The sequence below is a fragment of the Chlorocebus sabaeus genome, chromosome 22 (assembly GCF_047675955.1).
Source record: "Chlorocebus sabaeus isolate Y175 chromosome 22, mChlSab1.0.hap1, whole genome shotgun sequence".
In the NCBI taxonomy this organism is placed as follows: Eukaryota; Metazoa; Chordata; class Mammalia; order Primates; family Cercopithecidae; genus Chlorocebus; species Chlorocebus sabaeus.
Window position 1 is genome coordinate 26,517,916 of NC_132925.1, and position 72,089 is coordinate 26,590,004.

The window sequence follows — 72,089 nt, forward strand, 5'->3', positions numbered from 1 at the left end:
CATTGATGAACTTTGTACGGCTCTTTGTCAGAGGGGTGATGGAAGACAGATTCAGAATCTATACATGAAACAAGGTGCTGGGGGAAACAGGCTTCTAATGGTTTTCTGCCACCCCTTTTGTAAAGAAAAATACCTTCGAAGGGGAATAATTTCTCAACAATAGTATTATTGCCATCTAAGGAATTACAGCAGATACAAGAGGACAAGTATGAAATATGACTGACCGGTCAATTGAAATAAACTGAAATTCTAGAATAGGTACACTGGGCAGCATTGTGTTTCAATTTAGTTTACTATGCTTTTAATAAAATAGAACATTCGAAATGTGCTGTTCTCTAATTTTTCCTCAGGTGGGTTAGCCTTGCCTGTCCATATGCACCTTGAAGTCAGGAGTTTATTTTCTCTTGGATCCATCTGAAATCTATCATGCTGGGCAGGAGAGAGAGGGCCAGTGGAAAGAGGCCAATTATTTAACCATAAACACTGATATCAAGGGTCAAGACCAATAACTATTTAGGTGCATATGACACAACATCATCTTTATACTTACATACCCACCATGACATCCATATACCTCTCAAATATGGAAGTAGGCTATGGTGGAATGTGACAAACGTCTTGTGGTCCTCCCTATTCCTGGAGGGAAAAAAGACACCCAACAGACAAAAAGCAGCATTTCTTCTCCTCAAGTCTCACCTTGACTCTACCTTGAAACAATGCGACGTTCAATTATGCTATTCGAAGAAGCGCATTTCCCCAAGAGTGAAAATGCAAGACTGGCAGAATATTTGCTTTGTAAATTGGGGGCTACTTGTTCAACCTTGGATACCCATAGCTTCTTGGTGACTATGTCACATGCTTCAGTCAAAAGTAGTTCCAGCATACACTCTAAAGGACATACATCATCATACTTCAGCCAAACAGCTTCTATATGACAACTTATAATTTTCAGACTAAATATGAGATTACTAGGAACATGCAGATAAAAATAAAGAAGTAGAAAAAAAGGTAGGTTGACAAGACTAAGGCAGATGAAGGAATTCTTGGCTGCAATATCATTTATAAATCATAAGAATGTCTATAGAATGCCATTTCAAGGGGAGTATTCTTCCTTCCCCAGAATACACTTTCCTGGGTGTATTTACATGAGGTAGGATTACATTTTCCCTGCACAGCTGAACCCATCCTGGAGATTAGACAAACAAAACTATTTTGATGATTAAACATAAGTTAAATATGTTTTTTCTTCCAAATACCTATAAATATATAATTATAGATGGTAGCATTTTAATATACTTCCAGAAGACATTTAGTATTTTCTGAAACTATCAATACAGAAAGAACTAAAGCCTGAAATTTTGGAGTACTAGTCCTCATTGCCTTCAACATAGAGCCTAAAAGACATAGCATAATCTTTTTCCTGCTCTTCCATTCAACATTATATTTTACTGTATCAGTTTGTTTTGCTGCGTAACATATAAACCCAAGCTTTGTGACTTAATGCAACAATCATTTATATAGGTCAGTTTGGTGATTTGGACTGGGTTCAGCTGGGTAATTTTTCTGGTCTCCATTGGGTTCACTTATACATCTAGGACCAGGTGCCAGATTGGCTTGTAGCAGATTGTTTGGGGATGGCCTCAGCTGGAATGGCCTTTGCTCCACATGTTTTTTTATTCTCTGGTAGCTCAACTCATGCTTGTTCACACAGTGGCTGGGCAGGTTTCCAGGCAAGTGAAGAGAAGCATCGAGATCCTTTATGTCTATGCTCAGAACCAGCACATTTCTTCTGCCACATTCTGTTGGCCAAGTAAGTTAAAAAATTACTCTTGATTCAAGGGGTGAATAAATAGACTCAATCTCTTGATGGGAACATCTAAAAAGTAATATTGTTAATTTCATGGATCTAAGGTGGGGAATACATTCTTGTTGGCAGTTTTGCTTTCTGTGGTTTCAGCTACCTCACAGTCAACCTCAGTCTGAAAATATTAAATGCAAAATTCCAGAAGTAAAGATTCATAAGTTTTAAAGTGTGTGCCGTTTTTGAGTAGCACGATGAAATCTCTGGCCATCCCATTCTGCTCCCTTGGGGCATTTTTGCCAATAATTTACTACACACCCTAGATTCTGGATCATATACTTTTAATACTCTGAGTGAGTGATATTCTCCCTTACCTTCATGCCTTTACATATATGGTGACCTCATCTGCATTTTTCACTGCTTCTATTCTCTAATGCCTTTCACATTTACATCAAGATTAGGCCAATATTACTTCCATTAGGAAGACTCCTCTGAATCTGGACTAGATAGGTTCCCCTCATCTGAGGGCTTGTAATCCTTAGTCTGTGCATCCTTACAAATAGGTATTAAAATTTTTATATCATTAAAATGCCTCTCATACTTGAGAGAATAATTAAGATATTTTTAAAATTGATTTTCATAACACAGGGAAGGTCTCATATATAGTATTCAATACATGTTTATTAACCAATCAGAATGTATTAGATATTCATACAAAATTGCAAGCAGTAGTGAGTCAGTATATATTTTGTAGGTATGAACTTTAAAGTCTCTCTCTCTCAGCCAAGTCTAAAAGATGTGAAATTTCATAAAATCAGTCCATATAGTCACTATTTAAAAAAACAATCAAAGCAACTGAACTGTTTTATCCAATAATTTCTTCTCCAAAAAATAAAATTGGATCCTTAATGTTATCAACTAATTCAGACACCGTAAGTAATACAGTGTGTTAAAAAAGTAACGGACCTGGCAATCAGTCCTGAAGGACTCCATTTGTTACCTCTCCATGAGGATTTCCTACAATGTACTGCTATCCTACATATTTGAGGCTACAGTCAGTTTTGTAGCTAGGTTGGCACTTAGACCGAAGTCTAGCATTTTATTCATTAACTTTTTCTATGGTAAACTGTCAAAAGTCCCATCTGAACTCTTGTTCAATTACATCTACTTCTGTACCCTAATATAATTGCTTGGTCACTGCCATGGCAAACTATAAATTGTCTGATAAAACCTATTTTTCCTTTTGGTGACCTAAAAGACAAGTTTCTATTTTTTGACTTCAGTGGGCCAAATAGTTTGTTCCTTATAAAGGATTTCAAAATTTCGGTTGTTTTAATTCAGATACTTACCCTCTTAACTTTTATATATAATACAGCTGCATAATATACATGATTACACTATCTCCCTCCCCAAATTGCCTGACACTCATTTATTAGTGGTTTAATAGCTTTAATTAGATACAAAAAAGTTTAATAAAATCATACTTCCTCTAAGTCTCAAAACAAGGAAATACATTACATCATCACATCTGATGTGTGGGATAAAAAATCAGTTTTTACTGTGACTTCATAAACTTTCTCACTGTAATTTTTTCCAAAAAGTACAATTTCAATGAGCAATGGAAGATTTGACATCCCACAAAAATATTTTTATAACTTCTCTTTTTGTTTATTTTTAGCCAATTTTTGTACTGTTAAAAATGTTTTAATTCTTATACATGTAGAACTTAAAAGAACAGATTTCTTACATGCATATATTACATAGTCATGAAGTCTGGGCGTTAGTGTTACTTGAACCTATTACTCGAACAGTGAACATTGTACCCAGTAGGTAATTCCTCAAGCCTCATTTTCCTCTCACCATCCCACCTTTTGGAGTCTCCAATGTCTATTATTCCACTCTGTATGATCCCGTGTACCTATCATTTAGCATCCACTTATACGTGAGAACGTGGTATTTTACCTTCTGGTTTTGAGTTATTTTACTTAGGATAACAGTCTCCAGTTCCATCTATGTTGTGGCAAAATATATAATTTCATTCTTTTTCATGGCTGAGTAGAATTCATATATATAGATATGTGCGCGTGTGTGTGTGTATTTGTATATGTGTGTGTGTGTATATATATATACACACATATATCATATTTTCTTTATCTGATCCTGTTGATGAACACTTGGTTTGATGCCCTATTTTTGCTATTGTGAATAGTTATGCTTGACTAATTTTAGTATTTACTAATGACTTTGTAAATGTACTGTCATATTGTCCCTTGATTTATTTATTGTTAAAATAGAACTTATGGATAAAAATCACCTGGACATGTTATCTATTTCATAGGTTTGCTGTAAGGGCTAAACACAACATAGGTAATGCACAAGCACATAACCTGATGTATCATGAGCATTCAATTAATGTTATCTATTGTTTTTAAAATTAGTTCCTACTTTATACAATAATTTCTCACAATAACTTTACAGAATTTTCCCTCGCATTTAATTTGAAATGACAGGATTACCTTCATGGAAGCCTTGTAAGACACTATTTATTTTACAATTCTTCATGACCTTAAAGTCCAGACATTTTTTTTTCCTTTGGATAAAATATTTCTTATTCTTAAATCTTTCCAGCTTTATATTCTAATGCCCCAGCATTTTTCTAATCTCAATGCTAATGTGAGAGGCAAGTTAGCCAAGTGGTACATTATAAAGATGGCATCAAATACTCCTATATTCACAGAATTGGACTTTCCCATATTCACGAGGAATACAGGCCAGAGTTCAAGCTGGCTCCTGTTTCTCAGTCCTGAATAAGAACCACCTTGTACCATGATGACTGCTATTGCTTCCTGAGGACGGCTTTGAGCTGAAGGTTTTTTGAAGCATAAGAATTATCATGCTTTGAAACTATGTTTTAAGAGGAAAATCTTTGGAATTTTATTAGTTTTAAAACTTGACATGGTTATTTATAGCTATGTGACTCTGGGCCAGTAACACAACCTCTCAGAGTTCCTTTCCTCATTGGTAAAATGGATGGCTAATCATTTTGGAGAGGGCAAAGACAATGTTGTAGTGAGGAAGACATAATCCAGACTGAGTTAGATTGAAAAGCAAATGAAATATTAGGAAGTAGATGGAGGAAGTACAGGTCACTATTTTAATCAATTAATTGAAGAAAAGTATCAAAATGGAAAAAATAGAAGAAAGCATGAAACTGAATATGTTGGGAGTATTTTGCATGTGTAGTAGTGGTTTTCTTTCTCTCGCATGGCCAAGACTCTGAGTATATGTATAATTTGCACACACGTAGCATTGTCCCCACTTTTTGGCAGTTTTGCTTTCCATGGTTTCAGTTACCTCACAGTCAACCTCAGTCTGAAAATATTAAATGCAAAATTCCAGAAGTAAAGATTTGTAAGTTTTAAAGTATGTGTGGTTTTTGAGTAGCATGATGAAATCCCTTGCCATCCCGTTCTGCTCCCTTGGGGCATGAATACTTCCTTTGCCAGTGTACTCATGCTGTACACACTCCTGTCCATTAGTCACTTAAGAGTTGTCTAGGGAATCAGATCAACTGTCAGACTATTGCAGTGCTTGTGTTCCAGAAACCCTTATTTTATTTAATAATGGCCCAAAGTACAATAGTATTCATGCTGATTATTTGGATATGCTCAAATGTAGCCATAAAGTGATTCCTTTAAGTGAAAAGGTAAAAGTTCTTGACTAAATAACGAAAGGAAAAAAAGTTTGCTGAACTTGCTAAGATCTATGGTAAGAACAAATCTCATATTCTTGAAATTGTCAAGAATGAAAAAGAAATTCATTTGAACTGTAAAAGTTACAGGCACAGTGAGTGATAAGTGCTTAGTTAAGATGGAAAAGGCCTTGAATTTGGGGATAGAATGCGTGAACAGAAACTTGTTGTAATTTATGCAATCTGGCTCAGTACTATCTGATATTTCAGGCATCCATTGGGGGCCTTGCCGAACATATCCCGTGGATAAGGAGGGAGTACTGCATGCATGAATGTATATATAGTTAGAAGAGAGAAAATAAATAGAAAAGAGAAAGCAGGAAATACAAAAGAGAAAGATTATACCTAGAGGGAAGAACAAATGGAATCAAGATCAATAGTGCACGAATTAGTTCAGGGAAAAGAAATTCCTCTAGTGTAAGTGTAGATAGACAGTCCTGAACTTTGAATGGTTCAATTTATAACTTTTCAATTTTACAATGCTGCAAAAACAGTATGCATTCAGTAAAAGCCATACTTCAAGTATCCATACAACCATTCTGTTTTTCACTTCCAGTACAATATGTAGTAATTTACATGAGGTATTCAACACTTTATTATAAAATAAGCTTTGTGTTATATGGTTTTGCCAAATTGTAGGCTAATATAAGTGTTCTGAGAATGTTTAAGGTAAGCTAGGCAAAACTATGATGTTCAGTAGATTAGGTGTATTAAATGCGTTTTTGACTTACTATGTTTTTAATTTAAAATGGGTTCATTGGAATATAACCTTATCATCAGTTGAGAAACATCTGTATTAGTTTGCAAGGACTACCGTAACAAATACCACAGACTGGGTGGTTTAAACAACAGAAATTTATTCTCTCTCAATTCTGGAAGCTAGGAGTCTGATATCAAGGTGTTGGAAGTGTTGGTTTCTTATGAGATCTCTATCTTTGGCTTGTTGGTGGCTATCTTCTCCTTCTGTCTTCATGTGGTCTTCCCTCTGTGCATGTCTGTGTCCTAATCTCGCTTATGAAGACACTAGTCATATTGAAAGGGGACCCAACCATATGACTTCATATTACTTAATCCTCTTTTGAAAGACCTTATCTCCAAACGAGGTCATATTCAAATGAGGTCATACTGTGGGTTGTGACTTCAACATATGAATTTTGTAGGGACACAATTCAGTCCGTAAAAAAGTGTAAAGGCTGAAAGGATAGTGGGGATGCAGAAAAGTTTATAGTGGAGAAGTAGAAAGGTGAGAAGTTTCTGCTTACTAATCTCCACCTTCTTTGTATTAAGAGCAGCTGTTGTCTGTGGAAGATGAGGTGAATCTGCAGACTGAGGAAACTATAGGAGATTTTGAATTGCCCAGGCCTTTATACCTGCAATCCCTTCTTTCTAGAATGTTCACTCCCAGATGTACAATGGCTTGTTACATCAAATAATTTAAGTTTTTACTTAAATGTTACCTCTTCAGGGAGGCCTTACTATTTTATCTAAAATTATCCCCTCACTCCTCCAAACCTTTAACCTGGAGCAGTTTTAATTTGGCATAGCAATGAATTCCAGAAATGATACAATCTGTTTACTTGGTTAAAAAATACAATATATTGGTATATATTATATTTGGCCTTAATGTTTCTCTTAATGCAAGTTTCATGATGGGAGATCTATGTCTTATTTATTTCTGTATCAAATGGTACCTAGGCTATTTTAGGAATGCAATAATTATTATTATAAGATAATCAACAAATCCATTGAGCTAAAAGATACTGAAGCTCACAATATTATCAAATTGTATGATTGATCGACATCTTTTACCTACATAAGTTTAATTAGAAAAAATCTATAACTTCATCCTAATGAAGTATATTCTTCATGTTTTTCTGTCAATGCTTAGAAACAGCTACAATAATTTTATTGTTTTATTAAGATTCTGACTACATGTGGGAGATTAGATAATTTCGGTATTTTTCATGCCTATTTATTAGCAAAAATAGACATTTATATGTATATAAAAGAAAATTTAAAGGGTGGGGCTTAGCTCTAAAGGAGTATATCTGCAAAGCAAACCATTCTTCCTATATAAACACCCACACACATTCACACACATACACACAATGAAACATTACAAAGAACACAGAAGACAAGCTTTCTTTGTATTGAAATCAAAGTTAACTCTTAATCCAGACCTGTGCATGAACTATAACTTTTCTGAGATAAAAGTTTAAAGTAAATATTTTTAACATTGTAATAAATAGCAGAGCTTGGTGTTGGTTTCTTGAAAATGTAATATTACCTGTACACTTTCCTATATGTTTAAAAAAATTTTTTGAGACAGAGTTTTGCTCTGTTGCCCAGGCCAAAGTGCAATGGCACGATCTCAGCTTACTGCAACCTCCGCCTCCCAGGTTCAAGCGATTCTCCTGCCCCAGCCTCCTGAGTAGCTGGTATTACAGGCGCCCGCCATCACACCCAGCTAATTGTGTGTTTTTTAGTAGAGACGAGGTTTCACCATGCTGGCCAGGCTGGTCTCGAACTCCTGACCTCAGGTAATCTGCCCACCTCAGCCTCCCAAAGTGCTGGGATTACAGGCATGTGCCACCGCGCCCAGGCTAAAATATCTTTTAGGACAAACAATTAAAGTATATGATACTTTTAAGTTCTAGCTTTATGGGATAAAAGAATTGGATTATATGTTAGAGATATGTTAATTTCTCAAGACCAATACTTGAAAAATTCAAAATATCCAGCCCAGATTTGCTTCATTTAACTATAGTTGTGATATCCCAAAGAAAAAAAGAAAGCTCTTAAGAAATATTAAGAACAAGAATGATGACAACTCTGCCCATTGTTTAACATGACAGCCAACTCCTCTCATCCGTTCCAAACACATCTTCCCACACACATGGAGTCTAGTTTCCCCTATAGAGAACCACGTTGCATGGCTAAACCAGTAGCAGGTCAGCTCTGGTAGCATCCAATTCTAGTAAAGAACATGCAATTTTTGAGTCAAGAAATTCAGCTTCCCCTGGCTAGCTATGTGACCTTAGTGACTTTATTTAGTCTCTCTGTGTTTCAATTCTCTCATTAAAAAATGGAAATTATTTAGACAAATATGTTTTTTGCAACCCAGTGAAATGTTTCCATGAGTCAGTATGGATTGAGGCTCAAAGTTTGTAAAGGGCTATTCTATTCTTATGTTTGAACATTTAGTATTTTTACCTTTTTTTGCTATAAAAACATTTGATAAACATGACTATTCATAATGAAACATGTACAATTATAAAGAGTTATGATTACACATAAGTATGGTCTTGGGTTTCCTTATGTATATAAGGATCTTATAACACAGTGGATACCAACAGGGTTAAGTTTCTTGATAAATATTGCCATAATTCTTATAAAAGCATATGTCACATTTTCTAAATAAATTAATCTTTTTTACAATTGCACATATTTATGGGATACAGAGTGATATTTCAATACAAATATAATATGTAATAATCAAATCAGGGTAATTAACATATTTATCTACCCCTCAGACATTTTTTATTTATTTAATGGGAACATTCCAAATTCCTCTCTTTTAGCTATTTGAAATTATACAGTGAATTATTGGTGACTATAGGCATCATACAGAGCTACAGAATTCTAGACTGTAACACTCTGGTCTAGCTATAACTTGTATCTGTTAGTCAACTATCCCTAGTCTCTCTCTGCTCTATCCTTCTTAGCCTCTACAAACCACCATTCTACTCTCCACTTCTATGAGCTCAATTATTTTAGCCCCCACATAGAGTGAGCACATGAAGTAAGAGTCTTTTTGTTCTTGTATTTCCATGTCTCTTGAGTTAAAACATGTAAGTCTTCATCCCTGAGTTTGATGTCTGGATCACCAATAAAATCAATATTTTGTACCTAAAAGATTACAGACCACACATGGGTTTCTGCAAATTACCAAAATAAAAGCCTTCTTGTCGTTCTTCTCTGACAACTAGTCAGTCTCCGCACATCTCTGGGAACTTGGGTTATCACCAGGCACCATCAGTACAGATAGAAAAGTAGCATATATAAATGTTTTACCAACTTGATAATAGAGTTGTTGTCAGGACTTAAGACTGTCACTTAATATGATTACTCCAATCATTTTTCAGTTTTCCATGTATAAAAAATGCCAAAAAAATTCAGAAGTGGATTGCCATAAGCATAGCGTCTTTGTTGAACTTTACTTTTTACAGTAAGAAAGATCACCATAAGTGAAACCCTGTCTGTACTAAAAATACAAAAATTAGCCAGGCACAGTGGCAGGTGCCTGTAATCCCAGCTACTTGGGAGGCTGAAGCAGGAGAATTGTTTGAACCCGGGCAGCGGAGGTTGCCATGAGCCGAGATTGCGTCACTGCACTCCAGCCTGGGCGATAGACTGAGACCTCGCCTGGGAAAAAAAAAAAAAAAGACAGATCACCTTAAGTATCTAGTATGTGATTTGATCTTTGCTAGGACTAAACTTGTGAAAAATTAAGACAATTTTTGCCTGTGTGTTGCTGTATCCCTTAGGTAACACAACAAGAATTCGAAAATTAATGAGAAGTCATCCAGAAACTATTATTCCAAGTTGCATGGGTAGAGAGAATAGGAAAAATGGAAAGAAAAAATGCCTTTTTTTGGTTAGTTGCTTTTGTTTTGTTTTATGCCTGTTAAGATTGGGCATCATTTGAAAAACCAAGTTCAAAAAGGAGAACAATGCATTATGCACCACTTCTCTGAGTCCGGCCCCTTTTTACACAATTCCTCATTTTATTCTAGTAGCAATTCCAGGAAGTTGGTATTATCATGCCTTCCTTATAGATAAGAAAAACTGAGACATAAACATATTAATTTACTTTCCTGTGACCATACAGCTAACCAATGGTTATATAACATTCAAATCCTGTTGTGCTGAACTGCAAAATCCACATTCTGTTCATTAAATAAGTGAGCAAACTGATTTAAGATAATCCAAAATGCAGTACATACTATTGTTTCTCTTACACAAGTTTCAGTGATATGACCAAGAATGAGGCTGAAATAAATGTTATCTCCAAATTCCATTTGAATGTTTCCATTTTGACTCCTGAGTGGAAAACACTACTCATCCTATTGTATAATTCCACAGTCTAGATAATTCAGGGTTCTATTAAATGCTCTATTAAATAGCAAATCTTTTCTTACATAAAGTTTACTTTCTCTTTCACTCAATGGTACTTGGTGATAAAATTTATATTCAATTCATGTATCTTCAGTGCCTAGTCAATTATGATGGTGCTGTCCGAGCATCTCTATTTTTATAATAATTTCCCAAATGCAGCATTTAGCAGTATAGTGGGTTAAATAGTGATTCCAATAGTATATGTTGAGGTTCTAATCCTGGTAACTACAAATATGACTTTATTTAGAAATAGCATCTTTGCAGATATAATTAAGTTTAGGATATCACAGTAAGATCATATTCAATTTGGAGTGAGCCCTAAATCCAATGACTCGTCCTTATGAAAGAAAGAAGAGGGAGACTGGTCACAGAGAAAGGATGATGTGAATGAAGATGGAGACAAATATTAGAGGGATGCATCTGCATGCAAAGGAATGTCAAGGATTTTCAGCAACCACAGAAGCTAGGAGATAGGCATGAAATGGACTTTCTTGGGGCCTCCAGAAAAATATCAACATTGGTGACAACTTGCTTTTAGACTTCTGGCCTCCTGGACTATGAGAAAATAAAATTCTGTTGTTTTAAACTACCAACTTTGTGGTAATTTGTTGTGGCTTCTGCAGGAAACAAACACAGGCAGATTTAAATTACTTTTTAAGGCAGAAAAATATATTTATCTTAGTTACCTGCCTCAATTCATTCAAGAATGCATCTGAAATGATTTCTTTATATGAATTGGGAGTTTAAATTAGTAAAAGTTTCACAAGTGACTTTCTTGTTGAGAAAAGTAAATCTCAGACAAACAGAACAAATCTTATGATGTAATTACAGGATCTTATGGACCTGCAACTACGATTTTCAATAACAAAATCAGGGCAAATGCAGGCCTCAGTGATAAATTCATAATAAACCTAGTATCTCTTCATAAATTTTAAAGAAAATTACAAACATTAGAAACAATAATATTAGGACATTTATTATGTTCGTAGTTCTTTGCATTTATTATCTAATTAATCCTTGCAAAAACCTTGTAAGACCGCGCTCTTATTTTCCCTGATGTTTCCATGAAGACACTAAAGTGAGGTTAAGAAATTCAAGCTATACAGCTAAAAAGTAATGAATCTCAAGTGCAAACCTAGGTATTTTTTTCTTAACCTCAATTATTTTATCCACTTTATGTCATCTGAGCCACCTCATTTCTAAGAATGTGGAAAGTGCAAACACCAATTACCCAAGAAAATATTCTAAAAACAACGATTCAAAGATGGAACTGAATAAATAAAAGAATGCCAAAGACATAAAATGCCGTATGCATTTACGCTTATATGAACTGAAACAGGGACCCAATGCATCTGGCTAGCAGACTGAAACTAAATGTATGACTTAAAACATTTCATAAATGTTTCATGTGGCTTTTTGATGCCATGTAAAATTTTCTTCCTACTGTGTAAAATGCTGGGAGTCTATGCCAACACAGTCTGAAAATAGAGTCATTGGAGGCTTTACAGCAAACCCCTCCAGTGGTGGTGACTAGCACTTAGCCTGCCTCTAAATGCATCCTTTATGTGTGATCACTAAAGATGAGAAAGATAATGGAAGAAGCAGTTATCAGACCAAATGCTAATCTGAAACTAGTTAAGAATAAAGAAGTTATCTTTAGTTATCTACGTTAACCAGTGTTCCCTAATTTAGCTTAGGTAGTGTTTTACAAAATGCTCTGGGAGAAAGGGAGAGATAATGGCAAAGTTATAAAACTCTAAATTGTTGTAAGATTGTTTTAAATTGAAAAACATATGAATTTTGTGGCCCAATCTTCCACCTTGTTGACTCCTTCATTTATCTCTTAACCATTAAGCACGGAAACTTGAACCCATGGAACAGCTGTGAATGGCTAAGTAATTTGAATGTGTTATGTGTAGAATTTAGTAACTTTTTTCTATTATCTTTTTTTTCTATAATCTCCCATACTTTTTTCTTTTTTTTTTTTTTTTTTTTTTGAGACGGAGTCTCGCTCTGTCTCCCAGGCTGGAGTGCAGCTGCGCGATCTGGGCTCACTGCAAGCTCCGCCTCCCGGGTTCACACCATTCTCCTGCCTCAGCCTCCCTCAAGTAGCTGGGACTACAGGCACCCACCACCATGCCCAGCTAATTTTTTCTATTTTTAGTAGAGACGGGGTTTCACCGTGTTAGCCAGGATGGTCTCGATCTCCTGACCTCGTGATCCACGCACCTCAGCCTCCCAAAGTGCTGGGATTACAGTCATGAGCCACCACACCCAGCCAATCTTCCATACTTTCATAAAGCTAAATTTTCTAGAATTCAGATCTGAAGACACCACTTCTTTTAAATCATTCTTTTTTTTTGTATTTATACATGAGATCATGTTCAGTCTCTTTAGAGGAATGGTAAATCATGTAAGATCTGAAATTAGAGACAGTATGTTTGAATCACAACTCCACACTTACCAATTGGCTTTGTGCAAATCAACCTGTTTAAGCCTCAGTACCTATATCTGAAAAATGGGGTCCTAATACTACCTACTGCATATGGTTGTGTTTATAGTCAATAGAGTAATAACACGCTCACTTCTTAGTCTAAGTACTTGTGTAGTCAGTACTCAAGTTAGTGGTAGCAGTTTTTCATTATTTGTATTAATATTACACATTATTCACCATCTGACCTCATCACATCTTTACAACTAAACTTTTTTATTATTCATCTTTATCTGCAATTTCAAGACAAGCCATCCAGTTTCACTGTTTTTGGTTTTGTATGCTACCTTCACCTAAAACTCTCTTCCTCACACCTTTCATACCATCACATATGTTTACGCAGTGAACTCCTGACACATCTTTCAAGATCCAATTCAATTATTACCTCCTCTGGGAAAACTTGAGGAAGTAGAGTTCCTGGCTCCTTGAGTTGTGCTAGCACAGCACTTGGAAGTATTTCTCTCCCAGCACGTCTCTTGCAGAATCATAGACATTTTGTGGGAGTCTATCCCTTCCGGTACTGAAGAATCTGTCCCTCTTGCTAAACTAAAGCAAGTAATTAGTCATATTTATCTTTTCCAATACCTGGAACATTTCCTAGAACATTGGATCATAAGTGAACATCCAGTAAATGAAAATACATTCACTAATTTGTGCTATGTCAAAGTCCATTTTGGTACTAGATTTGACTCCAATAACAGTAGAGTAGTTTTTATCAGACTAATTCTCCCAGTAAGAACAACTATAAACATTGAACCAAACATTTTTTTAAAAAATCAACCAAGTGAAGGCACTAGCAAATGCCCAAAGGCAGGCTAGAATCGGAGGCAATTTAATCTAGAAAGAAATTACACTGGGAGAAGATATATGTTTATATGACTTTTTCCCTGGGGCATGTCCGTCTGTGTGGTATGGGGCAATTTAAATGCGAGCAGAAAGCCAAGTCTTACTGACTTGAAATCTTAGAGGACAGCTTTAAGGGCTACTAGTGCAGCTGGAAATTGATGGCAAAAATGCCATACAGGAGGTAAGAACAAAAGGGCAAGCCCTGAAATCTCAAACTTTGGCTAACTTCTAAATTGTATAAGCATAGGATAGACTATTACAACCTAGCAAAAAAGAACATCTGTAATCTGAAAAAGAGGAGCAGATATTTCAGCTGACTTACACAACAAGAGAAAAAGAGCTTGAAATTTGAATACTTTTATGTGTGAGGGGGCTGGTAAGCAGCTTGGGAATTCTTTTAAAGTCCCAGGATAACTTTAAGATGACATCTTTAAGAGAAAAAATGAAGTACAGGAATAAGGATATCCTTAAGGCTAATAGCAAATCCAAAACAGAACATGGTAATAAAACATAAAATCAATCTTCCACATGTTCAGCATGATCTATCTTTAATTTAACTGCCAACCAGAGGAAAATTAACATTCTTTGGAGGAAGATAGTAGAATACACACTGTCTATAAAACATATAATCCGGGGCGGGTGCGGTGGCTCATGCCTGTAATCCCAGCACTTTGGGAGGCCTAGGTGGGCAGATCACAAGGTCAGGAGATCGAGACCATCCTGGCTAACACGGTGAAACCCCGTCTGTACTAAAAATACAAAAAATTAGCCGGGTGTGGTAGCAGGCGCCTGTAGTCCCAGCTACTCAGGAGGCTGAGGCAGGAGAATGGCTAGAACCCGGGAGGCAGAGCTTGCAGTGAGCCGAGATGGCGCCACTGCACACCAGCCTGGGCAACAGAGTGAGACTCTGTCTCGGGAAAAAAAAAAAAAAAAGAATAATAATCAAAACAGACCCCAAAATGAAAGCAAGCTGTAATATATCTATAATATATTTTATTTGTAGGTAAATTTCTATTTTAAGCCAGGGAATAAATATTACCAGAGGTACAAAGAGATACTATAATAATAAAAGGTCAACCTCATCGAGAAGACATAACAATCCTAAACGAACATGCACCTAGTCACAGAGCTTTCAGATACCTATAACAAAAACTGACAGATCTACAGGGAGAAATAAACATACCTATACTAAAAATGAGGTATTTTAACATTCCAAGTAATTGATAAAATAGTATACAAAACTATCAGTAGGAATAAAGAAGATTTGATTAACACTACTGTCTTCATCTGATTGACATTTAGAGACTATTACACCCAACAACACACATTCTTTCCATATGTTGATGGCACATTTGTCAAGATAGTTCATGTGCAGAACTATATGTCTTAATATATTTCAAAATAATAAGCCTTATAGAATATGTTATGTGATGTCAAGAGAATTAACTCGGAAGTCAAGAACTATAAGTTACCTGGGAAACTTCTAAATATTTGCAAATTAATCCACGTACTTTTAAATAGCCAAAAATCAAAGAATAACTCACAACATAAATTAGAAAGTATTTTGAATGAAATGCAATTAAAATGAAACATATTGAACCACATAGAGTGTACCTAAAGCAGTAAAGAGATAGAAAATTATAGTTTTAAGGGTGAAGATTAGAAAAGAGGAAGGTTTAGACCAAAGTACAATATTATAACCAAATTATAAATACCTTATAACAGCTCCTGAAAGAAGCACTAAATATGAAAAGGAAAGACTGTTACCAGGCACTACAAAACCACACTTAAGTACACAGACTAGTGACACTATAAAGCGATAAAAAATCCAGCTGGGCGCGGTGACTCACGCCTTTTAATCCCAGCACTTTGGGAGGCCGAGGGGGGCGGATCATGAGGTCAGGAGATCAAGACCATCCCAGCTAACATGGTGAAACCCTGTCTCTACTAAAAATACAAAAAAAAATAGCTGGGTGTGGTGGCAGGTACCTGTAGTCCCAGCTACTCAGGAGGCTGAGGCAGGAGAATTGCTTGAACCTGGGAGGCAGAGGTTGCAGTGAGCGGAGATCATGCCACTGTGCTCCAGCCTAGGTGACAGAGCGAGACACAGTCTCAAAAACAAAACAAAACAAACAAACAAAAAAATCCCAAGTCAGCTAATAACCAGCCAATGATATGATGACTGGATCAAATCCATACATATGAATACTAACCCCGAATGTAAATGGGCTAAATGCCTCAACTAAAAGGCACAAAGTGGCAAGCTGAATAAAGAAGCAGGACCCAATAGTATGTTGGGTTTGAGCGACCCATCTCATCACATGAAATGATACCCAGGGACTCAAAATGAAGAGATGAAAAAAACTCTACCAAGCAAATGGAAAACAGAAAAAAGCAGGATTGAAATCTTAATTTCAGACAAAACAGACTTTAAATCAACAAAGATCAGAAAAGACAAAGAAGGGTATTATAGAATAGTAATGAGTTCAGTTCAACCAGAAGACCTAACTACGCTAAATATACATGTGCCCAACACAGGAGCACCCCGATTCATAAAGCAAGTTCTTAGTGACTTTCAAAGAGACTTAGACTCCCACAAAATAATCGTGGAAGACTTCAACACCACACTGATAATATTAGACACATCATCGAGGCAGAAAATTAACAAAGATATTCAGAATCAGAACTCAACATTGGATCAAATGTACCTGATAGACATCTACAGAACTCTTTATCCCAATACAAAACAATATACATTCTTCTCAGCACCACATGACATGTACTTTAAAATCAATCATCCAATCGAACAATCCTTAGCAAATGCAAAAGAACCAAAATCGTATGAACCACTCTCTCAAATCATGGCACAATAAAAATAGAATTCAAGACGAAGAAAAACATTCAAAATCATACGATCACATGGAAAGTAAACAACCTGCTCCTGAATGACTTTTGAGTATATAACGAAATTAAGGCAGAAATCAAGGAGTTACTTGAAACTAATGAGAATAAATTATAACATACTAGAATCTCTGGGACACAGCTAAGACAGTTGTATTAGGGTTCTATAAAGGGAACCCTAATAGGATGTGTGTATATATGAAAGGGAGTTTGTTAAGAATTAACTCACACGATCACAAGGTAAATCTCACAATAGGCCATCTGCAAGCTGAGGAGCAAGGAACCCAGTAATGGTTTGGTCCAAGTCCCAAAGCCTCAAAAGTAGGGAAGCCAACAGCGCAGCCTTCAGTCTGTGGCCAAAGGCCCAAGGTCCCCTGGTAAACAACTGGTATAAGTCCAAATGTCCCAAAGCCGAAGAAACTGGAGTCTGATATTCAAGGGCAGGAAATATTCAGCACAGGAGAAAGATGGAAACCAAAAGACTCAGCATGACAGCTTATTCCACCTTCATCCATCTGCTTTTTTAAAGCTACACTGGCAGCAGATTAGATAGTGCACACCCACATTGAGGTTGAGTCTTCTTCTCTCAGTCTACTGAATCATTTTTTTTTTTTTTTTTTTTTTTTGAGTTGGAGTCTCGCTCTGTCGCCCAGGCTGGAGTGCAGTGGCGCCATCTCGGCTCACTGCAAGCTCCACCTCCCGTGTTCCCGTCATTCTCTTGCCTCAGCCTCCAGAGTAGCTGGGACTACAGGTGCAGGCAGTCATGCCCAGGTAATTTTTTGTATTTTCAGTAGAGACAGGGTTTCATCGTGTTAACCAGGATGGTATCAATCTCTCCTCATGATCTGCCAGCCTTGGCCTCCCAAAGTACTGGGATTACAGGCGTGAGCCACCGCGCCCAACCCTTTTTTTTTTTTTTTTTTTTCTCAGATGGAGTCTCCCTCTGTCGCCCAGGCTGGAGTGCTGTGGCACAATCTCAGCTCACTGCAACCTCCGCCTCCCGGGTTCAAGCGATTCTCCTGCCTCAGCCTCCTCAGTAGCTGAGACTACAGGCAAGTGCCACCACGCCCGGCTAATTTTTTGTATTTTTAGTACAGATGGAGTTTTACCTTAGTACAGATGATCTCGATCTCCTGACCTCATGATCCACCCACCATGGCCTCCCAAAGTGCTGGGATTATAGGCATGAGCCACTGTGCCCAGTCTGAATCAAATGTTAATCTCCTCTGGCAACAGCCAACAGCCTCACAGATACACCCAAAAACAATACTTTGTGTCCTTCAATCCAGTCAAGTTGACATTTAACATTAACCATCACAGGAGTATTAAAGCAGAAATGTATATAACTAAACACCCGTATCAAAAAGTTAGAAAGATCTCAAATTAACAATCTAAATTCACAACTAAAAGAACTAGAGAAGCGAAAGCAAACCAAACCCAAAGTTAGTAGAAGACAAGAAATAACCAAAATCAGAGCTGAACTGAAGAAAATTGAGACATGAGAAACCACTCAAAAGATCAACAAAGCCAGGAGCTTGTTTTTTGAAAAAAATTAATAAGATAGACCACTAGCTGTACTAATAAATAAGAAAAAAGATCCAAATAAACACAATTAGAAGTGACAAAGGGGATACTACCGCTGATCCCACAAAAATACAAATAACCATCACAGACTATGAACACCTCTATGCACAGAAACTAGAAATTCTAGAAGAAATGGATAAATTCCTGTACAAATACATCCTCCCAATACTGAACCAGGAGGAAACTGGATCCCTGAACAGACAGTAATGAACTCTAAAATGGAATCAGTAATAAAGAGCCTACTACCAACCAAAAAAAGCCCAGGACCAGACTGATTCACAGCTGAATTCTACCAGGTGTACAAAGAATAACTGGTACCATTTATACTGAAACTACTCAAAAAACCTGAGGAGGAGAGACTCCTCCCCAACTCATTCTATGAGGCCAGCATCATACTAATACTGAAACATGGCAGAGACAAAACAGCAGAAAACTTCAGGCCAATATCTTTGATGAACATTGATGCAAAAATCCTCAACAAAATACTAGCAAACTGAATCCAGCAGCACATCAAAAAGTTAATTAACTATGATCAAGTAGGTTTTATTCCTGGGATGTAAGGTTGGTTCAGCATATGCAAATCAATAAACGTGATTCATCACATAAACAGAACTAAAGACAAAAAACACATAATTATCTCCATAGATACAGAACAGGCTTTTGATAAAATTCAACATCCCTTCATGTTCAAAACTCTAAAAAAAGAAAAACAAAACAAAAAATACCTCGGTATTGTGGGAACATACCTCAAAATAATAAGAGCTGCCTATGACAAACCCACAGCCAACATCATACTGCTAGAGCATTCCCCTTGAAAACTGGAACAAGACAAGGGTGACTTCTCTCACCACTCCTATTCAACATAGTATTAGAAATCCTGGCCAGGGCAATCAGGCAAGAGAAAAATCAAAGGGCATCCAAGTAAGAAGAGAGGAATCAAATTATCCCTGTTTGCAGATAACATAATTCTTCATGTAGAAAACCCTATAGTTTCAGCACAAAAGCTTCTTAAGCTGATAAACAACTTCAGCAAAGTTTCAGAATACAAAATCAATGTACAAAAATCACTATCATACCTATAAACCAACATCAACCAAGTTGAGAGCCAAATCTGGAATGCAATCCCATTCACAATTGCCACAAAAAGAATAAAATACCTAGGAATAAAGTTAACCAGTGAAAGATCTCTACAGTGAGAATTGCAAACATTGCTCAAAGAAATCAGAGATGACACAAACAAATAGAAAAACATGTCAGTTTATGGATGGAAATAACTGATACTGTTACAATGGCCATACAGTGCAAAGCAGTTTACAAATTCAATACTATTCCCATCAAACTACAAATGACATTTTTCACAGAACTAGAGAAAACTATTGTAAAATTCATATGGAAACAAAAAAGAGCCTAAATAGCCGAGGCAATTCTAAGCAAAATAAATAAAGCAAGAGGCATCACACTAACCAATTTCAAACTAACCTGCAGGGTTACAGTAACCAAACAGCATGGTACTGGTACAAAGAAACACATAGACCAATGGAACAGACAGTAAAACCCAGAAATAAGGCCACACACATATAACCATCTGATCTTCAACAAAGCTGACAAAACAAGCAATGGGAAAGGATTCTCTATTCAATAAATGGTGCTGGCATAACCGGCTAGCTATATGCAGAAGATTGAAACTGGACCTCTTTCTTACACTATATACAAAAATCAACTAAAGATGGATTAAAGATTTAAATGTGAAACCCAAAACTTTAAAAACCGTCAAAGGCAACCCACGCTATACAATTCTGGACACAGGAACTGGACACAGGAACTGATGAAGATGCCAAAAGGAATTGCAAGAAAAGCAAAAGCTGACAACTAGGATCTAATTAACCTAAAGAGCTTCTACACAGCAAAAGAAACTACCAAAAGAGTGAACAGAACTGAGAGAATAGCAAAAAATATTTGCAAATATTTGCAAACTATGCATCTGACAAAGGTCTAATATCCAGCACCTATAACAAACTTAAACAAGTTCATAAGAAAAAAAAAAACCTAAACAACGCCATTAAAAAGTGGGCAAAGGACATGAACAGACACTTTTCAAAAGACAACTTATGTGCAGCCAACAAACATACGAAAAAAAGCTCAATATAACTGAGCATTAGAGAAATGCACGTCAAAACTATAATGAGATACCATCTCACACCAGTCAGAGTGGTTATTACTAAAAGTAAAAAAAAAAAAAAAAAAGACAGATGCTGGCAAGGTTGAGGAGAAAAGGAAATACTTATACAATGTGTTGAAAGCGTAAATTAGTTCAACCACTGTGAAAGCAATGTGGTGATTCCTCAAAGAGCTAAAAACAGAACTAGTTTTTGACCCAACAATCCCATCACTGAGTATATATGCAAAGGAATATAAATCATTCTATCATGAAGACACATGTACCCATATGTTCACTGCAGCACTATTCACAGTAGCAAAGACATGGAATCAACCTAAATGCTCATTGATGGAAGACTGGATAAAGAAAATGTGGAACATACACACCATGGAATACTATGCAGCCATAAAAAGGAATAAGATCATGTCTTTTGCAGGAACATGGATACAGCTGGAGGCCATCATCCTAAGCAAATTAATGCAGGAACACAAAACTAAAGAATGCATATTCTCACTTATAAGTGAGAGCTTAACAATGAGAACAGACAGACACAAAGAGGGGAACAATAGACACTGGGGCATACCTGAGGGTAGAAGATGGGAGGAGGGAGAGGAGCAGAAAAAATAACTCTCAGGTACTAGACTTTGTACATGGACAACAAAATGATTTCTAGAACAAACCCACTGAGTTGACCTGTATAACCAACCTGCACATGTACTCTGAACATAAAATAAAGTCAAAATAAAGGAAAAGAAAATGATAATTTCAAAAAAAAAAATTCTTGACCATAGATTTCAAGAGAACACCGAGCACTACCTAGTCATTATTCTACATCTCACCATTAAATTTACTTTCTTACTATTCAAAATAATAATGTAACATTAAACCTCCAAAAAAACTGTTTCTTTCTCAGCCTGTGACCTAAATTTCTGTTTACTGAGAAAAACCAATCAGACCAATTTCACCTCATTTTTCAGGACCATATACACACACATATATATATATATATTTGTATTTTGTATTTACGTACTCTTTTTACTTCTGGTTTAAGAAATGACTGTGTTTAAAATTAACTCCCTATTTGGACACTAGATCTTACATCCTCTAATTTTCTTAAGAACTTTATTCCCTCTATTTTTGGATCATCAATGCAGTTTTTCTTAAGCATATATCCTCCTCTATCACTCCACATGTTTATCTCTCTCTAAGAAGCCCTTTTTGAAAATATTTTCTACATACTACTAGTATATCTCCCATTTACTCTTCAAATTACTACAACTTTGCTTTTCCCCTCACTTATCCACTGATGTTACCCCAATGATCAGTAAATACTTCTTTATTGCCAATCCCATGGAAACTTCTCTGTTCTCATTTTACCTTCTGTTAAAAGCAGCAGAGATGATGAAGTTCTCCCTGCTTAGGATTTTAAAGCTTCTAACATTCCCTGTGGTAATTTGGTCTTTTACTGGATAACCTTCCTCTCCCTTACCCCAAATAATGAAATGCTTTAGGGTTTGGTTTTGATCCTTGTTGTCTTATCTAGCAATATTTTCTTCCTGGGTGGTTATATTTTCATGAATTTAAACAGCACTATATACCGTAATTCTAAAATGTATGCCTCTGTTTTTTTTTTTTTATCCTCAACACCAGATTCATAATACTATCTGCCTACTTGACCTTTCCACTATGATATATAATAGGCATGGTTGGCTCTTGCTTATCTTTAAGATTCATTGTAAATGTTAACTTTTTAGAGAAGTCATTCTATGTAAAATTATTTTTTCTTATCACCCTACTTTATTTATGAAAATGTGTTTATCTCAATTTGAAATAAGTTTATTTATGTGTTCTTTTCTTTATTTGCTTACTGTCCTATCCTCTTGAAAGAATATATTCTTCTTGAGAGCAAATGTTTTTGTCAACCATGTTTGCCACTGAACCTTCAGAATCTATGGGTATTTAACATATGGAAGGAACTCAGAAATACTTGTTCAAGGAACATTTTGGATAGCACATTCATGAGTTAAATTCTAGAATTCATCAATTCATCAATTCTACTGAAAATTCTAGTGATTCAATCAGCTAAAACATCTCTAGTAGATTTTAAATATTATAAAGGTACAACTTGCCCATTTATCAGTATATACCACTGGTTTCAAAGTCCTATCTTTCCACATCTGATGTAGTATCATTAACAATTTGTAGGCATAAGGATAGATGGTTATTACACTGCTTTCTGATATTTATTTGTTTAGGAATCACTGCTTTGATTTATTTGCCAAGATAAGTATATTCTGTAAATTTTAACCTCTATTTTTATAGTGAAAGTAAGTTTTCTGGAAAATTTACTTCTATCTGAATATATATTTTTGTATATATTAAGTTAACAAATGTTGCCAAATGTATTCCCCAAAATATACATTTGCAATATATAGAAACAGGCTTTTTCATTTAAAGTGCCTGGCTTTACAAATAAAAAAACAATACAAGGTCATCAAAGGTCCTAAATAATAATATTCTTTCAAAATTTTAGGTATTATATTTCTCTATTTAATTCTACAAAGTGTATATTCCAGTTAAAATAGTTGACTTTGATATTATTGATGAGTCTAAATCAAATTAAGCAGATTCTAAGCAAATGTGCTAATTACTTAGAAAACAGTAAATCTTCTGTGTTAATCCTAGAGCAGATTTTGTGGTGTTTTAGGTATCATTTTCTTTTGTTTTATTTTACTCACTGACAACTTATTTGGCATCTACAAACTAAACTACCTGGTGAGTAATCACAATCTAAAAGTCAAGGGGTCATTGCTTATTAGAGGAAAATAAAAATATATTTAAATGTATGAGATTCACAATATTGTGAAAATGATCATACTGCCCAAAGAAAATTGCAGATTCAAAGCAATTCCCATCAAAATACCATCATAATTCTTCACAGAACTAGAAAAAACAATCCTAAAATTCTTATGGAACCAAAAAAGAGTCCACATAGCCAAAGCAAGACTAAGCCAAAAGAACAATCTGGAGGTACCACATTACCCTACTTCAAATTATACTACAAGGCTATAGTTACCAAAACAGCATAGTACTGGTATAAAAATAGGCACATAGACTGATGGAGCAGAATAGAGAACCCAGAAGTAAAGCTAAATACTTACAGCCAACCAATCTTTGACAAAGCAAACAAAAACATAAATTGGGGAAAGGGCACTCTGTTCAATAAATGGTGCTGGGAAAACTGGCAAGCCACAGAAGAATGAAACTGGATCTTCATCCCTCACCTTATACAAAAATTAACTCAAGATGGATCCAAGATTTAAATCTAAAACCTGAGATCATAAAAATTCTATAAGATAACATTGGAAAAACTCTTCTAGACATTGGCTTAAGCAAAGTCTTCATAACAAAGACTCCAAAAGCAATTCTAACAAAAACAAAAATAAACAAATGGGGCCTAATTAAACTAAAAAGCTTCTGCACAGCAAAAGAAATAATCAGCAGAGTAAACAACCCATAGAGTGGGAGAAAATATTCAAAACTATGCTTCTGACAAAGGACCAATATCCAGAATCTACAAGGATCTCAAATAAATCAGAAAAAATAATAATAATCCCATCAAAAAGCAGGCAGAGGACATAAATAGACAATTCTCAAAAGATGATATACAAACAGCCAACAAACTTATGAAAAAATGCTCAACATCACTAATATTCAGAGAAATACAAATTAAAACCACAATGTGATACCACTTTAATCCTGCAAGAATGGCAATAATTAAAAATTTTAAAAAAAAATAATAGATGTTGGCATGGATATGGTGAAAAGAGAACACTTTTACTGTTGAAAGAAATGTAAAGTAGTTCAACCACTATAGAAAACAGTGTAGTAGTCTGTTCTCACACTGCTATAAAGATACTGAGACTGTGTAATTTATAAACAAAAGAGGTTTGATTCACTCCCAGTTCTGCATAGCTGCAGAGGCCTCAGGAAGCTTACAATTGTGCCGAAGGTGAAGGCAAAGCAGGCATCGTCTTCATAAGGCAGCAGGAGAGAGAGACTGAGCAAAGAAGAAGTGCTATACTTATAAATCATCAGATCTCATGAGAACTTTCTCACTATCATGAGAACAGCATGGAGGAAACTGCCCCCATAATCTAATCACCTCCTACCAGGTCCCTCCCTGGACACATGGGGATTACAATTCACGATGAGATTTGGGTAGGGACGTAGAACCAATCATATCAAGCAGTATGGAGATTCCTTAAAGAACTAAAAGCAGAACTACCATTTGATCCAGCAATCCCATTGCTAGGTATCTATCCAAAAGAAAATGAGTCATTATATGAAAAGACACATGCACACACCTTTTCATAGAAGCACAATTCACAATTGCAAAAATATTGAACCAATCTACGTGCCCATCAACCAGTAAGTGGATAAACAAAATGTGACACACACACACACACACACATACCATGGAATACTACTCAGCAATAAAAGTAATGAAATAGTGTGTTTTGCAGCAAACCGGATGGAGGTGGAAGCCATCATTCTAAGTGAAGTAACTCAGGAATGGAAAACCAAATATCATATGTTTTCAGTTATAAGTGGGAGATAAGTTATGAGGATGCAAAGGCATAAGAATGATATTATGAACTTTGCAGACTCCAGGGGAAAGGTGTGAGGGGAGTGAGGGATAAAAGAGTACATATTGAGTACAGTGTACACTGCTCAGATGACAGGTGCACCAAAATCTCCAAAATCACTACTAAAGAACTTATCAATATAACCAAAACCACCTGCATCCCCAAAACTATTGAAATTTAAAAAGAATGAATAAAAGTATGAGATTCAGAAACTATCCATTCATTTTCTATTTAATTTTTTAATTTCCAAACATTATTATTTCACAGTCTTTAATAGCCTATATAACAAACTCCATATTTCCAAATTTCTATTAGCCATCAAAATCTGTGATACAATTAAATCATGTAAAAAGTCAAACTTGAAACATTAAAAAAATCACTGAACATATTAGGGAAGTGAGCATTGAGATTTGAAGGAAGTTTGGAGCATAAATAGAATGCAAGGCAGCTTCAAAGTTTTTGCTCATGAGTATACTATAAACAATGAAATATTTATTTATTTAATTAATGTCTTCATTCATATGGATCAAAATGAGCAGAAATTGTAACACTTTGTAGCAAATTCCATTCTATGGAAAGAAGGCATGAGTGTGGCTTCTGTGTAATATAGGATAGTGTTTCTGAAATAGACATATAAAGTAAAATATTGAAGAAATAAAGATTTACCACATAGCTAGCCTTAAATCTGACCTCTGTTCATCTTTCTAGATTTATTTTTACTGTTATAGTCTTTCACTCTCAGTGCCTTGGTCTTATTGACATAATTTTTGTACTTGAGCCACTTTATTCTTCTGTCAGTTTTCTAGCTATTACTTCTACAAACTTTCCTCCTAACCCAACTTTTCCTGGGTTAGTAAGAAGTAAGGGTTAGTTACCCTTACTTCTCAGCTCAAGTGTGATTTCCTTCTCTGTCCCATCCACTGTCCAGTCTGGATCAGGTGTCCCTCGAGATACTTTTATTTCAACCAGGACTTACCTTTTTCATGGCACTAAGAACATTCTTTTAACCTTCTAGTTACTGTTTCTCTGGATCAGAAGGCAGAGAATATTTCAGACATCGTCTTTATTCTGAGCTTCAAACTCTTATGTAGCTGCCTAATACATGATGATAGGTACACAACAAATGATTACTTTATGAATGTATTATGCATAGGTGCCAGCACAAGTGGCAACAAGACAAAAAACAGGATAGCCAATTCATCTAAGAGGAAATAAAATTAGTTAAATATATATTGTTTACTACACAAACTGAAAAAGTGAAAATTAAGACAAATTTGTACTTATTAGTTTATTCAAAGAGAAAATATATTAATAACCTTATTTGATAACAATTACAAGATGAAAATGTTATCATCATGCATTACTAGTAGGAATGTAAATGAAAATAGTTTTTGTAAAAATTATTGTAAAGAATACCAAGAACCCCAAAAACCATAAAAATATTAATGATCATTTGACCCTTTTAGAGAATTTACTGTCCAGAAACAAACCAAAAGATGGAAAACCTTTTATTTCCAGCTTGGGCTCATTCCTGAGCTCCAGACACACCTACCTTGCTGACAATTAGACAGCTCTACTAATACATTTGGCAGGCATTCAAATTCAACATGTTTGAAATTAAACCTATTCCTCTCTGGAAACATGACTCCTGGTTATGTGCCAGAGTACATTCTTTCTTAGTTAACACAACCCCCATTCACTCAATTGTCTACATGAGAAACCTGGGAGCTATCTTCAAATCCCTCTTCTCTACTTCATTGGACTCATCATTTAAATACAAAGTTCCTTTCATTTTACCAATTCCAATTGTTTCTTTCCATCTCCTCTTACATTATCTTTGCCCAAGGGTCTAGCATCCGTCACTTGAATTGGAGGCTTCAATTGCCTCCACTTTTAGCCCATCAGTTCTATATTGTACAAACCAAAAGATACTTCTACAAAACAAATTTATCATGTCATTCTCCTGAATAAGTCTTTCCTGCATTTTCTTATCACTATTTCTTATTGTTTCTTAACTTGGCTTAAAAGACAAAATGTTGTCCACTCTAGGACTCTTCCATACTGTTTATCCTATGTGCTAGGCAAGTTCTCTAATTCTTCTGGACCTTATCACTTGATTTACCCACTATTTGGAAGAGTATACTCATCCTATCTCTCCTTCTTCTGGCTGATTCCTAACCATCTATTAGGTTTCTGCTTAAGTGTTACTTCCCCTGGAAAACCTTAGTAGACAATATTCCTTTGCACAATACATCTTTCCTCTTACATTATTTGTAATACTAAATGTTTTAATTAATAATAAACTAACTTTCTGACCTACCAGACTCTAGGAAAGCTAGCATTATTTCTATCATGCTTGTTAATGTATGCTTAATGCCTAGTACACTAAGAACATGGGAAATAATTGTGGGATGAAAAAACAATGCCGTCACTAAAATATGATATATACATATATAATATATATATCAAGTATAAGATATGTATAAGATTAAGTATAAGATAGGTGCAGCACACCAACATGGCACATGTATACACATGTAACAAACCTGCACATTGTGCACATTCCCCTAAAAAAAAAAAAAACACTCAGGACCTGGTTACTTCAATGCTGAATTTATATCAAACATTAAAACAACTAATGCCAATTCTTCTCAAGCTACTCTGAAAAAAGTGAAGAGGATGGAATTATTCCAAACTTATTCTTTGAGGCTAGCACTATCCTGATACCAAAGCCATACAAGAACACAACAAATAAAGAAAACTACAGACTAATATCCCTGATGAACATAGATGAAATAGTCTCAGAAAAATACTAGCAAACTGAATTCAACAGCGCATTAAAATGATCATCCACCATGACCAAATGAGATTAATCCCAGGCTTGCAAGAATGGTTCAATATATGCAAATCAATAAACTTTACATCACATTAATAGAATCAAGGATAAAAACCATATAATCAATTCAATAGACATAGGAAAAGCATTTGATAAGTTTAACACCCCTTTATGATTAAAATCCTCAACAAATTAGGTATACAAGAAATGCACCTCAACATAGTAAAGACCATACATGACAGATCCACAGCTAACATCATACTGAATGGGGAAAAGTTAAAAGCTTTTTCTTTAAGATCTGGAACTAGACAAGGATGCCCACTTTCACCACTTTCTTTCTCAGCATTATACTGGTTGAATTATTTTTTGCACAAATTACATTATCATTATGCAGCTATCACAAACAAAAAGATGGATCAACATTTTAGACTTAGAATGATGTTTTGAGAAATGAAGTGAATAAAGCAAGTTCATATGGAAAAGAAAACATCAACAATATAAATAGCCACATAGATAAGCATACATATATAGGCATAAAGAAATGATAGAATAATATTCAAATAATCAGCATTAGTTATCATAAAGTGTTAGGATTAAGAGGCATAAGGAATGATTATTACATTTCCCATTATACATCTCTGTGTTATTTGACTTATTACAAAAATCTAATAAGGAGGTAAATATGCATGTGAAAATGAAGTGTATTAATAACATGAAAATCATGATTATTATTTTCTAAGTATCTTGAAATATGTTATTTTTACAATATGTATTTTAAAAGCAGAAAACATAAATACTGGTAGGTAATCAGTGAGTTTATTCTACTTTGAATATTTGTTCTCCCTTTGTCTCAATTCTTATTACTATTTACATCATTTCTACATCTCAGAGCATTTAAAACTGACATTCTTTTTTTAAATCTTTTAGCTTCACTTTTTTTTGCTTAGATTTGCAATTAAATATATTCAATGCTTACTACTAGTTTTGTGTGTGTCTGTTTTTGTTTGTTTTGCTTTGTTTTTGCTAAAATATCCTTGATTCACTAGGGCACTCTAGAACTTTTCTCACAGAGAGCTTATGAAAACAATATTCCTAGAGTTTTGCATTAAAATTCTATATTTGTAGACTTTACATTTGAAGAACAACTTGTTTGGACATAAAATCCCTGGCTCACATATCCTGTGAATACTGTTGTAGTGTTTATATTTATAATTATGTTGTAATTATAAATTATAATATATTCATAATTATGTTGTAATTATAAATTATAATATATTTATAATTAAAAGAATTACTGAATCAAATATTAAAAATAAATTTGATAAGCATTTTTAAGTACCTATTATATGTCAAGTACTGAGTTAGGTGCTGAGATTATTTAAGATAAAAAACAAAACCAAAAAACACAAACAAACCTGGAGGAGACTGTTGCAGGCCAAAAGAGTGAGGGTCGTGATCAACTCAGTGTATCACTGGAGGCTGTATGAGTAAGCAGCAAACTGTTCTCATAAATTCAGAATGTTGACAAACTGCGTCTGCTGCCCAGAAGGGATGCTGAGGGCAGTCACGACCTAGGCACAAGTCTTTCTTGTGATTAGGCACAACTGAAGCCTGTTAGCAATAATGCGAACCTGTGATCAATTAAGCAGCTGACCAATCGTTACTTCCTGCTCCCTGCTCTTTCTACCCAATAAAATAGGAAGAGATGTAGAAACTCAAGGCTACTGCTTTTGCTCACTAGAAGCAGGGAGCCCTCTTCTCCTTCCCCAGACCCTTTCTTTACAACAGTTTCTTTTGCCTTAAGGTTTCACTTCTGCACTCGTCCCCCTTCGTTCAGTCTCGTAATGACAGTCTCAAGTAGTAACAGTAGTAACTGTCGTAGTGACAGTGTCAAGTAATAACCGTGGCAGTCTGCCACAGGAGACATGTCAACAAATAATTACAGTAATATCCAAGAAATACTACTAATAAAGGAAAACACAAAACATTCAGGTAGTACAAATAAAGGAACAAATAGTACAAATAAAGTCAATATTTATTCTATTTAAGAGTAAAGGCAGGGCTGAACACTGGCTCATGCCTGTAATCCCAGCACTTTGGGATGCTAAGGCAGGTAGATCACGAGGTCAAGAAATGCAGACCATCCTGATGAACATTATGAAACCTCATCTCTACTAAAAATACAAAAATTAGCCGGGCATGGTGGTGGGCGCCTGTAGTCCCAGCTACTCAGGAGGCTGAGGCAGGAGAATCGCTTGAACCCATGAGGCAGAGGTTGCAGTGAGCCGAGATCTCACCACTGCACTCCAGCCTGATGACAGAGCAACACTCAAAAAAAAAAAAAAAAAAAAAAAAAAAAAAAAAGAGTAAAGGCAAATACATGCATCTTAACTATCAAACTAATTGCTATGTTCAATATTCTGATTTTAAATAACTATTTAATATATAGGTACCCATTAAGTTGAAAGAGCTAGAGTACAAAGAATATTGCAGAACAGAACTTCATTTTTTCCCACTTCTACTTAGTGCGCTTTCAAACCAGCTTTGTGGAGCCTGTTCTTCCTTTCCTCTTGGATGATCTCTCTGACAGATCCCATGATGTTCGAACTACTCTCATTAGTTCATTTATTTTAATATCTCTTGAGCACCTTTTATTTGCCAAGTATAGGTGATACATCAAGAAACAAAGCATGAAGTATAAACAAATAATAACAAAAATGCTTTATAATATGTAAGGTGGTAACAGGTGCTCTACAGTAGTGAAGACAAAAAATGAGTTGTATATAGATCTATTTTTTTTTTTTTTTTTTTTGAGACGGAGTCTCACTTTGTTCCACAGACTGGAGTGCAGTGGTTCCACCTCGGCTCACTGCAACTTCCACCTCCTGGGTTCATGCCATTCTCCTGCCTCAGCCTCCTGAGTAGCTGGGACTACAGGCACCTGCCACCACACCTGGCTAACTTTTTGTATTTTCAGTGGAGACAGGGTTTCACGGTGTCAGCCAGGATGATCCTGATCTCCTGACCTCGTGATCCGCCTGCCTCGGCCTCCCAAAGTGCTGGGATTACAGGCGTGAGCCACCGCACCCGGCCATATATGGATCTATTTTAAATGGACTGGTCTAGGAAGATGTCCTTGAAAAGTGATGTCTGAGACTTGAAAGAGTAAGTTAGTGAGGAACCCTGAGAATATGTGAGCGGATGAAAAACTTTCAGGACAGCGGGATCTGCAAGAGCACGTCTCCTGGAACAGGTGTGCTGTGTTACAGAGGTCAGGGACGCTGGAGCTGCTTGAGTAGAGAAAAGTGATGTTGAAATGGCATCGGGATCATGGAGCGCTTTATAGGTTATGTTAAACATTTTGGACATTACTGTGAAAGAAGAGGGAAGCATTTGTAGGATATTGAGTAAAGGGCTGACATGATCTGATGTATTTTGAAAGGATCATCCTGGCTACTGTGTTGAAAAGTAGACAGTAGGAGATAAGAATTTAAGGAGAGGACAATTAGGAGTCTTTTAAATTAATGTAGGTGAGAAACAATGGTGACTTAGATGAGCACATCAGTGGTGTCTCTTCTGAGATACAGATTCTTGCTATTATTTGCAGGTAAAGCCTGCATGATTTCCTAATAAACTGGATGTGAGATGTCAAAGAAAAACATCAAGAATGACCTTAGGCTATCCTGACCCGAACTCCTGAAGAATTGCAGTTACTATATACTGAAATGGAAGAAGACCAAGAAAGAAGAAGACCAAGAAAGAAACAGGTTTAGTGAGTAGATCACAATCAGGAGTTCAGTTCTGGCCATGTGAGTTTAAGAAGCAATGAACATCCAAGTGAAAAAGCTGAATACAGAGTATAAATATCCACGTGGAGTCCCAAGGCATGGTCTAGGAGAGTCTAGGTGTCAACAGTAGTTATAAATTAGATTTAAAGTCGCGGGACTGGATAAACTCTTAAGAAGTGAGTACAATTAGAGAAGATAAGTGTAAGACTCAAACCCTGAAGCACTTCAGAATTTAGAGATAAGTAATTTGGGAAAGCTACAGAGATTAGGAAGGAATAGCTAATGCTGTAGGAGAAAACCAAAAGGGATTGTGTTCTGAAAGTCCAATGAAGAAAGAATCCAGGGAGGAATGTGGTGTATCATATGCCGGCTTTGGATAAAATAAGATACCAAGATGAGACTACTGGATCTATGAATGTTTGGAGTTACTTGTGACCTTGGTAAGAGCAGTTTTGTAGTATGATGTGGATAAAAGTTTAGCTGCTGGCCAGGCACAGTGGTGCATACCTGTAATCCCAGCACTTTGGGAGGCCAAGGTGGGCAGATCGCAAGGTCTAAAAATCAAGACCATCCTGGCCAACATGGTGAAAACCCGTCTCTACTAAAAATACAAAAATTAGCCAGGCATGGTGGTGCACACCTGTAGTCCTAGCTACTCAGGAGGCTGAGGCAGGAGAATTGCTTGAACCCAGGAAGTGGAGGTTGCAGTGAGCTGAGATTGCACCACTGCACGCCAGCCTGGTAACAGAGCAAGATGCTATCAAAAAAAAAAAAAAAAAAAAAAAAAAAAAAAAAAAAAATGCTTGGCTGATCTAGAACACTAAAAAGAGTAAGTGAAAAGATACTGAAAATTCTTGGTTTTGCTGTAAAAGGAAGTGAAGTGCTCCAATCGCTTTAGTTGTTTAAAAAAAAAAAAAAAGTGCCATTCGAATCAGTAAAATGTCATTCTACATATGATGAAAAACGTCCAGTTCTGACCTACTTTAGCCTTGAAAATGCTTCCACGGCACAACAGGGATGTGTGTGGCCTCTCTGTTTCCTTGACTCTCTCTTCTAGTATGCCACTCCACTAATTAAGCTGCTGCTGGGTGCTTGGGGGTGGGGGTAAGAAAAGAAGAGAGGAGAAGGAAGCAGCTGTAAAGGTCAGGAGAGGTGACACTTGACCATCATTAATGTACTCTGACTCTTGTCTTTCAGCTTGGCAGGTATTTATGGCTAGCTTTAGAAAATATTCAAAATTGATTATTTTTTAAACTGCCTTGAAATGAGGTCCATTTTTCTTTATTCAGGCAATGCACCCTCCAACTAGTCTCGTAAATATTCTCTCACCACTCTGTTTTTGAGCAGTCTACTCCAGACAAACTATTGAACCCCCTTCCCACTAAGTCACTGTCTTTGGGTTAGGTTCCTTCAAGACCACATGACGGGCATGCTCATGTGGCCACTGCCATTAAAAACTTTTGGGAAAGCAGATTTTTATTAATGCAAGCACTTCTTCTCTTCAATACATCAGCAGAGCAGCCAGGCAGCCAGGCAGACTTATGTATCTAGACTTTACCAGGCTTGGGTCTGGGTGCCAAAGTTGTCTCTGTGATTCTGGCCATTTTCTTTGCTATATTCATTTGCCAAGGAGTAAATTACAAAGTTCTATGTTTTAGGATAAACTGAATACTGATAACTTTTTTCTTTTTTTTTTTTGTTTTCTGAGACGGAGTCTCGCTCTGTCACCCAGGCTGGAGTGCAGTGGCTGGATCTCGGCTCACTGCAAGCTCCGCCTCCTGGGTTTACACCATTCTCCTGCCTCAGGCTCCTGAGTAGCTGGGACTACAGGTGCCTGCCACCTCGCCCGGCTAGTTTTTTGTATTTTTTAGTAGAGACGGGGTTTCACCGGGTTAGCCAGGATGGTCTCGATCTCCTGACCTCGTGATCCGCCCGTCTCGGTCTCCCAAAGGAAGTCTGTACTCTTAGCCAAAATTTTTCCCTGTAACAAAGAAACTGAGACTAAAATCCACAACTCCTAACTGACATTAAGGATAGGAAAACTAATGTTCTGAATTTAGATTCTGTATTTGTTACGTTATGCGATGGCATTAAAGAAGGCTTTGATCTTTAGTATTACAGTGGTGCAAAAGTAATCATGGTTTTCACCATTATTTTTAATGGCAAAAATTGTAATTACTTTTGCACCAACCTAATAATACCGATGTTACCATTTGATAGATATCTTCAGTGCTATCTGTTGTTCTTTCATAGCAATAGAACATGGGAGTAACATCAGGAAGCGGAAATTATTCTTGAAATTTTCCATAGTGGGCCATATGATGGGAACATCATGAAGGTAATGACCTTTCCTCACATCTACATATTTTGAAGATTCGGAATCTCCCTATGGAAGAACTAGCTACAAAGTCAATATTCTGGAAGGCAATGAGTTTCATGATACAAAGCACAGGGGGAAAAAAAATGAGTGGTATCAGGGAGAGCTTTCAAGGGAAGCATTTTCTTTATTTTCTTCTCACAACAAAGGAGAAAGGAAATGCTAGAGGGAAAAAAAGCACATAAGAATATGGATTCTATATACATATATTCTCTTAAAATCAGAAGAAGTTCTCAAGGTTTGGTTGATTTCCTAGATTTTTAACTTTTTCATATTTTAGGTAAACTCCTATTAATATTGAGAGGGCAAGTATAATAAGCAAGATGTTTACCTCTTAACTCCATTTTTATCTTGTAATTCTGTGATATACTGTATATTTTATAAAAGTAAGAAAAATATACATTAAAATAGAGAAATATTGAAATATAGCACTTTTATATGGAATCTAAATTCAAAAACTCAAAATGTCCCATGAGTTATCTCAAAGGCCAGCATTATACTGAAATCTTACATGCTTTAGCAAAAACACAGCTTGGCATTAAGCCATTTACTGGAGGGGTGTGAGACCGTCATTCTGTAGGAAATGCTGCCAATGTTATTAATGACCTATCCCAAAAAGTAAGCAAGCAGAGAGAAACAAAATCAATTCAGTTATCTTCATTCCAACCTTAGAATCTTATGTTAAAAATCCATAACCTGAAATGATTTTCAAAGAGGAAAAATGTGGACATGTCTTTTCTTGTAGAAAATCTCTCTGGATCAACATCACTGTCAGAGTCACCCGGACAGCTAATTCAAAATGCAAAAGGTCATTCATTACCCATTCCTAGAGAATCTGATTCTTGAGGTCTGTGGTGGAATCAAGCTGCTTCCTGGTTGATTCTAATTCTGATTCCTACTGAAGCCATCTAGTAACTAGAACAGATACTCCCTAACCTCAGTCTTTGCACTGTACACGTCGATACCATGCAAGGATTTGATAACATCATTTCCCGTATAGTTAAATAATTTTAGATATATGGAACAGACAGAGAGGAGACACAATCTTACATACCCAGCTTATGACAGATGGAAATATTTAGTTAGCGATTTCATAGTTTTACATGTATGTATTCACAATTTTGGATTGCAAACTAAAACACCATTAAAATTCAGCATATGCATCTCCCAAAAATTATTGCTGTATAAATGATTTATGTTTAACAATTCAAAAAATAATGTTTCAGACCATAAATATTTCCAATGAGATATTATCAAAGAACATGCTATTAATTACAAGAACACAGCATAGTAGGCCAGGCGCGGTGGCTCACGCCTGTAATCCCAGCACTTTGGCAGGCCGAGGCGGGCAGATCACCAGCTCCCATCCTGGCTAACACGGTGAAACCATGTCTCTCCTAAAAATACAAAAAAACAGACGAGCGTGCTGAGGGGGATTAGAATCCCAGCTACTCGAGAGGCTGATGCAGGAGAATGGCGTGAACCCGGGAGGCGGAGCTTGCAGTGAGCCGAGATCGCGCCACTGCACTCCAGCCTGGACGACAGAGTGAGACTCTGTCTCAAAAAATAAATAAATAAATAAAATAACATAATAAAGAATCTCAATATTAATATGCATAGTAAATAACATTTTTTTTTTCTGTTAAGCCATAAGCAGACATGGAGAACCTGGAGACTAAGAAATCAACCTAGTATTTGAAATTTACAATGAGTCTTGAATAATGAAAACTGATTTCAAAATTTGGAGATCTGGTCAGGATGCTGTAGAGAGAGGGGAATATTTTAGCAGATTGAAATGTAATCTCAGCACCTGAACATTTGTGGAATCACGTATTAGCTAAAACTCAACTATAAAATCTAATTACATTTCTTTTGAAACCTTCTTTTAAAATGACAATCAGTTATTAATAATTTAATATGTGTAACTACTAGGAATAGTAGGTAAAGACTCAATGCAGTAAAACTAACTATAAAGTGTGTGTGGCTCATCTGTTCAGCCATCGCGCTCAAGAAAATGTACTCAAGTTCATTTGTGACTAACTGGCAAAGTTCTCGTTACAAAACAAAAGCTCCAAACTGAAAAATGTTGGTAACTGTCTCTTAACTGGACTCAATTGCTTCTCTGCCATGAAATCTTTTTTTTTTTTTTAAGTAAAACGTTGCTTGATCATTTTCTTTTACTCTTATGATTAAGAATAAAAACACACAAAACTGATCAATACGGCAATCAAGTTAATTCAATAAGACACTTTTTTATTTGTTTACCACCTGTAACTGCCACAGAGACTACCACTACAGGAAAAGACAATAGAGGAGGAAGCTCTAAGGTAAGGTTTGAGTTAATTTGATATTTTTAAAATTTCTTTAGAAAAACATCGTTTGGTTTGTAGACACAGTTCATAGTACCATCAGTTGAAGCTGTGCAAAGTTATACAGGGAGAAAAGGTCTCTTTTAAGGTTAACGTAGTTTTAAACTTACAATGTGACTTCTTTATTTGAAATGTGGCTAGTTTCATCCAGTCTAAATTGGAGATACGTATCATTGTCTCTTTTTGCCTCAGGACAGTACTGGAAATGAGATGTTTCATTTCAATGCATTTTTCCCGGTTGAAACTGTGTAAATAAATAGATTGGGAAAGATTTAATGAAATCATCAACAGCCTGGAGCCAGCTAGTGGCCCTGTGCTAAACACTTGGCATAATGAACTGTCTAAGAGATTGAAAGTCCTAGGTACTGGGATTTAAGGTTATCCTGAGCTCAGACAGGTGGGCATCTAGAAAGGGGTTGGCACAGGATCTTCATCTACACAAGCTAGGTCAAATGAAGTAATAAGTGATCCAGGGCATTTCAATAATACAAATAAGCCATTTGGATAATTCAGATATATAAATTTATATTTTAACACTGGAAAAAACAGATCAGAATTCAAGACAGCCTAGTTTTCCTTCTGATTCCGTTATAACTCACTGGCTGCCTGTACAGAAACTAAATAATTTCTCTATGCCTCAGTTTCCTAGCAGGGAAACTATGTCCTTGGAAAAGAATAGCAGTTCCCATGCCTTTTTACTCATAATGTTAAGATTTCTCAGAACACAAAAGAGAAGTCACAAAACATGAATTTGGGAAGTTTTACCCTGCATCAACTGGTGTGGTAGTGCATTTTTCTAATCGTATCTTACATTTCTGTTTGAAGGAGTTCTGCTGCTATAAAATATTTAAAACGACAGTACTCTGGATGAGGATTTCTAAAATAACTTCCAAATCTGATGATAGCTTGGGTGTCATGTAAATATATATGATGTAAAATATAAAATTCACATTAAATACATATTTATGTAAATTCATTTAATATGAATTATATATTTTATATTAATATATACTTATATAAATATTTTTGTATATATGATTTCACTTAATATGAATTATATATTTTATATGAATTATATTTTTTAAAATAAATATATGTTGATATAAAATATGTAATTCTCAACTCTACCATGAATAACCTTTATAGACACCACTTCTGTAACACAAGGATTTTCATCAACACCAAATAACACTGAAGAATAAGCATCACTAAAAGAGGAACAAAAGGAGGGAATATAGTGGAGATAAACTATGAAGGACCTCCATTTTGTTTGGAGAAAATCAATATGAATATTTGTATGCATTCAAGAACAAGTAGGAAACAATGTTACTATCTGTACCTTTTGCATTGGATGGGATACAAATGGAAATGTATATATGAAAGTGAGAAAACATTATTTTTGTAGGGTCAATTAATGCCCCAAATTATTTCTAAAGCAGTATTTCAGATTTATGTAACCATGACTATTTACAATGATCTTAAGAAATGCTAGACCTAAATGTTTTGATCTGATGGAATATTGTTTTATTGAATGGTATTTGAAATGAATGAGCTTTTGTCAGAAATATTTTGTTGTACAAAGACTTTCATTGCATAAAATTTTATATATATTCAAAGAGAATCTAAAATCCATAAGTATAATTCATTTTCTAAATGTGAATAAGAAATTGAAATGACATTCTATTGAAAGACATTTTATGACAATTCAACTAGGTCCAGAAAACTGGAATGACACTGTACTTCATGTAGTCAAATTCCAACTGCTATTTAGTAGGAAATTATTTTTTAAAACCCCACAATCTAATCCTTAGCTGGAATCTTGAAAATAGGATTCTCCCAAATAATTTTGTTTTTATTGGAGGTTATTTTATAAAATAAATGAAGTACATTTTAGGCATTAAGAAATTATGCCCCAGCCTGTAATCCCAGCATTTTGGGAGGCTGAGGCAGGTGAACCACGAGGTCAGGAGTTCAAGGCCAGCCTGGCCAAGATGGTGAAATCCGTCTCTACTAAAAATACAAAATTTAGCTGGGTTTGGTGGCAGGTACCTGTAATCCCAGCTATTTGGGAGGCTGAGGCAGAGAATTGCTTGAACCCGGGAAGTGGAGGTTGCAGTGAGCTGAGATGGCGCCACTGCACTTCAGCCTGGGCAACAGAGTGAGACTATGTCTCCAAAAAAACAAAAATAACAGCAAAAAAAGAAAGACATTTTGCCCAAATTTGTATTCATTCTCACATATTTTCAGTACCTAAAATGACGCAGAGAGGAGTCCTTCCCACTTGGCTAGCTTATTGTTACCAGTGATGACATCAGTTCACGTGGTTTTAACAAGGCAACCACATAGGCACAAATGATTCTGTTTTGCTAAAAAATAATTAAGTAGGGCAAAAATATTGATTTAACTGACTCAACTGAACTTCAGGGTATTTCACAAAACCAACTGAATGGGAAACTGTGTTTCTGACTGCCTGCCCTTTGAAAGGTTCCACTCCACTCTGAGAAAAAATAATTTTCATTTTGCCAATTCTTTAAGATAAATGTGGGCAGGCAGAGGCACTTTTGAAAAAGCTCTAATAAGAACACATTACAGGATTCTGTGAATCATACAGGTGACTTTTACTACAGGTGAGAATATATTGCTTAGAATATGAAAACATGTTAAGTCAACTGGAACTCTTAAAATATTTAAGGTTCGTTAAAAGTTTGGCTTCAAAAACTAAACAACATATAAAATGTAGATTCAGTTAGGTATGGGAGAGAAAAATGAAGTGTTGGCCTAAAGACAAACAAATGTATTCAGACTAAATTAACCTAACATCATTTTACAGCTGGTCATCCAAGCCAGATTGCATCTCCTAGTTAACAAGAGCTTCATTTTAGCCTCTTGGAGTCAGGAAATTGCAACAATACAGAAAAAAAAAAAAAAAAAAAAAAAAGGCTTTTGCCCATTTAGTAATGCTTTGACTCACCACAGTTGAGCAATCAGAAAGTCACTTGGTTAAGTAGCAGCTTTGGGCTGGTCCTCGTGCAGTGGTGCTTTCAACTAATTGATCACAACCAGTTACAGATTTATTTGTTCCTTTTCCACTCCCACTGCTTTATTTGACTAGCCTTTAACATGAAAAAAGGAGGATTGATTTTCAGTATTGTGACACATTAAGAGATTAATGTCATAATTCTTCAGAAAATTTTTAAAATTAGATTTAAATCAGGAAAGAAAAGCTAGAAAACCTGAACCTAAACCAAGACTGCATCAAATGCGCTGGTGTAAACCTGTCTGTGGGGTTTCCATGCTCTCTTTTAGATATCTTCCAATTTTTTTTTACTTTGAAATGTTTGTCTAATTTAAAAGATAGATTATTGATAAAAATTAACAAACCAGAGTCTTAATCAGAACTCTATAATATTCTTCTGATTAACCACTGAATGAAATTGCTTCTCCTTTTGCTCACCTCACTCTACCCACCACAGGACAGACAAATTCCAAGTCAGAATCACATCTCACTAGAATCTAGTATTGATGAGCTCCCAAAGTGACAGAAAGGAAAGGGATTTTCCTTCCCTCTTAGTTTAGTCGATCTCTAAGGCAGATGGTTAATTCATTGCACCTGTAACCAATTAGCCATTCAAAACAACTGAATCTTCACAGTAAATTGTTGCTTTGCCAATCTGAGAAGCAGGTGCATATTCAATGGCTAAATTGCCAAGTGGTTGGATACACAAGATGAAATCATCCAAATACAAAATTCTGTTAGATAAATGTGTGGAAAAATATGATCAGTTATAATAATTCCATTCTAAATTAAGAATTTAATTATTTCAAGTTTTGAATCACAGCTCTGAGAATTTTATTTTTTTTGATTCTGATATTTGGCTACTGAATTAAGCAGATGTTTTTTCAATGAAAATTAACTTTTTTAAAAAATGAGACTTAGAATTTTATTTTTCTTCTTTCTAGAAACAATGGGTTTTGATTATAATACACATATTAACACATATTTCATTATATGGTAATCCATTTAATGCATCTGCTTTAAAACGGATACCTTTATGTGGAAGATTTAACTTCCAGCCAAGGTACCTAATTAATTTTATTGAACTCAGTACAGTATAGCAACTCTCATTTTGTAGAATGAAAATCTATTTGGTTTATTTTATTACTATAGTGCTAATATTATAACTTCATAGACCTGAACCATTTTATCCTAGAAAATTATTCAATAAAAAAATTCCACCTTTCTCGCGTATGTTTTTTTGAATACATGGAAAGGGTCCATTGACACTTTTTCTGGGCAGCCACTTGTCTACACAATCCAATCTAAATTTCCCAAATTCTGTCTGCATTTTCCATCAGAATTGCTTGATGGTAAGTGTATTAGTCCATTTTCACACTACCTGAAGCTGGGTAATTTATAAACAAAGAGGTTTAATTGACTCACAGTTCGTCATGGCTGGGAAGGCCTCTGAAAACGTACAATCATGGTGGAAGGCAAAGGGGAAACAGGTGCCTTCTTCAGAAGGCAGCAGGAGAGGGAGAGAGCACAGGGAAACTGCCACTTATAAAACCATCAGATCTTGTGAGAACTCACTCACTATCATGATAACAGCATGGGGAAAACAACCCTTATGATCCAGTCACCTCCCACCAGGACCCTCCCTCAACATGTGGGGATTACAATTCAATATGAGATTTGGGTAGGAACACAGAGCCAAAACGTATCAGTAAGGAATCACTTTCAAGAAGAGTATCAGACCCTGTTTAGCTGGCACCAGGATCTTATTCATACCTTCCCATCTCAGGAATTGGCCTGGAGGGTATTTATATGGGTAGACCATGGTCACATTCCTGTAACGAATAAGGAATCTTCAAACGGTTCAACCAAAACCCTGTTTGTAGAGGGAGGAGATACTGTATGAAAGGTACCAAACTCTAACTGGATAATTCAGGTAGTATCACTATCCTACTATCCTATCTCAAAACCCAGGATAGACACATGGGAGGCGTCTTTAAATTAATCCCTCCCTTTCCACATCTCATATATCTCCAATCATTTGCATACTATTTTCCATGTTTCTGATGTTTTCATTCTTATAGCCATTTTTCTTATGCCTTTTTTTCCCAACTGATTTATTCAAAATATTCACACATCGGCCGGGCGCGGTGGCTCAAGCCTGTAATCCCAGCACTTTGGGAGGCCAAGACGGGCAGATCACGAGGTCAGGAGATCAAGACCGTCCTGGCTAACACAGTGAAACCCTGTCTCTACTTAAAAAAAAAAGTACAAAAAAACTAGCCGAGCGAGGTGGCAGGCGCCTGTAGTCCCAGCTACTTGGGAGGCTGAGACAGGAGACTGGTGTAAACCCGGGAGGCGGAGCTTGCAGTGAGCTGAGATCTGGCCACTGCACTCCAGCCTGGGCGACAGAGTGAGATCACGTTTCAAAAAATATATAATAATAATAATAATATTCACACATCTCTCTACTTATTTACCCAATACATATGCACCAAGTATCCAGCAGGGCCCAGGAACAAGAAAGAAAATAGTGAATAAGGCAGACATGTTAAAGGTTTTAATGCAGTGGATAGTCTAAGGCAGATATGGACAAATACCTCGATAATAATAATTTTGTCCTAATCCACACCTGAGAATTAGGAAGGTTTGCCGGGATAAGTGAATGTCAAAACCAAGACCTGGTGCTAAGCCCCTTCTCTAATTAATCATAGAGATGGGAAATAATTTTCCAGGCAGTGGGAATTCTGTTTCTTGTCTCTACACTCTCAATACCAACCTCCACAGTGCTTACAAACTTACGTCTTTTAGAATACTTCAGGTCACCGTCATCTTCTCTCTAAAGCTTCCCCATTGTCTGCTGAAGAAATTACAAACCTGAGATTAAATTTCCAGTCTCATTTTTCTTTCAACAAAGAAACTATAGTTCTATTTCACTGTAGTATCAACTCTTTGCTGAACAACAGGAACAGTTAGCCTATTTTCTTTTGTTGCTTATTCTAGCAACTTATACTGGAAAATTCCTACTTATCTAAATTTCTGTTAAAATATTATCTTCTCTGAAAGCTTTCCCTTACCCCTCTATTCAGGCTTAATTGCTTATTTTTCTGCTATTCCACATCCTTTGCTCCCTATTATATAGCACCTATTTTATTCTGCTCCATATATTAGTTTTTCTTTATAGGAGAAACCTAGACTGTACTAGCTATGTAAATACCCCCATCCCACTCCTCTAGGCTTCCTAGTTTCACATCCCATCCTACAAAGACTCCTTCCCTGTGACTTTGCCGCCACAGTGAAAATGGAATTGCCCACAATTTCCTGTCTCCCACCAAGTAGCAGGGAAAACTTGAAACCAGACACCTGCAATGATATTCCTCACTAAGCTACCCTTCAGCATCTAGAGTTTGACCTTGCAGATATGTTCTCTTCTCTTCCCCAGTGCTTGGAGTCTTCTAGCATCTCCTTTTGTCCCCACTCTCTAGTATTTCTGATGAACTCCCATCAAGAATCGCAGTTCCTCTGCCAGAAACGAAAGAAAACATTCCTCCAAATATAATAGTTTTCACAGAGATGGACTTGTCTATAAGAGATTACAGAGTTTTGAAAAAATACCCCAAAATGCATTTGCTTTTTGAGGTTTAAATCTCCCTTAGATAAGAAACTCATACCAGGCTAAGGGAAGCTGGGCTTTTTCTAACATTCTTCTGCTGTTAGAAGAATGGTCCCTTAGAAATTCCTTGACATTTAGGATTGTTACTGAGAACCCTCCCCAGGGGTTGCATGGATGCCCTGCATCTCAATCTTGGATAAGGGTGTTAATATTTGAAAATAGCATTTGAGACCAGCCTGAAAAACATAGTGAAAGCCTGTCTCTACTAAAAATACAAAAAATTAGCCTGGCGGCGGGCGCCTGTAATGCCAGCTACTTGGGAGGCTGAGGCAGGAGAATCAATTGAACCCGGGAGGCGGAGTTTGCAGTGAGCCGAGATTGCGCCATTGCATTCCAGCCTGGTCAAGAAGAGCGAAACTCCATCTCAAAAAAATAAAAAATAAAAAATAAAAATAAAATAATAAAATAAAATAAAAAGAAAGAAAAGAAAATAGCTAACTCCTAGTCATAATATCCCTTTTACAGTTGCCCTGAGGAATATGACATGCCTTTTTGTAACTCAAACCCCTGGGAATTTTGTGACTCTTGATACCCCAAAACCATAGGCTCTGGTTACACACATCTTCCTCTGCAACTAGATTATGTCGGATTCTATTTTGCAAGTGCCTTTACCCTATGGAGATCTGCCTATGATGGTGCTTTGTGCACATTAGACACCTAATAAATGCACACTCAATTGAATTGCCCAGGAAAAAGCCATATGGCACAGATGACTAAAAAGCGAACATCCTCTACAACATACAACATTGCCATTTAAGGGGGGAAATCTTGTTAATGTACACGGTGACAAGTTTATGTCCTGAAACATGAGATCTGATTAGCTTTTTATATTTTAGCTCTCATAACTACCAGTTTTATTGCTGGTCATAAAATTATCCAGCTCATTTTGAAATTCAGCTGCAAAATAGGACCCTTCGATCTCCTGTGATTACACCAGTTTATAGGAACATATGACTCCATGTTAAGGGGCTAACTCAAATTAGGGTTTGGGAACCTTAGGAGGTATATTGAAGAAGTCTCATGGGAGATCTTAGGGCCGGGAACTCACTGGGCATATCTGGCAGTGGTAACAGCAAAAAGTGGAGTGTTTTGCTCAGGTGGCATCATGTTGGCTGAGATTTTTTAGTCATGAGAGTAAATCATGGATTCAGTTTTTACATCTCAGTCTTAGTATCTTAGTATCAGTTTTGCATCTCAGTCTTCGTAATCTTGGGCTGTAGCCCTGAACAGTTGTTCACAAATACCTGTCATTCACTAAGAACACGGGGGAACAACTCGAAACAATTTTTTTAATAAATACATGTTGAGCCCTTACTAGGGGTTCCGGGGTTATTCTGTAGATAAGAAACTAGCAGCAACACTCTAGGATTGAAATAAAAGGAAAACACAAAGACTTTTAACAGACTGTGGAAGGGCTAACACATCTCAGATCCTCTTCTTGCCTAATTTGCTGCTGTGAGATCTGTGATCCATTTGAGAGAAAATTAAGCACTGGGAGATATTCACAGCCGGGAAACTTCTGGGCAAGTGACTGTAGTCCTGATGCTCCTACCCTGCACAATATGATTTTATTTGCTTCCTTGCTTATCTACATTTTCAGCATCGCTTCTGCTCAGGATAACAACACTCCAGCTATGTGAAAAATAATATGGACGTTAAGCATTTTTTTCCTCATATAAAGGTAATTACTTTAGGTGTGATTTTATTTTGTTTATTTTAATTTAGACATCCTTCATTCATGTCTTGTATTTTTAGGTATATGATCTATCTCACGGGTAAATCACCAGCAACTCAGGATTACAGAGCAGACACACATGCACACTTGTATGTGCACACATGCGAGCATCTGTTGTTTTATCATTGCAAATAGCTCTTGGTTATGCACAACCTGTCCTCTTCCTCATTTTCCCAATTATGCAGGCTTCCCTGCCACATACTTACTAGAAACATTTAGAAATACAAGGGTTTTCATTGGATCTCTCTGAGATATTCCCTATCATTGATCTTTGTAAGAGAATGCAAAGAGTGTCAGGGGGTCAGGATCATGGACACGTCTGGTAGTTGTAGGAAGGTTGGGAATTGTGGTTAAGGCTAATGTGGATTCTGGGACCTCTAGGCATTGGTCCAGAGGACAGAATCTTCACTGGATTAGTCTACCCACTGACACATAAAGTCATGTGGTAGAAATTTTTCACATTAGCTTAGATTAAAAAAAACAACAACAACACAAAACAAAACTGCAGCCTTCTTACAGACATAACAGGAAAAGAAATCTCCAATATGTGACTTTTCAAAATTCTGCCCGCCCTGCTTTCCTTATTGCACAATCTCTTAAATAAGAGGAAGAGCCTAGTTTTATGCCTTAGTCTAGTTGCAGTAAAATGATAGCTAATTGGAGGAAATGATATTTATTTAACATTTGCTAAATCTGTTAAACAGACCTCTCTGCCATCTTTATGGTGAAATGGTACAAAAACAATGTCATACATTGGTCATGTATCATTGCATCTGGGTTCTTGTCTCCTGTAAATCCTTCCACCCTCTAGTATTCTGTCTTTCTGAGCTTCAAAAAATTACACAAATTTTTATAATTAGAGGACTTCTGGTAGGCCAGGGTCTTTATAAATATACTGAAGTGGACTTAGGTTTCCTTGCAGAGTTTGTTTTCAGACTTCTTGGGCATGAAACAAAAAGAGACAGGAAGTCTCACAGATAGATTCTGCATCAGACAAAATATTTTTGAAATATGAACTAGATCACCTCTGTTTTCAAAGGTGGGGAATGTCTATCTCTCTTTTACTTGTTGATTTTCTAGCTTGCAGTAGTTGGGAGACCTCCTTATATTTCAAGTCCCTCAGGACTTTTCCTGCTGGTTGAAGAAACTCATGTCAAAATGGACATTTCCTAATAGGAGAGCACTGAACTGTCTATGAAAACACAGATTATAGCTCTATATTTACTGTTATAAAAGCATAAAAGCATGCTTCATGGAGAACCTTGAATTTATATGGAAGGAGAAGAATATATACTTTTCATAAATTTATTTTTTGCAGTTATCTCCCTTCACCTTTGTAAAGTGGAAAACTAAGCTCCTTTTATATCAACTTGGTATTTATTGACATATTAATACTTAAATTAAACACTAAGAATAATAACTGAGATGGAGAGAGAGAATGAGAGAGAGACAGGCACAGTGAATCAAAATCTTTTCTACCCCGTATATTAATCAAAATATGCTAGGTGTGGTAACAAAAAATAATCTCGTGGTTTTCCACAGCAATGATTATTGTGTAGACAGATTCTGCTATATGTCCAGCATAATCTCTCCCTACTTGCAGTTAGGAGCTTCACCATCCTGTAGCTGCACCATCTGCAACACTGAACTTCCTTGATGAATAAACAAGAACAGACTGTTGGAGGCCTCATCCTACCAGTTCAACGCTATGGCCTGTAAGTGACAAAAACCACTTCTACTGACAGTCTTTGGCTGTCAGAAATTGGCCGCATGGACAAGATTAGATGCAAGGATAAATTTTGTTTCTCCTCTTATTTGCCCAGAAAGATAAGTAAAAGAAATATGGGTAAGCACTCCCACTCCCACATTATCTACCTCTGTGTTTCTCAAATTCCATTTTCTTGTCGAGAGCCAGTTTTTTTTTTTTTTTTTCTTTTAGCTAGTAAGGAGATCAGGGTAGGGAAGTGGAGACATTATCAGGGGAGGGAGCTGGTTGGGGTGGTCTCAAGCAGTTTTTTTATGTCTCAGAAATGGTGGTAGAATTAAAGTCACTAAAAATTCCAAGCCCTTATCTCCACTGCTGTTCAATTTCACTTCCCTGTGCACATACGCCTCATCATCTGAAACTACAAGGCAAACTCCTTATTATGCTTTATAGGACTACTGGATTAATAGATTTGCATATAGAAATATTGTTTAATATTTGCATTTTAATATGTAATCCTCAATTGTTTCTTGAGTAATTACTCTAATATTATCTCTACTATTTTTATTACTATTTCTACTGTTATAATTACTTACTATTAGTCAATATTTATTGATGGTCTACTGAGCTAATCAATTTCAATATGCATAATTTTCAAAAACAAATGTACAATGTACATGTAATTATCCCCATTTACTGTAAATAAATTGGACAACAAATTTATAATTTGTTAAATAATGAATCCAGATCTATCTGACTCCAAAGTCCATGATGTTCAACACTACGGGGAACATACAGAGTAATAGGGATTTATTCTCATGCCGTCATGTGTAATCAGGTATCGTAACACCTAAGATTCTAGGGTAGCAGGGTAGCTGTGCTAGTTGCTGAAAAAGGTTCACACAGAACTTAACATGTTTTGGGCATTTGATTGTTTAATAACACCAACATATAACACTATTTTTAAGTAAGATGAAAATGCACCTTGACTATCGATTTAAATTTAGATCTGTTTTTCAGAGTGTTAAAGCAACTTACTGGAAATACATAATTTGTAAATACTGCATCATCACTACACGTTGCCATGAACATCAAGTCGTTTCACTAATTCAAGTGTTGAAATCAATAATTCATTAAAACTCAAAGAGGCTAACCTTTATCCCTTTATGCCAAATTGGCTGATGATAGCCTGCACATCTAATTACAGGTGTGCATGTGAGACAAGGTAGATATATATTTTCTCACACTGAAAAATCATGGCTTACTCATAAAGTAGATGGAATAGTGCTCATAACTTCCGACACTTTCATGTTTCAGAAAATTCAGTAATTTCTCAATTACGTTTTTTTTTTTTTTTTTTTTTTTTTTTTTTTTTTTTTTTTTTTTTTTTTTGAGACAGAGTTTTGCTCTGTCACCCAGGCTAGAGTGCAGTGGCTCAATCCTGGCTCACTGCAGCCTCCACCTCCCGGGTTCAAGCAATTCTCCCACCTCAGCCTCCCAAGTAGCTGGGATTACAGGCACCTGCTACCATGACCGGCTATTTTTTTTTATTTTTTATTTTTAGTAGAGACAGAGTTTTGCCATGTTGGCCAGGCTGGTCTTGAACTCCTGACCTCAAGTGTCAATTACTTTTAATTGCAAAAACTGCAATTACGTTTTCACTAACCTAATATCACTTGTTTGTTCACTGCTAATCCCTAGAATCTAGCAAACCAATGTTTGCTGTTGTTTAATATTATGTGAGATTTTGAGTCAATCTGTTATAAAGTGAAAAGAAATTTTAGAGTCTATTTACTATTAAGTTAAATTTCATGAAATGTATAACCATGCTTACTTTTTCACTGATCTTTCACTGAACAATCTCTCAATTATCCTTTCTTCTCTGTTGTTTGTGTAAAATAAAAATATACAACTCTGAATAAATTATTCATTATTATGATATGTGTCTATAGAGAAAAAATTGAAGTTTAGAAAAGTACGTGTATTCATACCCAGTTCCTTTTCCTAACACATTTGAAATAATATATGAAATATATACACTGCAATAGGATAGAAACATAATAAGGACAAATGAAAGGGAAAAATAAGGTAAACAGAAAATCAGACACAAGGCAAAGTTACCCAAAAATGTACTGGGATTTTTAAAAATGTAAGTTTTGAATTTGATGGTGAGCTTCCTAATAGCCAAAACAAAGTAAAAGATACTATCATTTTATAATTTACTAAGTTTATAAGGAGATGAAATATAATTGACCAGAAAAAGCCAGATAGACACATGAATAGAAGTGTTCGTTCATTGGAGATCATGTACTTATTTAAAACACGTTGCCAATAATATTTTTATTATTCTTTTTCATAGAAGAGATTGCTTTCCAGGACACAGAAGAAAATTCTATAGCATCTCATTACTTTAGAATCACATCTCAGTTTTGAAATAAAATCATATTCAAAAATTACCCATAATATACACCAGACTCATTTTTAAATGACATTTGATGGTTTCTGACTCCCAAATCCAACTTCAAAGTCTCTATATATGATAAAGCATATTCAAAAAGTTGAATGACAGACTTTGAAGGCCATTTCAAGAAAGTGTTCGAAATATTGTAAGTGATGTTGATATCACAGGAAGACACATATAGGCTCCTAAGGTGAATATTTGAGGGAGATAATGCTTATTGTTATTATTCATGTGACCAAACAATTATGTTCTATTGTGATTGTACAATATATGTCAGACCAGGCTAAGCACTCTTTGCATAGTTTCTTCAATAGTGTGGGTTACAAATAATTAGTCCTTGCCTTTGACAAATATAGTCTTAGGTTTTTGCATGCTTCTGTGTGCAGATATTTATTCTCCTTTAAATGAAGTAAAAATTCCTTTAGCAAAGAAAACATAATATTTATTTCTTTTTACCTTTCGCCACTAGCAAGGTTCCTATTAGGTGCCAACAAATACTAATTAGATAAATGAACTCTGCTCTGATTGCCTGAAGTACCAGCAAACAGCCTGGCTCTCCTGTCACATGGCACATGTAGAAGTGGCCTCACAACATATTTCCACATATGTTTTCTTGAAAAGGCAGCAAGTTAATAAAAAAGAGACGTGAAATATATGAAATATTTTATAATGCCCTTCTTCTATGATTTGGGTAAATGCTAATCTGAGATTCTGTAATCTGCATGACTGGTATAAGTGACGGAACACATAATTTTCTGCTATTATTTTCTCAGGCTATTAAGCTCTGCCCAACCTTTTAAGTATATTGAATTGGAAGATCATGTTCCCACTATTTCAGGAAATTGGTAGTGTCACAGCCTGATAACTTGAGAAAATAATGTTATTTTAGACCAGAGGTAAAAAGAAGAAATGGCAACAAAGAAACTATATAACACCTCAGACTGGAAATAGTAAATACTTGCCCCAGTGATGTAAAATTTGTCAATGTGAGAAAAGCAGCACAAAGAATATCCTTGTGATTTATTTAACTATTGAGCTTTCTTTATAGGTCTCTTATTTATATGAGCAACTGTAAATGTTAACCCTTTGGTCTTTTTCATAAATGAACACTTTCCTCTGGTGGCAGGGGTTGGGGACTGGAACGGCTCTGTTGACAATGGAAGTCTGCATTGAGATCATTTAGAAAATAAGTGCAATGGGATAGGTGAAGGCCTAGTTAATGAAGACAATTTAATAAAAACCCAAAGGAATGTATTACATAAACAGATTTTATTATAGAAAAATGGAATGTGATTTTTAGACTTGGTGATCTTTCAGAGGAAAAAGAGTGGGTACAAACTTTGCAACCTGTTGGCTCTTCCTAATTAGAGGTGTGACTAGAAGGGAGATGGTAAAGCGGTCTCCAAATAAGTGCTGGTTTCCTAGCAACCATGGCTCCAGTGGCTTAACTAGATTTTAAATGCAAACAATCAACCTCAGTACTAAGCCTGAAAGGGATGTTAAGTAAATACCATGGGGAAACTGCAATTCTTCCAAAGAAACGCTCTTCTGAGGCTGTGGGCTGCACTACCAGTCTTTAAAGCCCTCCACTGTGCTCAGGTGCCTGCAATGGGCTCTAAGTCAGCATTAAGTTACATTATGCCTAGACCGTCCCTAATACGCCAATGACCCTACTTACTTCCTGCCTGAACACAAGGCTACATGTGGCACAAACAGACTACAGAATCCAGGTGGCTTAAACCTGATGTGGATCTACAAGAATTTTTTTCTGCTTTGTATTTTGCAGCTTATTTTATTTGATTGTGAGTATATTCTTTATAAGCTATTTTTTCATAAGTTTTCCGTTTTGTTCAGTAATATCTTTTCCATTTTCCAAAACACTACTTCAAAAGAGTCACTCAATCTAAAATTCCATATGATGTCTTAAAATATCATAACCCTTAAACGCAGCATATGTTTTCAAAGCACACGTCATTCATACAAATTGTTAAATAGAAAATTGATTTGAGCAGAAATTAAAAATGGGTCAATAAGAGCACCTCCAGAACCTCTTACTTACTTGCATAATATGCCCCAATACTTTACGGGCAAATATGACATTTCCAGAAACATGGCTAGAAAGCAATTGATTATCTGAGCTAGTTCTCTTGCAGAAGAGGCCTCTGACTGTCCTCAAGGTAAAACTGGAAGACAATCAAAGCCATGGAATAGACCCAGGAGTCTTCAATCTGAATGCACGATGGATACTAACCATTCAACACAGAAGACAGGTCACAGAAGAAGAAGTACATTATCCTGTTGCAGGGTGGGTAAGAAGCCTCTTTTAGTAAACTTTTCTTATTAAACTTTTTATTTTGAGATGATTGTAGATTCACTTACAGGTGTAAAAAATAATAAGAGAGATCCTATATATCCCTTGTCCAGTGTCTGCATTTGAAGGGACTTTTAAACTTTGGTGTACTCAGTACAACCAGGAGCCATCAGTAGAGTTATAATCAAGTAAGTCAGCCTCCAGAAGAGCTCTCTATTTTAACAGTTCCACAAATGAGCTTTGTTTGCACGAAATGGTAATTAGCACTCTTGGGAGAGTACTGTTAACAGGTAATTCACCAGAGAGCTCTACTGAAAAGGTCTGACCAGTAGATTCAGGAGGGCAGGTCTCTGACAGTCAAGAGGGGACTCTTGTCCTTTCTTTTTTCAGATGTGAATTAAATGATTTTGGGGGCTTAGTGGGCATTAATAAACTATAATCTTTGGTGATGTTGGATAAAGTGGTTTGGCTAAACCACTTTAATTCTTAAATTCTTCTACTGCAGGTAGGATTCCCTTTGAATACATGATTGTAAAATTAGAGATCATTAGGCAGGATATTTATTAAGAAGAGCTCGGGATCAAAACATACGGAAGGGAAGGGAAATGAGGGAGGAAGGAAAATAAGCCTTATTAGACAATGAAGAAAATTGGGCTGCATGCAGATCTAACAAAGTCCACAGCCAACATGAAGGGCCCCTTCAAAGTTGTTTTGCCTGCACTGAGGATGCCAGACCTTTATGTTCTTGCATTGCCCAGTCATTGGATGCGAGCTGTTTGTTAGAAGGCAATGTGATCTTGGACAAAAAAGCTCTTTCCAGCCCAAGGCAATTTACAGAAAGAATCAAAAGCTGAAGTCTGTCAGATAGTATTGCTCCCAGAAGCTATAGAAAATAATGCCTCATTTCTAATGGAGAAGCCAGGCAATACATAACAGCATCCACTATATTTCATCCATTGTACTGCTCAGTTCTATTCCTTTACATATGTTGTGACTGGGAATGACAAGGGTTGTAGTTATGATGAGCTTTTTTGTTTTAACTGGCTTTGACTTATAGGAAGATTTATGGGATGAATTAAGCCCATGCAACTGTAGATGATCTTAGGGCTATAATTAGTCCTCAGCATCTCTCTCCTTTATCCAGAGGGAAAAAATCAAACCAGTGTATTTTTCTAAATTTTCCTTATCTTCAACTAGCACCTCACCTGGTCTTTGGGTCTGTGGTCACCATGTGCCTCCAAGACTGCAGCTGCTGTACTTGTCCATGCAAGTGGATCGCTTGGGAGCCAAAAACAGCCAAATGTTTTCTGTTTTGTAACTGGAAAACATCAGCCTTACTTCCCCCTGATGATCAGAGACCATTCCCTGCCGGGATTGTGACTCTTTGTGTGTCCTGCTTATCCCTTGTCCAAAGGACTTCAAGGTGACCAGGAGAAAACCACAGCTTATATGCAATAGGACTCTTGCTATGTCCATGGTGAAAGTGTTCTCCCTTTGGGTATCAGGAGTTTTAAATCTGCAAAACAGGGCCAGGTGTGGTGGCTCACGCCTGTAATCCTAGCACTTTGGGAGGCCAAGGGAGGTGGATCATGAGGTCAAGAGACGGAGACCATCCTGGCCAACATGGTGAAGCCCCATCTCTACTAAAAATACAAAAATTATCTGGGCATGGTGTTGTGTACCTGTAGTCCCAGCTACTCAGGAGGCTAAGACAAGAGAATCGCTTGAACCTAGAAGGTGGAGGTTGCAGTGAGCCAAAATTGCACCACTGCACTCCAGCCTGGTGACAGAGCGAGACTCTGTCTCAAAAAAAAAAAAAAAAATCTGCAAAACAGAGTTGTGTGCAAAGAAAGCACAAAATTTCCATAAAGCAAAATTAGGAGTGATTACAAAAAAGTGTGCAGACAGAAACACAAATAGAAGTGATATTAAGGATGGCCACCCTTGCTTCAATCCCTCGATTCTCAAACTCATGTATTCCACCTATTAGGAACAGGAAACTATATAAAGGCCATCTATCTACTCATGTAGAGATTGGCAAACTATGGCAAATAGGACAAATCCATCCTGTTGCCTGTTAATATAAACAGAGTTTTACTGGAACACAGTTATAACCATTCATTTATATATTATTTAAAGCTGTTTTCACACTAAAATTGCAGAGTTGAGTAGCTTCTACAGAGATCATACGGCCTGAAAACCGAAAATAATGTTTATCTCTCTTTACAGAAAGTTTGCCAACTTTTGATGTTATGTGTATATCGCATCCCGGAAAGTGGTGCCCCGTCTTTGTAAGGAATCATCTCCAAGCTAGCACTTCAGTTTACCTGCACCAGTCCGTTCTGTTGCTCTATCACTCTGATAGCTTCCGGGTGGTGTAGTGTGGAGTGTGGCTAGAGCATTGCATGGTCATGTGCCCACTCCCACACTCTATTTCTGCAAAGTGGGTGTCTTGATCTGACATGATATTGAGTGACATCCTATTTCAGTGAATCACTTTGTAAATCCTTGGTTAGTGGTGCAGGTTGACATCCTGCAGTCAGAAAAGGCAAACTCATACACAGAAAATATACCAATTATTGGGAAAATGAATTGTTGACATTGGAGGGTAAAAGGGGTCAAATGTAGTCAACTTGCCACAAATTGTCTGGTTGGTTTTCTTGAGGATGCTGCTGCATTAGGGATAGATTATTTGTCTCTGTTGCTGACAGATTGAAGGTTCAGTAGTGGTAGTAGATAGATAAGTCTTGATGAGTTTGAGCCCATGGTCTTGAGTCCATGCAGAGCTCCCATCCCTCTCACATGACTATTTCCTTTTTGTGTCCTTTGTGCAAGCACTGGAGTGGCCAATGACAGAGGCCGGCTGACATTAATTGGCTAGATCATTTTGTCTATTTAGATGTTTAGTGTCTCTTTCATGATGACAGCTTTTTGGTAATATTAGCATGTAATATAAAAATGCTGACATTTTATGTCCACTATGCAAGGTACATCTGTGTGCCTCTATTCCATTACTCATTGTCCCCTAGCTTCCATTTTTTTCTTCTTTTAGACCCTGGCCATCTAGCCAAGCCATTTATTCCTGCTCATGAATCTCCATGTATTCTTGCTTTGGGCTGCTTCTCTTTCCTCATAAAATGGATGAATAGGTATATCAAATGCAGCCTGCCCATTAACTTTCCCTCACCATTGGATCTTTGATGCCTCACCCTCCCACCACCCCCGACCCCGTGAGTGAGACAGTAGCATAATCATGGTCTATTTTTGGCTTGACTAACAAGACAACTTATTTGTAAATAAAGCATTGCTTTATTCCTCCTCCAAATTCCTGTGTGGCCATAATGAAAGCAGAATCAAAGGCTCTGGTACAAAAGTGAATGACATAGTGGTGGGGGGTGGAGGTGGAGTGAATGGTTCGGGGAGAGACAGAGGGGTATCTAAGTCATCTGCTTAAGATACAAACTTAAATCATGTTTTTGGGCAATACTTATGCATAATGATAGATATTCTACTTCCATATTACAGTAAATTTCTGATGGGCCTACTTACCTTAATTCTGGATCTAGCTTCTGAGGAAAACTCTTGACCACATGATCATTTGATGAACCACAGTGAACCATTCTATCTTTACCAGTGTCCAATAACAAAAAGGAGAAACTATTCAAAAGGCATATAATTCTCTGTAAAGCTCCAGAATAAACTAGATTATGTTTCTTCTACTGAGAGGTACCAAATGCTTCTTATGTGTTTTCCTACCACAGATATCTCCAAGACAATATAAGGCCCAAGAGGCAGGGAGGCTTGTACTGCAGTATGGCCCCGCTGCAGACCTTTCCTTCTCTGAGACTACCTACATCATACTTTAAATGGGTAGAGCAGTTTGTTTGTGTGTGTCTTTTATAACTGCCTCAGTGTTATTGTGAACACTGAAATGTTTTGATATGTAAAAGTGATTTATTGGCCGGGCACGGTGGCTTACGCCTGTAATCCCAGCACTTCGGGAGACTGAGGCAGGTGGATCATGAGGTAAGAAGTTCGAGACCAGCCTGACCAACATGGTGAAACCTCGTCTCTACTAAAAATACAAGAAAATTAGCCAGGCTTGGTGGCGGGCACCTGTAATCCTGGCTACTCAGGAAGCTGAGGCAGGAGAATTGCTTGAACCCAGGAGGCAGAGGTTGCAGTGAGCTGAGATCATGCCACTGCACTCCAGCCTGGGAAACAGAGCGAGACTCCATCTCAAAAAAAATGGGATTTAATGTAGTAATATGTTTTAATTCAAACATATTATACCTAACTTATTACTATATATTTTTCTCACTTTGATGTGATATGTGAAGTTTTATCCTTCATTATAATTGTGATATGATGCTATGTTACATGAACATATGTTCTTCATTCAACAGCTTCCCATAGCTCAGAGACTAGAGTTTAGTAGGTACTCATTAAATATTTGTTGATTAATGAATAAAATTCCCACTCATAAAATCAATAATCAATATCAATAATAACAATAATCAATTCGCAGATAGAGTTGAGTCTTACTACATGTAAGAACTACATGAGTTGCTGTGACAATATACTAACCATCATATTGACTCCAAAGGGAACTTGGTATTAGAAACATAGTATTAGGTTAATAAGGTTACAAATTTCATTTGTAAAAGGTGACTAAATTGAATGAGAAAGCCCCTTCCAGCCCTAAGAAGGGGCTTTCTCATTCAATTTAGTCACCTTTTACAAATGAAATAAAGGCTCAGAAATGGATAGGAACATGTCTGAAATCATGTCCAACTGGTTTCATAGCTACATCATAATCTAAACTTCTCAACAACCCTCATAAACATTGTTTCCATTATACCATTCTATATGTCATTATTTCATTCTTCTGTTTTCTACAGAAGTAAAATGTTTTCCAGGACAATATAAGATCTTAAAAATTTTTCCATTAAAAACACACATTAAAGGTTGTTAACCTAATTTTCAAATTTGGAATATGGTGGAAGGAAGACTAATAACAGTCATTTTGATATAAAGGAGTAAGGGGAAAAAAGTTTTAAAAGCTAACATCATGTTCTTGCAGTACTGAATACAATTTCATGTTACTTCTGTTTTCAGATACCATTCTTATTTCCAAACCAGTACCCAGCAAAAGACACATAATTTGCTAATTCATTTTTCTTTCTCCTCCCCTAATTCCACCAATTTCAGCTTTCTCATATGAAATAACTATACAATGTATCTCATATGAAATATGATTTATCTTTTCCAATTTCCAAATAAATAATGATTAACAAAAGCATATATCTAAGGCCTGATCTGAACTTAATGGAAAAATATCACCATAATCAGTTTTACGTGTTATAAAAAATGTTTCAAATGCTATTAAGAATATTTGATCTTTAAACACTTAGGTAATTTCTAAAAAGATTTTTCCCACTGATTATTTAGACAGAATGTTAGAAGACCTTAGGGGAGATATCAAAATCAGATGAATAGTGATATGAGGTCATATCTACTTAATGCAGTAATAAAGGAAATGAGAAATGAGAAAACCTGAAATATACAAATATAAGGCTGTCACAACACCACAAAAATAATAATCAAAGTATTTTCTGTGGCATTTGAAAGCCAACAAAAATTGCAAGGTATTGAGAATGAGCAAAAAGGTGGTTTTCTTGAAAAATTTTGACCAAAGATTTGAAGAAAATTAAGTTAACAAAGATCTTGAAATAATAATACAGTGGGAGAGCTTTTATAGATGACTCTTCCCAAAAATGATTTTTTTCACCATTTCAAGCAGTAAAAAAATATTTTTGGATGGAAAAAGTAGAACCTAGCAATAGAATTCTCCACATAATCATGTCACAGAACTGCCCCCAAATACGTCAAATATATCTTGGCTTATGTTCTAGAATTTTTGAGATCATTAACTTAATGTGCTTAAGTGCCTTAAAAAGGAAATTGGTTATTTTCTACATTTCCATTTAAGGTTATATTCTGATTTCAGTCTTTTTAGATTGATGAACCCCTATTTGCTATATACTATGGATACCTTTTAATATTATAAAGTAATATATCCAGCATTAATAAGGAATATTTACAAATGGAATAGGGTCATATAGTTTTATTAAAATGAAGAGATTTTGCTTCTAAATGCTAACCATTAGGAGCATAACCAATATGTTGGGCAGAATGTGTTTTAATGTATACTCAAATAGATTTGGTATTCTTACTTTTTAATATATTGCCTTTGTAACACAGAGAACTCTTCTCTTACTCGGAGAAACTGGAAAAAGTTTGTGATCTTGATGTTCTGCTCAAGCATTCTAAGGGAATTGACAATTTTCATCAGTATCCAAGCTACTTTAAAAAAATTCACCATCCTTTATATCTCCACATATAATTATTAAGTGCCAATCATAACTGACAGTAGGACAACAAAGCCATGCAACTACACAGAAGGATATACTTTCAAATGTCATTCTAAATTTATAAAATTGGAGTTTTACAGTCCTCTTATGAAAATGTCAAAAAGCACCGATCATAATTTTTTCTCTAAGTGGTAAATACAACAAATTCACATCCTTGATGCATTCATCTTTCATTCTTACAAACAATGATAAAAATCCTAGAGTTGAATTCCTGTCTTTTTATCTATTCAGGTGAAGATGCTTATTTCATATCTATTGGACATCTCAACACCTACAAAAAGTGACAAGTGTTAAATCATGTTGTGTTGTTGACTTATAAAATTAATTTATTATCATAACAAAATATTAAAATGTTATAGAAGAAATTAAAGATAAAAACCTAGCTCACTCCCAAGCTTAGACTGCCTAATTCCTATCCTCAAAAGTGATTTGGATAAACTAAAAGATAAATTTATTATTAATCATTTTGGCTGATCCTTTCAGACATAGTCTATGAAATTATATATATGTGTATATATAATTTATGGTTGTATTTATATATAAATATATACAAACATATATATGAACACACTAGATCAAAAAATAAATCCTGCTCTGTAATGTTTTCTGATTTTAATATTTACATATAATCTTACTATATTTTATTTGTACATATCATACTGACTCATTCCTCTAAGTAACTGCATAATAGTCTAATGTATTAGTCTGTTTCTCAGTTTGTTTCATGAGTCGCTTACACGTATTTCCAGTTCTGATATTAGAAACAATACTCCATATTGTTTGAGCTATACCTTTGATCATGTATCTTTTCATACCTCTGTGAATGCATCTGTAGGATAAGTTCTTAGTTGGGAAATTTCTGTGGCTAAGCATTTATTTGTTTATAATTTAAATTAGTCAATTCAACATTATATTAGCATTATATTAGCTAATCATGGTATATTTTTAATATAGTCTACATATGATGCTTTGTTGTTGTTGTTGTTGTTGTTGTTGAGATAGAGTCTCACTCTGTAACCCAGGCTGTAGTGCAGTGGCACGATCTTGACTCACTGCACCCCCTGCCTCCCAGGTTCATGCCATTCTCCTGCCTCAGCCTCCCAAGTAGCCAGGATTACAGATGTTTACCACTATGCCCAACTAATTTTTGTACTTTTAGTAGAGATGGGGTTTCACCATGTTGGCCAGGCTGGTCTCGAACTCCTGATCTCAGGTGATCTGCCCGCCTCAGCCTCCCAAAGTGCTAGGATTACAGACGTGAGCCACCGCACCTGGCCATATTATATATTTTAAAAGTTTAAAGTTAATCAACAATAGAACACAAGATAAATAATCATTTTATAAAACAAAAATCTCAAACCCTAAACAGAGAAAATGATTTGGGAAAATAGTTGATAGCCAACATTGAAATTAAAGTTTTAAAGAGCACAACCTAATGAGAATAGCAATCACTATTTTGTAAAATTTAAAATGAAAATAAAACTAGAACTTGAGTTATATCAAGATATATCAAGATAATTGTTAGAAAAACATCTATAATGGATGTGGTAATTTCTTGAATTTTCAGTATTTGGAAAGCTATGAAAATTATTTTATGCCAAATGAAATAACATATATGTCATCAATGCAGACAGTAATTCGCCAAACATTTGAATGATTCATGTTTAAAGCTATTGAAATGGAAAAATTTCTTGAAAATGTGAAAAACTTTTCAATTTCAATGATTTTAACATGATAATGTGAAGTAAATCTAGAACAAAGATGATAGATACCTCCTAATTTCTAATCATTTTTGCTGATATAGAACAAACATATATTTCAGTCACATATTCTGTTTTCTCCTTCACTCTTTTACTGGCTAATGTGGGCAAGGGAGACTTACTTCAGATGTTTGAAAATTATCATCACTATAATTAATTATTTTTCCATATATATAAAGAAATGAAATAGTATGTCAATTGGAAGAATTTAAGATCTAGAGTACACAGCACTAGGCTAGTCGCTGTGTAGTAATCAACATTTTTTTTTTTTTTTTTTTTTTTTTTTTTTGAGGTGGAGTCTCGCTCTGTGGCCCAGGCTGGAGTGCAGTGGCCAGATCTCGGCTCACTGCAAGCTCCGCCTCCCGGATTTACGCCATTCTCCTGCCTCAGCCTCCCGAGTAGCTGGGACTACAAGTAATCAACATTTTTATAAACAGGGTCAACATTTATTAGATCTCCAATTTCCCAAATGGGGGGACTCAGGTGTATATAGAACTTAGACTTCAATATATATAGAAAGTACAGCTATGTTCAACTCTTCTATAAAAAGAAAGAAAAAATGTATAATACATAATCTTCCAGAAGGGTTTTCAATATTTTTTCCTTTAACAGATATATCTAAAAATATTCTTTGAGATCTCCTTATCTAATTTCTTTGAGAATGTAGGTTTTATTTCAAAATGCCCTTCCAATAATCAAATATTAACTTTAGCATATGTTGTTTTATATGTATTTATTACCACAAGAACATAACAAAGGAAGAACCACTTAAATCTCTCTCCTCCGTGTACATATATTCAGCAAGTTTCTAACATTTATAAGGATTGCATTTGGCGTGAAGATTATGATCATCTTAGATTATCAGCGTCTGCCTGGTTCCAAAAAAAGTTGCAGCAATAATACCTAAAACAGTATTCATAAAAAAGATTACTATCTCTTTAATAAAACATAAAACATTTTTCCCAGGGCTTTCATTATCAGTTCTTGAATGATTTAGTGCCCTTGCTTTTTATTCTGACACATATCTGCACTGCTTTCAGAAGAATTCACTCATCACTTCACCAAGATTCAATTGAATGCATACACTACATGGATCATTGTACATCAGGAACAATACGTTGGTCAACATTTGAGTCTGTGCCTAGTATTGTGCCAGGTTCTATAGTGCATACAGAGAAATATGGTCCATCATTTCTAGGAGCTTCCAAACTATCTTGGGATTAATGACCAACAAAGAAAAGCCCAGACAGCAATAATAAATGACATATGGCAAATGAAGACAAAGGCAATAGAAGTACTATAGATTTCTTTTTTTCTTTTTCTTTTTTCTTTTTTCTTTTTTTTTTTTTTTTGAGACGGCGTCTTGCTCCGTCACCCAGGCTGGAGTGCAGTGCTGCGATCTCCGCTCACTGCAGCCTCTGCCTCCTGGGTTCAAGCAATTATCCTGCCTCAGCCTCCCGAGTAGCTGGGACTACAGGCGCCCGCCACCGCACCGGCTAATTTTCTTGTATTTTTAGTAGAGACGCCTTCACCATATTGGCCAGGATAGTCTTGATCTCCTGACCTCATGATCCGCCCGCCTCGGCCTCCCAAAGTGCTGGGATTACAGGTGTGAGCCACCGCGCCCAGCCAGAAGTGCTATAGAATTTAAGGAGAAGGGGTAGTCATTGTTTCATAGAACAATTTATCTAGAACCGACCCTTGAAAATCAATGGGATTCAGACTTACAGAGAAAAAAAAAAAATTTAGGTGTGGGTAATAATTGTGTGAATAAAGGAAGGTAGACTCTATAAGGCACATTGTAGGGGACCGGTTTAGGAACATTGAACAGATCCATCTGGCTAAAATAGACCTTAAGAGAAAAAAATTGTATGATATATCCGTGGAAAACTGTCGGACTCTAGGTCATTTTAGACTATAGGGACATTCTAGCCCATAGGGACTTGTAATACAAGTCTAAAGAAAAAGTACCTTATGTTATGGGAAGAGGTAAAATGTTGAAAGGTTTTTATTTTAGGTGTTAATGTGTCGAATGGGCTTTATAAACATTAATCTAGGTATGGGAAGTAATAAGGGATTGTGAGATGCACAATACTAATACCTAAAATTTAATCAGCACTTACTGCATAATAGGCACTATGCTAGAAGACCAACATGGATAGTTTCATGTTTACATATCCTTAAAGATTTATACTATAATTATTCTCTCTTACAGGGGAGAACATAAAGCTAAGATAGACTCAAATTTTTTCCAAGGATCCCCAAGGTAGCCCATTTCTGAGCTAGAATTTAAATATAGGCAGTAAGTCTTTAAGTGAGTTCTAGAGTCAAAGAAGCGAGTTAAGTTATTAGAAGTAGTCTTTTGTGACAAATTGCTCCACAATTTGGAGCAATTTGTATAAATAAAGAGGAATGAAAGGGTGTTAAAGACAATGTGAAGGAAAGATTAGCTTAAATTGTGCTGTGAAAGAGCAACACATTAAAGGGATAGAATTTTTAAAGTTTAGGATTTATTAGCATCACATGCATTTTCTTTGTCAAAACTTGCTTCCCCCTTTTCCTGAATTACATGGTCATGCTAACAATAACCAGTTATCCTAGATTGGTTTGAAAGAAAATTCAAAATGAAAACAATTTGCAGATACCTAAGAATAAGCTCATTTTCTCAGACTGCTCTGTTGGTAATGGTTTGGTTTTGTGTGAATAATTTATCTCCAATAGATATTCGGTAGAAATAATACAAACCAGTTTTGCAAATAGGCCCCTTAAGAAAATGTTAGCATCGTCCTTACCTATTTTTCCTAAAGTCATCTTTCCATCTGATTATTTTTCTTCAGTTTCTTTTGGAGTAAACACAAAGGTAGTAAGGAAAAACTGCTTAGGTAAATTTTTGTAAATTCTTCTGAAACAGATTCCTATGGAAAAGTAACAGTAACAATGAGCTCGTTATCTAGTTTTTGTCGGAGCTCATCTGTTTTCTTTGGAGACATACTTATTGAATAGCTTCTCTTAAATAAGACCTAACTAAAAATATGAATATGTATACTTGAAGTAGACATTTGAAAATCATTAAACATGGCAAACATTTTTCTGCCTTGAAGTCAATTGCGAGGACATATAGTGTGTTTGATAAATATTTATTGTTGAATGAGCAATTTGACGTCAACTTGGATGTAACTTCCAACTCTTTTCCATACATATTTTAAGTGAATTTATGTAAGATTTATTTTAGATAATCAGATAAACATAATTTTGTCCAACAACATTTAATTAGAAATGTGAATCAGGAGCATGTACTCATCTGCTTCAGACCTTGAAATAGCTCTGCATTTCACTATAAGATCAAAGCTTCCAGAATAATCTTATATGACCTGGCACCTGTTACCACTATGATCTCACCTCTCTCCCTCTCACTCACTCCGGTCCAACTGGCCTTTTTGCTATTCCTCAAACAAAGCGCCATCTTATGTTCAGACAGTAATACTGTCCAGAATTTTAATCAAAACTTCCACATTAATTCTCTCTTCTTCAAGCATTCTCCAGAAGACATCGATAAGGCCAACTCTGACCATCCTTTTTACATATGATCCCCCAAACTATTTCCAATACTTCTCATATTTCTCCACTTGTTTATGGTTTGATAAGTATTGTCTTCTAACGTAGTAGAAAATTTACATACCATATCTTAATAAAATTGTATGGTGCTACTAAAATGGCAAGCAAGAATGCTTGTTTGCTTTGTTCAGTGTTGAACCCCAAGCATCTAGTAGGCTTTGAATTAATATTTGTTGAATGAAAACGTGAATGAATGAGAGCATTTTTACATTCTCCAACCACAATTAATCTCTAACTAGCCACCTTGTGTGTCAGACCTGCAAAGTAAAGAACAATAATTTCTTCTAATTTGACAATCTTTTACCAGAGAAACGTCAATAAATATAATTCTGCCAAGTAATATTTTTGCTAAGTGGTTAAAGCAATTATGAAGGAAATACTGTGTGTTATTGTTGAAGTCTGATAAGTGTTACTCTATAAAGTGTCAATTAAGTAAGATGAAGTAGTCACCCTTTTGAGTCTTCCACAATCCTATTATCTTTGGTAAGAGTAGATGCCAAAGAGTGTGTCTCTGAGACAGAGAGGACCAACATAATTATCTGAACTTAAATGTCCTTTGAAACTATGTCTGTCTCTACTTTGAATAAAACTCCTCAATGGCTGGACACTAATGAATATTTGTTGATACAAGAAAGCATTTCAAAAGTACCTTTTCTCTAGCATCCATGTAAGTAAAAAGCATTCAAACTTGAGCTGCTGAGATTTAGGAATATCTTTGGTGGCTTTATTTTTCTCTTCTAACCAATGACAAATTTTGGCTACATGACTTCAGAGCTCCTTTTCTATCAATTGTCTATGATTTTAACATTTCTACTAGATTAGATATTTCCTTAGATAAAATAACACTGAGAGAAAAATTAATGGTTGTGGTTTTCTTTTCTCCAGCTTGTCATGCTTCAATTATGTCCCCTTTAGTCTGTGGCTTAAGAAGATGTTGCTTTCAGTTCAGTTGAAACTACAAGCACCATGTTGAAATAATTTTAGTACTTTCTTCTCCTTGTTAATATTATAATTGCCCCCCAAAATAGATCTATATAGTGAACAGAAATGTCTGAGTGGATTTCACCAATGACAAGAAAACAATAAATTATATTATTTTGACATCTATGACCAGTGCATAATATTTTGTATTTGAGAATTTTATTATATCTAAGGAAGGCATTGTGAACCAGAGATGAAATGACAGGCTTTAAATTGAATCTTTTTCTTTGGAGAATTTAATGAAAACTTCTAGAATGAGAGAGAGTTGAAGAAAGAATATTTCATCAAAAAACATATTTCTACAACAATTATTTTTTCTATAACCAGTTTGCTATTATCTTAAATATGCATACTTGATTCAAAGCTTTTCCTTCATTTCGTCAAAAAAGTTGTCATGATGAAATTGAAACTTCAGATTCTTTTATTACTGAGTTATTTCAATATACTTCAGTGAGAAATATAATTTATTGGAGGTCTCCACTACTACTGCCATGCCACGAGTATCTATCAGTGTTCACAAGGAATCATGAGATTTCATTCTTAGGATATGATCATTCTTAGCTGCACTTTTAGTCTATAAAGTAGATTATGGGGGAAAGAATGCCATTAAGCCTCCTCTCACAAAAGCAAACACAGAAAAACAACTGCTGCAAAACCCCTGGAAGTACACATATTCCTATATTGGCTCTCAAAATCCACTTTCCCTGATGAAGGTGAAATAAATGGGATTTCTGCTTTCTAATAGACTAATTCAGTTGATAATTACTTATTTTTCCAAAAACTGTGCTAGACTTTAAAACCGTGGTGTCCAACAGAACTTTCAGCAATGATGAAACTGTTCTAGATCTTCACTGTTCCATATGGTAGTCACTAGCCACATGTGGCCATGGAGGACTTGATGTGTAATGAGGATGACTGAGAAACTGAATTTATAATTTAATTTTAATTTGAATATGAATTTACATAGCTATATCTGGCTAATGATGAACATATTGGGCAATTAGGTTATAGAGATGGATCTCTGAGCAGGATCAATGAGAGAAAGCTTAAAGACAATTAAAAAGCAATAGATAATTAAAATAGTAAAAAATAAGGAAGTCAGGTATTTGAGAGAGGCTCCTTTCCAATGTTACTATTATAAATGAAGTGAAAGTGATTGGCAGTGATAAGTACCCAAATCTTAGTGATAAGACAAGGAGCAATACTTTTATTTGAATACTGCTAACTAGTAGATCACTTGTGATACACAGTTGACCCGTGAACAACATAGGAGGTATGGGTGCCAAACCCCACTGCAAGTGAAAATCCATGTATAACTTTCACACCCCAAAAACTTAACCACTAATAGCCTATTATTGCCCAAAAGCCTTACAGATAACACAAACTGTTGACTAATACATATTTTGTATTTTCTATGTATTATATAGTGTATTCTACAATAAGGTAAGCTAGAGAAAAGATGTTATAGAGAAAATCGTAAGGAAGAGAAACTACATTGACTATTCATCAAGTGGATGTGGTTCATTGTAAAGGTCTTCATCTTTGTTGTCTTCACATTGAATAGGCTGAGGAGGAGGAAGAGGAGAGGTTGGTCTTGCTGTCTCAGGGATGGCAAAGGCAGAAGAGGTGGAGGAGGTGGAAGGGAGGCAGAAGAACAGCCACACTCAGTGTAACTTTAGGGAAATACGTAATAATTTCTGCCATTTTGTGCTTTTCATTTCTCTGCATTTAAAATGTTTCTGTACAGTACCAATTTTTCCACTGTTTGCTTTGTTCTGCACCCATGGGTGCATGAAGTGTCCCTGTCATTAAAAAGTCAAAAGCAGGCTTAAATAATCAGAACTGTTCTGCCACGTTGTCTAATGTCAGTTCATTTTCTTGCATTGCTTCTTCTTCATCTTTCTCATTTTCTAGCATTGGTTTTGAAGTACTCATCTCCATCAGGTTGTCTTCTGCTAATTCCTCTTGTGTGGTCTCTATTAGCTCTTGGATGTCCCCAACATCTGTATCTTGAACCCCTTCACTGCTCACTATTTTTCCATATCCACAATCTTTTACATGATTTCCTTGATTGGCTGTACGTAAATCCTGTGAAGTCATGCACAACATCTGGACACAGGTTTCTCCAGCAGGAAGTTGTTTTGGGTTTGATGGCTTTCACAGCTTTTTCTGTAACAATAATGGCATCTTCAATAGGGTAATTCTTCCCAACTTTCATGATTTTCCCTCTATTGAGGTTCTCTTTCGTAGAACTCGCAATCCTTTCCATAGGCTGTCATGTTTAATGAGCCTTGAAAGTCCTTATAACGTCTGATCTAGAGGTGGAATCAAAGACATTGTGTTGGGTGGCAAGTAGACCACTTCAATGCCTATAGTGTTTAATTCATGTGATTCTGGGTGCCCAGGGGCATTGTCCAATGTACAAAAAATAAAACCTTTAAAGGGCAGTTCCTTACTGGCAAGGTACTTCCTGGCTTCTGGGATGAAGCACAGATAGAGCAAATCCAGAAAAAGGGCTATTGTTGTCCAGGCCTTCTTGTTGTACAATAAAAAGACTGGCAGCCAGTGTTTATCCTTTCCCTTTAAGGCTATCAGCTTTATAGATAAGGGCAGCCTTGTCATAAAACCAACTACATTTACACAAAACAATAGTTAGCCTATCCCTTCCTGCCTTAATTCTTGGGCTCACTTCTCTTTCTTACTAATAAGTGCACTTTGTGGATTTTGTTTTTCCAGATTAGGATAGTTTTATCTGTACTTAAAACCTCTTCAGGAAAATATCCTTCCTTCTCCATGTTATTCTTAATGGCATCTGGGAACTCACTTGCTGCCTCTTTGTCGCCAGATGCTGCTTCTCCTGCTACTTTGACATTGTAAAAGCAAAAGCTCCTTCTAAAATTATCAAACCATCCTTTGCTGCCATTAACTTATTCAACTTTATATTCTTCACTTCCCTTTTCATTTAAGTTGTCATATAATAAATTAGGTTTTTCTCAAATCCCAGCAGAATCTATCAGTAGGCTTTTTCTATAGCAATCTTGTACTTACATGAAATCTGAAATTATAATACAAGATAAAAAAAATATTTTGCAAAAAGCACAAAGGTTTTGTTCCTGTTAGCATAGCTGCAACAATGGATTCACAAATTTTCTTTTCTTAAATAATGGTCCTTAAGCTGGATTTATTTATATTGAAATGGGAGCCAAACACACCTGCAGACCTCAATCCATAGTACGTATCAAGCAATTTAACTTTTCCTTGTAATGTCATGACTTTTGTCTGCTTCTTCAGACAACTTCCAGCATCACTAGTAGCAAAACATATGGGTTCCATGGTGTTATTCAGGGTTTACAGCATTGCACTAAACATAATGAAAAATGAAGAACCACAAGAGATCACTTTTTACAGTCACACACAATTTACTGGAAAGATGAACTGCTCACATGGAGAGGATTAGACTCACACAGCATTTGAAGTGAATATTTGTGATATAGTTCGGTTGTGACCCCCCCCCCCAACATAATGTGTGTCATGGGAAGAGCCTTGTGGGAGGTAATTGAATAATGGAGGTGGATTTTTCCTATGCTGTTCTCATGATAGTGAATAAGTCTCACTAGATCTGATGGTTTTATAAAGAGCAGTTCCCCTACACACACTCTCTTGCCTGCCACCACTTAAGACATACCTTCGCTTCACCTTCACCTTCTGCCATGATTGTGAGACCTCCCCAGCCATGTGGAACTGTGAACCCATTAAACCATCTCTTCCTTTTCCTTTTCTTTCTTTCTTTTCTTTTTTTTTTTTGAGACGCAGTTTTGCTCTGCTGCCCAGGCTTGAGTGCAGTGGCACGATCTCGGCTCACAGCAACCTCCACCTCCCAGGTTCAGGTGATTCCCATGCCTCAGCCTCCTGAGCAGCTAGGATTACAGGTGCCCGCCATGACACCAGGCTAGTTTTTTTTGTATTTTTACTAGAGATGGGGTTTTACCATGTTGGCCAGGCTGGTCTTGAACTCCTGACCTCAGGTGATCCACGTGCCTCAGCCTCCCAAAGTGCTGGGATTACAGGTGTGAGCCACTGCTCCCAGCCTACTCTTTTTCTTTACAAATTACCCAGTCTCGGGTATTTTTTCATAATAGTATGAAAATGGACTAATACAATTTGCAACACTGGAGCTTACCAGGATAGCAACAGTAGATGGATACAAAAGTATGACAGTAATATACTGTGTATGACAGCTCATTTTAATGCAGTTATGATTTAATATTACATATTTTCATTTGCTTACATTTCTCTCTACTTTGTCCTTAAGTGTTTGTGTGCATAAGTTTTAATAAATATTAACTTTCTATAATCGATTTGTATATATTTTTATGGCAGTAAGTGATACAATAGGCTAGTACCTACGTATATTTTATGCATTTTTCCTACATTTTTTCAATATTTCTAGGGTATGCAATTCATCTGTGAGTGTTCATAAATTGTCATAAATCTCTAAAATATTTTCTAATACATTTATTTCTTACAATCTGCATATAACTGGACCCATGCACTTCAAACCCATGTTCAAGGATTAACTGTATATGTACATACCTGTAAGAAACATATTAAAATGTATCAGAGGTGCTCCCCATGAGAAATCTGCTCCCCAGCACCTTTAAAGAACAATCTGACAGGTTTGACCACCATCTGTTTTGGCAATGTGAGTGGCATCACCAGGGATAGGAGGGAAGTTAATTTTAGGTCAATATAAAGAAGATATTTCTAATGATTATGTTATTTTTAAATGGTATTATAATTTCCTCAGCTCACTAAATTGTTAAGCAGAGATTAAATGATAAATTTGAGGAATAGTTTAGGATGATGCATGTATAATGAAAAAAAAAAAAAAGGTTAGAAATTGAGCAAATCTATGCTTTTTACCCACTTAGGGCTTAGTTGCCTTTTTATGTAAAATGATCATAGTAAGGTTATCAAAAGGCAGAGGACTAGAACATTCATTTTAGGAACCATGACTATAGATGTCTATTAGGCCCGCTTGGTGCAGAGCTGAGTTCAATTCCAGAATATACTTGTTAACTTTCTGTCTCGTTGAGATGTCTAATGTTGACAGTGGGGTATTAAAGTCTCCTGTTACTATTGTGTGGGAGTCTAAGTCTCTTCATAGGTCTCTAAGGGCTTGCTTTATGAATCTAGGTGCTCCTGTATTGGGAGCATATATATTTAGGATAGTTAGCACTTCTTGTTGAATTGATCCCTTTACCATTATGTAATGGCCTTCTTTGTCTCTTTTGATCTTTGTTGGTTTAAAGTCTGTTTTATCAGAGACAAGGATTGCAACCCCTGCTTTTTTTTTGTTTTGCATTGACTTGGTAGATCTTCCTCCATCCCTTTATTTTGAGCCCATGTGTGTCTCTGCACGTGAGATGGGTTTCCTGAATACAGTACACTGATGGGTCTTGACACTTTATCCAATTTGCCAGTCTGTGTCTTTTAATTGGACCATTTAGCCCATTTACATTTAAGGTTAACATTGTGTGTGTGAATTTGATCCTGTCATTATGATGCTAGCTGGTTATTTTGCTGGTGAGTTGATGCAGTTTCTTCCTAGCATGATGGTCTTTACAATTTGGCATGTTTTTGCTGTGGCTGGTACCGGTTGTTCCTTTCCAAGTTTAGTGCTTCCTTCAGGAGTCCCTGTAAGGCAGGCCTGGTGATGACAAAATCCCTCAGCATTTGCTTGTCCGTAAAGGATTTTATTTCTCCTTCACTTATGAAGCTTAGTTTGGCTGTATATGAAATTCTGGGTTGAAAATTTTTTTCTTTAAGAATGTTGAATATTGGCCCCCACTCTCTTCTGGCATGTAGAGTTTCTGCTGAGAGATCCACTGTTAGTCTGATGGGCTTCCCTTTGTGGGTAACCTGACCTTTCTCTCTGGCTGCCCTTAACAATTTTTCCTACATTTCAACTTTGGTGAATCTGACAATTATGTGTCTTGGAGTTGCTCTTCTCGAGGAGTGTCTTTGTGGCGTTCTCTGTATTTCCACCCCAAATCAACAGAATATAGATGCTTCTCAGCACCACATCGCACTTATTCCAAAATTGAACACATAGTTGGAAGTAAAGCACTCCTCAGCAGATGTAAAAGAACAGAAATTATAACGAACTGTGTCTCAGACCATAGTGCAATCAAACTAGAACTCAGGATTAAGAAACTCACTCAAAACTGCTCAACTACATGGAAACTGAACAACCAGCTCCTGAATGACTACTGGGTACTGAACAAAGAGAAGGCAGAAATAAAGATGTTCTTTGAAACCAATGAGAACAAAGACATAACATACCAGAATCTCAGGGACACATTTAAAGCAGTGTGTAGAGGGAAATCTATAGCACTAAATGCTCACAAGAGAAAGCAGGAATGATCTAAAATTGACATGCTAGCATCACAATTAAAAGAACCAGAGAAGCAAAAGCAAACATTCAAAAGCTAGCAGAAGTCAAGAAATAACTAAGATCAGAGCAGAACTGAAGGAGTTAGAGACACCAAAAAACCCTTCAAAAAATCATTGAATCCAGCAGCTGGTTTATTGAAAAGATCAACAAAATTGATAGACCACTAGCAAGACTAATAAAGAAGAAAAGAGAGAAGAATCAAATAGATGCAATAAAAATGATAAAGGGGATATCACCACTGATCCCATAAAAATACAAACTACCATCACAGAATACTATAAACACCTCTATGCAAACAAACTAGAAAACCTAGAAGAAATGGATAAATAGCTGGACACATACACTCTCCCAAGACTAAACCAGGAAGAAATTGAATCCCTGAATAGACCAATAATAGGCTCTGAAATTGAGGAAATAATTAATGGCCTACCAACCAAAAGAAGTCCAGGACCAGCTGGATTCACAGCCTATTTCTACCAGAGGTACAAAGAGGAGCTGCTACCATTCCTTCTGAAACTATTCCAATCAACACAAAAAGAGGGAATCCTCCCTAACTCATTTTATGAACCAGCATCATCCTGATACCAAAGCCTGGCAGAGACACAACAAAAAAAGAATTTTAGGCCAAAATCCCTGATGAACATCAATGCAAAAATCCTCAATAAAATACTGGCAAACCGAATTCAGCAGCACATAAAAAAACTTACCCACCATGATCAAGTGGGCTTCATTGCTGGGATGCAAGGCTGGTTCAACATATGCGAATCAATAAACGTAATCCGTCATATAAACAGAACCAAAGACAAAAGCCACAGGATTATCTCAATAGATGCAGAAAAGGCCTTCAACCAAATTCAACAGCCCTTCACGCTAAAAACTCTCAATAAACTAGGTATTGATGGAACATATCTCAAAATAATAAGAGCTATTTATGACAAACCCACGGTCAATATCATACTGAATGGGGAAAAACTGGAAGAATTCCCTTTGAAAACTGGGATGCCCTCTCTCACCACTCCTATTCAACATAATGTTGGAAGTTCTGGCCAGGGCAGTGAGGCAAGAGAAAGAAAAAAAACGATATTCAACTAGGAAAAGAGGAAGTCAAATTGTCCCTGTTTGCAGATGACATGATTGTAACCCCGATGAAAACCCCATCGTCTCAGCCCAAAATCTCCTTAAGCTGATAAGCAACTTCAGCAAAGTCTCAGGATA

The 72,089-nt window shown here is 36.1% G+C and overlaps 1 long non-coding RNA gene across 1 annotated transcript; it reads right to left on the minus strand.

Annotated features, from left to right (window-relative positions):
- Nucleotides 1-7,644: 7,644 nt before the first annotated feature.
- On the minus strand, nt 7,645-42,576 carry LOC103228394 (uncharacterized). The gene is made up of 4 exons (XR_005241827.2): nt 42,545-42,576; nt 39,701-39,842; nt 36,840-36,973; nt 7,645-9,977 (listed from the first exon to the last, which is right to left on the minus strand). It is a non-coding gene; the product is annotated as an uncharacterized lncRNA (long non-coding RNA).
- Between the last annotated feature and the right edge of the window lie 29,513 nt (nt 42,577-72,089).